This window comes from Lytechinus variegatus, chromosome 9 (assembly GCF_018143015.1).
Source record: "Lytechinus variegatus isolate NC3 chromosome 9, Lvar_3.0, whole genome shotgun sequence".
Taxonomy (NCBI): domain Eukaryota; kingdom Metazoa; phylum Echinodermata; class Echinoidea; order Temnopleuroida; family Toxopneustidae; genus Lytechinus; species Lytechinus variegatus.
The window spans coordinates 8,045,409-8,117,497 of record NC_054748.1 but is presented as its reverse complement, the minus strand read 5'-3'; the positions used below and the strand labels follow the sequence as shown (position 1 = coordinate 8,117,497).

At 35.9% G+C, this 72,089-nt stretch overlaps 3 protein-coding genes across 4 annotated transcripts in view; 1 reads left to right on the top strand and 2 right to left on the bottom strand.

The window, feature by feature from the left end:
* Positions 1-29,987, top strand: part of LOC121421775 (zona pellucida sperm-binding protein 1-like) — a 38,188-nt gene extending 8,201 nt beyond the window's left edge. The window contains exons 6-11 of the mRNA XM_041616574.1: positions 15,895-15,999; positions 16,980-17,164; positions 26,823-27,244; positions 28,521-28,629; positions 28,960-29,155; positions 29,680-29,987. Coding sequence (XP_041472508.1) covers positions 15,895-15,999; positions 16,980-17,164; positions 26,823-27,244; positions 28,521-28,629; positions 28,960-29,155; positions 29,680-29,828 — 1,166 coding nt within the window. The 3' untranslated portion in view covers positions 29,829-29,987. The remainder of the gene's footprint in view (positions 1-15,894; positions 16,000-16,979; positions 17,165-26,822; positions 27,245-28,520; positions 28,630-28,959; positions 29,156-29,679) is intronic.
* On the bottom strand, positions 6,157-12,712 carry LOC121421776. Of its 2 annotated transcripts, none has more exons than XM_041616576.1 (2): positions 12,342-12,712; positions 6,157-6,881 (listed from the first exon to the last, which is right to left on the bottom strand). In XM_041616576.1, the coding sequence occupies exon 2, from the start codon at positions 6,861-6,863 to the stop codon at positions 6,210-6,212; it is 654 nt and encodes a 217-aa protein (XP_041472510.1). In that variant the 5' UTR covers positions 6,864-6,881; positions 12,342-12,712; the 3' UTR covers positions 6,157-6,209. The 2 variants fall into 2 exon arrangements, with proteins under 2 accessions (XP_041472510.1, XP_041472509.1); XM_041616575.1 differs by lacking the exon at positions 12,342-12,712 and adding an exon at positions 10,397-10,586.
* Positions 29,988-38,119: 8,132 nt separating the features above from the next.
* LOC121421263 lies at positions 38,120-61,896 on the bottom strand. The gene is made up of 4 exons (XM_041615925.1): positions 61,503-61,896; positions 48,797-48,937; positions 42,366-42,503; positions 38,120-41,509 (listed from the first exon to the last, which is right to left on the bottom strand). Exons 2-4 carry the CDS (start codon positions 48,887-48,889, stop codon positions 38,120-38,122), a joined length of 3,621 nt encoding a protein of 1,206 aa, XP_041471859.1. The 5' UTR covers positions 48,890-48,937; positions 61,503-61,896.
* Between the last annotated feature and the right edge of the window lie 10,193 nt (positions 61,897-72,089).

Sequence of the window (72,089 nt, the reverse complement as noted above, 5' to 3'; positions counted from 1 at the left end):
CATTTTCATTATTTTTGTGTTTTTGACACCCTTATTACGTTACGTACGTAACGTGCCCTATCTTGAAAAAGGAATCCTTTTACGTGGGTGTCACGCATGGTATCCACTCGTCAGTGGAAATGCCCCCCGTGTGTTGATCCGATCAATCGTTAGTTTACGGAAATCCATCCACGTCATAATTTATTTCTAGAGGAAATTTGCACAATGTCATTTGAAAACAAAGAGAAGCACACTGAATTTTTAAGAAAACCATGAATGTATTAATATACATCATATCTAAGAAATATTCGGAACAAACATGTGTTTTAGATGTTGACGTTGCTGGCTTTCCATAGTTATGATTGATTGTATCAATCTTTGTAAGACGGGGCCCGGGAATTTGAATGATTTGATTGTAAATATTTTCTTGCAACAACCCTATGTTATATACTTCTTGGGATAAATGAATATCCGAGTTTGGAAGTTTATGATTTGAATCAAGAGAGTAATATGTATTGTTATAATCAACATTACCATAAAATCTATTCGTAAACCTTGTTTCTGTTTCTGTTTGTGGTAACTCCCGTAGGAACTCGGCAGGACGGCATTTTGCTGGTAAACGCCTAGCTTGTATATAACCAATTACCTATGAAACATTTTACATCTAGGTTAACCAGTCATAGTGGCTGACGTTATAGACAACAGATATCACTCTCGAGCCTGTTTATCAAAGTAGAGACAATGGCAGAGTTGGGATTCGAACTCACAACCTAGTGTTTATGAGTCCAATGCTCTAACCACTGGACCACACTGGACCACCCGACCCTTGTCATGCTTCTCCCCTGCTTCTCAAGTCATTACAAATAGCCAATCATGCTGTAAAATGTGATTTGTTTCCTAACCGTTGATTTTATTATTCGACAGAAATGTCACTTTATTCAAACGAACGAATAGTATTTTACTATGAATGGTCTAATGATACCTTCTGCGATTTGTAGAAAAGCGAACCCCCAAGCCTTGTATTCACTTGGAAACATATTAAAGTAATTTCACACCAAGATTAACTTTTCAGGATGAAAAAGAAAATACATCTGAAAACCTGACAGAAAAACCACACAAAAACATGTAAAATATAATATCAATCAATTTTAAGGTTTCACTTATGCAAATGCAGTTGTTTGCATGCATGTGCGTGTGTGTATGTGTGCGTGCGTGTGTGTAGGTTTGTGGGGAAGATTCTCTGACATTTTACGCGTCAAACGGGGCCTGCAAATACACATCCCCACTTTTCAGCTCGAGGATAAATGAACCCCGGTTAATATTACAGAAATATATGCGTGCGTTTGGTTCCCCGTTTTTCGGGGGAGGGGGGGGGGGGGGGGGAGGAATTCTGCTCCCTCCCAATGTGTCCCCCAAAAATGCAACAGTGCAGGCACAGCGCTACCCCCGAATTCACGGTCTTATCATTTACGAGCACACATGATTTGCATAAAATATACAAGAGTATCTGAACGGAGCGAAAAAAAGTAAACTAATTCAGAAGCCAAAATCTCACTTGTTACTATCATTGATGGTGTAAAATCTAACGGAATGAAGAAAGGAATAAATTTCCAAACCTTACATTAGTCTACTGTTGTAAGATAAGATTAAAAATATGACATTTTAGGGAGGATATTTACGTAAAAGAAAAAAATGAAGTAAGAAAACACACCTAAAATTCATTTTTTCATGTCCGGCTACAAAATGAATGCTATGGGAACGAGCAAAAAATATTATTTGTATATCCCTCCAAATCCTCTACAATGACGGTTATGTCATTTTTTTTACCACAACGTCAATGTTCAAAATAATCGTGACGCCATCCAATCCACTGCATCATATCATTACAGTCCCACTCGCTCGTATTTGAGTTAGTTGTTTTTTGCGTCGCGTTTTCGCCGATCAATTTTTGTCATCACAACCTTGTACAATGCAGCTGAGCCAGCGAAATCAGATTCCATAGTATGACGTCATTTCTCGAGTCTCCGATGAGTAAATTTTCTTTGTTTAAAGGCCTTTACAAAATTATGATTTTCTATCTTCATATGACGACGGCCCAGAGAAAAATTATATCATACAAGGAATGAAGCCTAGTTAACATTTACATGTATTTTTCAGGATTTGCGTGAGGGGTTGTGTCAACAAATAATAGGAAGGCAAGTTTCGTTTGAAAACATCCTAAAATCCTAAGTTTAATCTCATGGAATTAAATATCTTTTCACGTACATCAAGTTCATGAAAATGTTAGTTGATGTGGTAAATTTCAGCACATAAAATGGTGTCAAAGCGACGCAATAAGAGAAACAAGATTTTGACTCTTCGGCCACGATTTCGATCGCCCGTAAAAGTCCGTTAGCATTAATGAGATGCAAATCCGGGTCTCTAGCTGCGCCTGAGTGCACAACTTCAAGGAAGAAACCGATACTTCCGTTGATCTTATCTGAAAATAGCAATAAGAGTCAGTGGCGTACCTAGGATTTTCCACAGTGGGGGGGGGGGGAAACCGTCCGCCAAAAAAATTGACAAGCAAAACAAAGTCTTCAATCACAAATAAAGGATTTCGTACCCCAGAAAAAAAATTGACAAGCAAATAATAGGAGGTCTTTTAAGCTCGTCAAGGGGGGGGGGGGGGGGCAGGGATACGTCCTTAGCTTGGGATGTGGCTCGTCGGGGGGGGGGGCAGACCCCCGTAGGTACGCTAGTGATATGAGTAGTAAGTATTGAACAAAAAGAATGAAGATTGTGCAATGTAGCAAGAATGAATTTACACAAACATGACAAATACGGTATCTGAGAAGTTCATTTAGTGAATTAAAAAGTAAAACATTTATTCATGTTGCTGAATTTCAGTTTTTAAAGTATAGACAGCATAGATCTGATTTAAGTTTCATTTTCACTTATCTCTAGCAGTTGGAAAGGTATTCATATTAGTCTTGTGGATTTTTAAAAATAAATTTGAAATTTTATTTATTTGTCGTTTTATTTTAACAGGGTAGCCCTTTCAGTTACAAGAACTGCTCGACCAAGGGGCCTTGTATCAACAGAAATATGATTTTCTTTCACAAATCAAAACTTATTTCAGTTGTTGATCTGAATAATACAGATGAGGATTATTGCGTTATTTCTTTAGAAATATAAACAAAACTTTACTATTTGAAAAATCGAATCTAGCTCCATAGTCTTGAAGCAAAATTCCTGGACAAATTATTGTTTTGTACTTATCTGTTCCATCCACAGTTAAAGTCTCTTTATTGCATTGGAAAGAGGAATTATTTCCATTTATTGATGTTTTATAACACAATGAAAAATGCGAAGTCGGCGGTATGGTTAAATTTGTTACTCCCATGCGATAATATTATTTTACTTCAAATATAAATATCACTGACGGCCAGTATATAGAAAGTAATTGTTAACACATTACTGTATGCTCTTTAATCTAATTTAATTTTTCATGGTTTTAACGCCTTTTGGAACAAAACCTTAGTAGAATGTCGATTTCTGCCAATTCAAACCAGTTTAATATTGGAAATTCAATACTAAACGCATAAATGTTGCCAACAGAGTACATTCCACATCTTTTCTATCGGGGACTTTTTGATATCTTATTCCAAAAGGAACTACATGTAAATAAAAAAAATATTACCATAAAAACAGTAAAATTCTGTTATTTTCATCAAAATTTGCACTGATGATATGAACTGGTATTCACAACATGAACACAAAAAATTGGGTGCTTAACCAATTTTAATACATTGTGTGGATTTTCCTCCTTTTGGAATCAAACCCAAATTTAACCACCCAAAGAAAAAAATTAATGCGAGATGGTGCATTTGATTCCCACGTCTACATGTAATATACTTATACTTACATAAAAAACAATTTGGGTCAAAAGTGGATTTAGCCACATTGAGTATCAACCTCTCCATATCTATCAAGAGAATGAGCCTCGATGGATAACTTGAAATTAAAGTAAATAATAGGAACAAAAAAATGTTTCCATAGAAATCTCCCCAGAAATCGATAATCTATTAAACCACTTATATTTAAAAGTTACGATTTATTTTCTTGCTTTGCCATCGACTCCGGCCCTCTCTGTGACACGATTCGATAAGATGGTAACAGCTTTCGACAAAGTGGTTTCAACCAGCCACGCGGCGTCCGATATCTCGTCAATCTTCTGTCCAATAGGTTCGATTATTTTATATTTTTCGGCTCTCCATTCTTGCAACCAACTCCTTGACGTAGAGCGCTTTTTGCTTCGCTTCCTCCTCTTTGTTGCACATGAGAGTAATTCATCCGCGCACAAAGCATGCCGGACAGGAGTAGGTAAAGATCACATGACTTTATTGATTAAAATTATTCATTAAAAATAAACAAAATTTGTTTATATCAAAATATAAATCATGGAAATAATATCATGTTCCTAGTTTGTGCACTTAATTGTATTTTCATTATAGTAAAAAAAACTGTATATGATAAAAAATAAACAATACAATTCCTCTTTTCAGTATCGTTAAATCCTCAATAATCAATTATTAACAAAATGAGAAATACATTGCCAAATTAAATTTCAAACAACGCAGATTTGACAAAAGATTGTTTAGATTGACAAACCTCTTTATTGTTTGACTTCCACATGTAAAATTATTTTGTTACACTTGTCAGTTCATCGTTTATATCAGTGATTGTGTTATTCATTGCACTCTGTATCTAATGATTTTTGATTGCCAACAATTTTTGTTAATAATAATAATAAATTAATTAATTTAATTAGTTTTAGTTTTATTTTGGGATTGTCATTTTTCTTCAAGCAATCTGCTTATGATGACAATCCTCCTGCAAATTGTGAATATCATATAATAATTTGGTAGCTCATCATTTCTGTCTGGGATAATTTTTAGTACACTTTATTTATGATTCATGCCAAAAATGCTAACATATTATTTTTATTATGTTAAGGAAAATGTATTATACGAATGTTCCATGGATGCAGAAAAAAAAAACAATAAATCAAATCAAATCAAATCAATAAAATCCCTGTGGAGGGGAAAAAATTATTTTTTTCCTAGTTTGTCATAATTAGGGCCTTTCATTTCATTTATTTTATTTTCCATTTCCAACAATCATTTACAATAACTTTTGTTACATATACATCTTGATATAATTATAATCAATAAAACAAGGAAATTTTATATGTATAATAATCAAGATAAACATGTATCAGGTCGGAAACGGAGGAAGCTGCTAAAAAGCGAATCTTGTCGAATGAAGCCTCCTATTTCATATCCGTATGAACAATATAAACAAAACACAAATACAGCATGGTATAAATTAGAGCATGAATCCATTTGAATGTATAGTTAAAAAGAGAAAGAAAGAAAGAAATAAAAATTGAAAAAAGAGCGAGATCAATAGTCTCCAGATTCTAGCCCCGGCACTCACAACAAATATTACGGATATACAGGAACACGAAAAATATCATATCAAATCACGGTTCGTAATATAAATTATTTTAGGAGGCTAGACTGCATTTTTGTATTTCATTTTAATTATTAGTATCCATAATGCTGTTCCGGTTTTTCTCTTAGTGAAGTGACCAAAATATTAGTTAGTCTTATTTCAGGGCATTTAACTTTTGTTTGAGCTGGACAAGAACCGGATTAAAGAGAAATTCCAGTAGTTGCAGTAAACACTGATTTCATGAGAAAGTCTGTAAAACAAGGCTTAATTGTCAGTATATCATCGAGGATCTAGATCTGGTACAGTTACATTAACTGAACTTTGTGAAATCTTGAAATCTACGCTGAAGATCCCCAACACAGATAAGCGCTCATGGGACAATGTATAATTATTGCTTAGAGCGTCGGGCCCGACGCTCTACCCGAATCCTGTGCTTATTTGCTGATTTCTCAGCAATATTACACAATTTCTTCCAGAATCCTTTGGCACATGCGTTTTATTCATACTAACAGACACTTTGGTGGTCATTTCATTGGATTCTGTACGAACTCATTTTGATATCGTTAACAAAATTAGCATTTACCTTTAACATATCTATTTTTGCTGGGCTATTCATTGTGACTAATGTCAGTAAATTAAAACAAAATCTAACAAGGGATTGATTTTTTTGATGAGCTGTGATTTAACATGTGAGTGAATGGGGTTTTTAATACTCATGTTTGCCCTTTGACTTACTTCATGGCGTCGTAGAGGTCTTTCATTAAAAGCGCGGTTTCAAACATGTTAGTTACGTGAGATGCGGCAGTTCCTTTACCTAACACAAGCGGAGCCGCTGCAGCAGAAGCTTCTAAACCGGCTCCTGCTAAATCGCCATCGCTTGCACGCAATGCACTGAAGATCATTCCCGATGCGAATCTAAGAACTGGCTCATCTTTAGTTAAATACTTTAGCCCCTCCTTTGCAGCAATTGTTGCAGCCACAACGGCCTCATCATGCAGCTGATCCCTTGCGACCAGCTCACCGCCTTTTTTTGAGAACTTTTGTGTGCAACCCTTATTCCAACCGAACGGGCCAAAGTTGGTAATAGTAATCTGGTTGCCGTTCCTGGTAAAGCAGAGGGAGTTGTAAGTATGTTGAGCCGCCTCCGCGTCTAAGAAAACATACAGGTGGCTTCCAGGATGAATCCAGTATACGAAGTCGCCCGGCATCACTTCCTCCCAACCCGTCCATATGATGTCAGTACCACTAATGGCTGTATCGAAGATGAAATTACGGATACTATCTAAAACTTCTAGGAGGGGACCTTGGGTGTGCTTTGTCATATGAATGTTATAATAGTTACCCTTGGCGTCCCTGCAGAGGGTGTCGACATCGATTCGTTCCATGGTTTACTCAATTAATACCTTAAAAATAGAAGAAATTTAAAGGAAATGATAATATTACAACATTAAAATCAAGATAATGATTCTAATTTTAGCATATTCGACTTGAGTATATCGGGCTGTGTTAACTTTAATACCAAATTGCAATTATTTAAATTTGTATGGTCTAGTGATTTCATAAAAACCCGTTATTTTCTTATTCCTTGTCCAATTTTCTTTTCACTGTACTTTTTTATCGGATTATCCCCCTTTATCATAAACCTTTTTATGACAAAAGACGGATAACCCTATCACGTATGTTCATAGAAAAATCACAAGATTGAGCCCTAAGATGCTTATCATTATTATGATAAACGAGTGGAATACTGACTAAACACAAATGAATGCTGTATTTTGATATTAAAATGGCTAGCAAAGACCCTAACAGTATTATTTACAATGAGAAAGAGGACCAAAGAAATAATAAGAGTGAACACTAAAATGCAAGTATATGTGATGAAAAAATGGAATACTGTCTAAAAACATAATTTTTGTCTCACCTGCATAGCAGAGTGAGACTATAGGCGCCGCTTTTTCGACGGCGACGGCGGCGGCGGCGGCAGCGTCAACATCAAATCTTAACCTGAGGTTAAGTTTTTGAAATGACATCATAACTTAGAAAGTATATGGACCTAGTTCATGAAACTTGGCCATAAGGTTAATCAAGTATTACTGAACATCCTATTAGAGTTTCATGTCACATGACCAAGGTCAAAGGTCATTTAGGGTCAATGAACTTAGACCATGTTGGAGGAATCAACATCGAAATCTTAACCTGAGGTTAAGTTTTTGAAATGTCATCATAACTTAGAAAATATATGAACCTAGTTCATGAAACTTGGCCATAAGGTTAATCAAGTATCACTGAACATCCTGCATGAGTTTCACGTCACATGACCAAGGTCAAAGGTCATTTAGGGTCAATGAACTATGGCCGAATTGGGGGTATCTGTTGAATTCCCATCATAACTTTGAAAGTTTATGGATCTGATTCATGAAACTTGTAAATAATAGTAACCAAGCATCACTGAACATTTTGTGCAAGTTTCAGGTCTCATGATTAAGGTCAAAGGTCATTTAGGGTCAATGAACTTTGGCCGAATTGTGGGTATCTGTTGAATTACCATCATAACTTTGAAAGTTTATTGATCTAGTTCATTAAACTTGGACATTAAAGTAATCAAGTATCACTGAACATCCTGTGCGCGTTTCAGGTCACATGACCAAGGTCAAAGGTCAATGAACTTTGGCCGAATTGGGTTATCTGTTGAATTACCATCCTAACTTTGAAAGTTTATGGATCTGATTCATGAAACTTGTACATAAGAGTAATCAAGTATCACTGAACATCCTGTGCGAGTTTCAGGTCACATGATCAAGGTCAAAGGTCATGTAAGGTCAATGAACTTTGGCCATGTTGGGTTTTTTGTTGAATAACCATCATATCTCTGTAAGTTTATTGGTCTAGTTCATAAAAAGTGGACATAAGAGTAACCATGTATCACTAAACATCTTGTGCGAGTTAGAGTAGTTTTCAAAGTCAGCACTGCTGCTATATTGAACTGCGTGATGCAGGTGAGACGGCCAGAGGCATTCCACTTGTTAACGAAATATATCATTCCGGTTTCAAGTTTGTGTTAAATACTGTATCATGTCAAATGCGAATTGAGAAACCAATTTTCACAAGAGTGAGCATCATAAATGCAAGTAATTGTGATCTATGAGAAACAAGATATATCATTTCTTCTGCAAAGTAGGTGATAAATACTGTGTTTTGAAAGTCAAAATGGCCGCTACAGGCCCTCACGTGTATAGGGACTAACCTTTAGAAGATTTCGGCTTTGCTTTGCTAAATGGAGTTTGTGAGTGAAATATTGTCTGAAAACATAATTTTTACTACTATATATCATATATCTTATGTAATTAAGGTTATAAATGCTATATTTACTAAAATTCAGAATAGCCCCCATATGCCCCTGTGTGAAAATTATATGTCCCCATTCAAATTGTATACAATACGATGAGGGCCTCCGGCGGCTATCATTACAAAACGTAGTATTTATCACCTAATTACGCAAGATATGGTATATAGCATTACTTTAGAGACAATGGTTATAGATAATATTTCACTCTTACATCACAATTATATGCAATATTTATTGGTAGCAAAGCAAAATTCTGTCAAAGTTTGATGTCCCCAGTTAAAATGTACATAATACTTTCAGGACCTATGGCAGCCATCTGAAATGTCAAAGTACATTATTTATTACATCCATGACCAATACGTGATGTATTTAGAGAGAAATCATGTTGAAGACAATATTTTTACTAATACATCACAAATGTATTTTATTATTCTAACTCTTGTGAAAATTAGATTTCCTATACGCATGTTACATAATAAAGGCTAGTAGCGGCTATTGTGAATGTCAAAATAGAACATTCGTCACTTACATGGCAGAAGAAATGCTGTACTTCAAAAAAATAAAATAATGTTTTCATACAACAGGATTATATGGATTTCATAAGTCAAGCAAATCCAAATTCTTACCACATTATATGCCCCCATTTACATTGTAGATAATACTGTTAGGGCGTACAGGGGCCATTTTGAATTTCACAATACAGCACTTATCTCAGGCATGACAAATAAATGATATATTCCGCTAGAAAACATGTTTTGAGACAATATTTTACTCGTAGATCACAATTATATGCATTTCGTGGTTCTTACTCTTGTGAAAATTAATTTCTCCGTTCGCATTGTGCATAGTAAATATAGGGCCTATGGCGGCCATTTTGAATATAAAAAACATTATTTATCACACTTGACATACATCTTTATGATTTTCATGGATATAATTGCATAATATGGCGGCCATATCGAATTTTGCCGATTTGCGGAAAATGCTCAAGATTTCACGAGTACTCGAGTAGCATAATAATGGAGCGTTGTGGCCCAGTGGATTAGTCTTCGGACTTTGAAACAGAGGGTCGTGGGTTCGAATCCCAGCCATGGCGTAATTTCCTTCAGCAAGAAACTGATCCACAATGTGCTGCACTCAACCCAGGTGAGGTAAATGGGTACCGGTAGGAAGTAATTCCTTAAGAAGCTGTGTGCGCAATGAACGCCTAGCTTAGCCGGATAATATAGGAGCGCCTTGAGCACTTAACAAGGTGGATATGTGCGCAATATAAATATCCTATATTATTATTATAATTCAGATTCGTAATCAGCACACTCTTATTGACAAGAAACCATAAAAAATACTGTATATAATTATGAAAAAAAAGGTTTGGTCAATTTTCTATGGCATGTATGGGGCCTATCCTGGACTAGTTAGTTTTTAATTAGTTTTTAGGATTTTTGGAGATTGAGCGAAGCAATTGCTCGGCGAAAAGGCTTTTCAATGGCACGCTCCGCTGAGTTGATACATAGCCTATTAACATACGTGTTGTAATGTGATTACAAGACGGATTGAAAAAATAAAACTCACTTTAATAAATTCCGACGGAAGGGCCTTCACATAGTCCGAGCAATCGCAGATATATACGCAAACGATATGAATGAGGTACGATTCTCGGTTGTATCACATCTATTGTCAGAACTGTATGGAATTTGGATTCACTTCGTCTACTGTCTACTCCAAGTTCTATCACCGACAATGTATATTGGTGTTAGCGAGAACACACACGTAAACACCAAAAATAAAAAAATAAACCCGTAACACAAAGCTTAGTAATGATCATAGAACATTTTTCTACGATTAATTCCATTGACTACAATGTACAACCAATCGTGAAAATCGAGCGTACTATTAATTGCTAACCTTTGTGTTACGGACCCTGGATGTGTGTCAGTGTATGCCGAACTTCTATACGTTTAGCCAGCCGTTTTCTTCTGTAATTTATTTTGAAATTGATTGAATCCATTTATTTCATTTCGATAAAAAGATATTCACAAAGTATAAGATAGATGATAATCACATAATATGCTAATTAATACAGATACATAAAATATGAAATGAAATGAGATAACTGAAAGAAAAGGCTTTGATGGGACAAGTTCCCTCAAATACATGTGTTACAGGCATGTGATAATCTTCAATTTTTTATACCCCTCTATTGTACGAAAACATATGGAAAATATAATCCTACATTGGTTTTGAACATCCTCACGTACATCCTGATACATAAACAAACTCACCCCACACATGGCACACCCATCAGTCAACAGGGGAATAAGATGCCAAGATAAAGTTAGTTATATATTAATGTAAATAGATAAATGGTGGACATTGTAACAGTGCTTAATTAATGTGAAGAGATTAAAAATAATATTTCAATGCCCTCTTAAAATGTCAGGGGGGGGGGGCACTTCCATTCACAAGTGGATACCATGCGCGACCATGGGGTCTCAAAAAGCACCCTAAACACGTAATATCCATATTCTGAAAATGCACCCCTTAACAAGTATTGACGTGTGAAACCCTACCCTTAACAAGTATTGGAAACAAAACGATACTCTTGGCAAATGTTCCCTGAAATGAACCCCTAAACAAGTACAGTAATAAACAAGTACTGAAATGATATATTCCGCTAGAAAAACATGTTTTGAGACAATATTTTACTCGTAGATCACAATTATATGCATTTCGTGGTTCTTACTCTTGTGAAAATTAGTTTCTCCGTTCGCATTGTGCATAGTAAATATAGGGCCTATGGCGGCCATTTTGAATATAAAAAACATTATTTATCACACTTGACATACATCTTTATGATTTTCATGGATATAATTGCATAATATGGCGGCCATATCGAATTTTGCCGATTTGCGGAAAATGCTCAAGATTTCACGAGTACTCGAGTAGCATAATAATGGAGCGTTGTGGCCCAGTGGATTAGTCTTCGGACTTTGAAACAGAGGGTCGTGGGTTCGAATCCCAGCCATGGCGTAATTTCCTTCAGCAAGAAACTGATCCACAATGTGCTGCACTCAACCCAGGTGAGGTAAATGGGTACCGGTAGGAAGTAATTCCTTAAGAAGCTGTGTGCGCAATGAACGCCTAGCTTAGCCGGATAATATAGGAGCGCCTTGAGCACTTAACAAGGTGGATATGTGCGCAATATAAATATCCTATATTATTATTATAATTCAGATTCGTAATCAGCACACTCTTATTGACAAGAAACCATAAAAAATACTGTATATAATTATAAAAAAAAGGTTTGGTCAATTTTCTATGGGGCCTATCCTGGACTAGTTAGTTTTTAATTAGTTTTTATATTTTTATAGTTTTTTATTAGGATTTTTGGAGATTGAGCGAAGTGATTGCTCGGCGAAAAGGCTTTTCAATGGCACGCTCCGCTGAGTTGATACATAGCCTATTAACATACGTGTTGTAATGTGATTACAAGACGGATTGAAAAAATAAAACTCACTTTAATAAATTCCGATGGAAGGGCCTTCACATAGTCCGAGCAATCGCAGATATATACGCAAACGATATGAATGAGGTACGATTCTCGGTTGTATCACATCTATTGTCAGAACTGTATGGAATTTGGATTCACTTCGTCTACTGTCTACTCCAAGTTCTATCACCGACAATGTATATTGGTGTTAGCGAGAACACACACGTACACACCAAAAATAAAAAAATAAACCCGTAACACAAAGCTTAGTAATGATCATAGAACATTTTTCTACGATTAATTCCATTGACTACAATGTACAACCAATCGTGAAAATCGAGCGTACTATTAATTGCTAACCTTTGTGTTACGGACCCTGGATGTGTGTCAGTGTATGCCGAACTTCTATACGTTTAGCCAGCCGTTTTCTTCTGTAATTTTTTTTAAAATTGATTGAATCCATTTATTTCATTTCGATAAAAAGATATTCACAAAGTATAAGATAGATGATAATCACATAATATGCTAATTAATACAGATACATAAAAATATGAAATGAGATAACTGAAAGAAAAGGCTTTGATGGGACAAGTTCACTCAAATACATGTGTTACAGGCATGTGATAATCTTCAATTTTTTATACCCCTCTATTGTACGAAAACATATGGAAAATATAATCCTACATTGGTTTTGAACATCCTCACGTACATCCTGATACATAAACAAACTCACCCCACACATGGCACACCCATCAGTCGACAGGGGAAGAAGATGCCAAGATAAAGTTAGTTATATATTAATGTAAATAGATAAATGGTAGACATTGTAACAGTGCTCAATTAATGTGAAGAGATTAAAAATAATATTTCAATGCCCTCTTAAAATGTCAGGGGGGGGGCACTTCCATTCACAAGTGGATACCATGCGCGACCATGGGGTCTCAAAAAGCACCCTAAACACGTAATATCCATATTCTGAAAATGCACCCTTAACAAGTATTGACGTGTGAAACCCTACCCTTAACAAGTATTGGAAACAAAACGATACTCTTGGCAAATGTTCCCTGAAATGAACCCTTTAAACAAGTACAGGAATGTTTTATTGTTACGGGTCCTTCGTCGTCGGCTTTACAGTACTTTGGTTTAGGAAGACCCCACCTTCTACACCTCGCGCAAATCGGACTCTAAACACGAAGTGTTGGGGCAAAAAGGACATCCTTTATAAAACATTTTAACTTTGTTTTATCACCCCCGCAAATTCGACCCTAAACACGTAATATTCTTAGCGAAATAGATACCATTTTTTTTCATTATTTTTGTGTTTTTGACACCCTTATCACGTTACGTACGTAACGTGCCCTATCGTGAAAAAGACATCCTTTTTACGTGTTTTTTTGGTCGCGCATGGTATCCACTCGTCAATGTAAGTGGCCCCCCGGACTTAAAATGCAATAATGTTTTACATTCAATAACATCACTGGCTGACTGGGGAGGGAATGCCATATAACCGTTAACTATGACATCGACTTCTGAGACAGCATATTATGAACCTACAAATGTATCAGATTTGAACTACGAGCATTGATTGTTGTGAGAGAAATATGAAGACATTAAAGGAAAATGAAACCTTTGAAAAATTATAGCTTGTGTGAAAACAGAAAAATCAAAGAAACAGATCAACGAAAGTTTGAGAAAAATCAGACAAATAATGAGAAAGTTAGCATTTGAATATTGCGATCACTATTGCTATGTAGATCCTCACATTGTCAATGCGATAAAGATGTGTGATGTCACTTGAGAACAACTCTCCCCATTACTTTAGTATATTTCACTGAAACTGCCTCTTTTATCACATCTGTCAGTAGATCATGTGTTCTGTCTATAGGAGAGCATGTAATACAGATTTTCAAAAAAAAATACATCTTGGATTAAGAGTTTGTATCACCATAAGAAAAAGCAAAAAAGAGACATTTTTGGGGTATTTTATAGTCCATCAAAGGGCAAGATGTTCACATGTGACATCACACATCCTTGCCGTATTGCCAATGGGAGGATCTCCATGGCATTAGTGATTGCAATATTCAAATGCTCATAACTTCCTCATTATTTGTCCGATTTTTCTCAAACTTTCATTGTTCTTATTCTTTGATTTTTCTGTTTTGACACAAGCCTATTTGTTCCAAAGGTTTCATTCCCCTTTAAGTTTGGAATAAGACCCTGAAAGTACATGAATCCAATCAATATAGTATGATATTCATAAAGATAATATATATCAATTTTTTAAAACTTTATTAGTGTGATGAGTTTCATTCTAACGGAATGGCGTTCTTTTTAAAGCCATTTTACTTATGACTGTCCACTGGCGGATCTAGGGGGGGGGGGGGGGGATAAAGCCGGCCCGTCCCCCTTTTGAGAGGTAGAATTAAAGTTTATAATGTAATATTGCGGTTAATATACAGGTGTGCCCCTCCCCTTTTGAAAGTGAGGACTTTTTTTTTTTGCTTTTCAATTTTTTCATGGACGAATGTTCTTAATTTTGGGTGAAAACTCCCTATTTTTGGTTTGTCAAATTTTTCCTTTGGAAAATGTGCTCCCCCTCCTTTGGGGCAATCCTGTCTCCTGTGACTGACCTTCTCATGCTATGACTTTTATTATTTCACCATAGAATATGATTGATAAATTCATTTTATACTGTTGTGTCAAAATGTATGAAATGTGAAAAAAGATCTACATAAACGTGAACAGCTTTTACATAAATGTGTCCATCCATTGTAAACCGTTGTCAGAGACACTAGGGAGTTTTCGGTCTACGATGCACGACGAAATCAAGAACATAGAAATTACACTATCAACTGATTCCTTGAACTCAATGTATTTTCTTTGAATGTTTCCTTCATTTACCAAACCCCCCAATACAGCTACAAAATGACATTCTGAGTGGACTGATTTATTCAGATATATCAGACCACTTTCCAGTATGGGCATATTATTGAATATTATTATGGCAACACTACAACCAGTGGAGGGCTTAATACTGATGAGCGACTCTTACAATTTTGATACGAACTACTGAATATTGATTTGACTCCTGTTAAAAGTTCTACTAATGCAAACAAATCGTATGATTTATCTATACATATCGTCGCACACACCACGAATCGTCCTCTCTGCGCACTTCGATGCAAAAGTTAGTTTGGCAGAAAACGCATTTAAAGAAAATCTTTTTTTAAAACCAGCAGTAAGTGCACCTACAAGGAGAGCAAATTGTTTACCGCTGTCTTCGTTCAATAGTTCAGGTTCCAAAGTTTCATCCCGTATCTTTCTATTTTCTTGAAGTGAATTATTTACGCTAAAGTGGGCATCGTAACAGAGAGGACGGTTCGTGGAGTAGAAACAGTGCGCTATCGCGCCTTGCGATTTCACCACGAATCGTCCTCTCTTGTAACGATTCCAGTAGCTTCATAGTCATGAGTGCTGTAGCATACAACGAGCTCTATCCAGTTTATTTTTTTTATATCGATGGACTGGATACGGACCATTATCGTTCCTACATGCATACGTTTGTTTGTTTCATTCGCAGGCGGGGTTCCTTGCGACATCCACCCTTGTCACAATGGAGGGATCTGTGAGCATGCGCAGTGCAAGTGTTTGCCAGGCTACGCGGGTATCATTTGTGAAGATAAATGTGAGTGTGTATTGAAATTCAATTAAACTTCATTTTCTGGATGCTAATTTAGGACAATGAATTATTTGAGGCCCATTTGATGAAATATTATACTCTAAATTGGCAACAGACATATTTTCCCTTTCATCGCTACGTTTTCCTTTTAAAGATAGTGTACAGGAAAATAAAGTAAGATCAAGTTTGTGAAATCATAGTCATTAACAAAATCGCATACTGGTCTACATAAATAAGAAATCAGACAGGAATGTAACACTAAAAAAAATCTCATTCCCTATTTTTTATGTTACTGCAAGACACTGAATAGCCATGTTCCATAGTTAGAACCTTCCCATAATATTCCCATATACATCGTATATGTATATATTAGTCGTGTTACGTTTTCGGAAGGAGTTAAATGATAAGTCCACCCTTACAGAAAGTTGATTTGAATAATAAAAAAATAACATCCGACAAGCACAACACTTACTCATTATTTCTTCTGTATTTTATCATATGAAATATTCAAATTTTCTTCTAATTGTCTTGGGAAACAAATTTTATTTCTCATTGAACATGTGGAATTACCATTGTTTAACATTCTGTGGTTCAGTCAAGTTGGTCCTTATTGTCTAATCTGTAAAAATTGAAATATTGTATAATTCAAACAATAAAAAAAGAAATATTGAGTGAGGGGCATCATCGATTCTCTCAGCAGTATGTGACTAAATTGTGCATATAACTCTTTCGTAAAAATAAGCGAAACTTTAAAATGTCACAACTTTCTTAATTTACATCCTTTTGATGAAATTTTCAACATTGAGCTTATCTGATTTTCTCTATTGATTCGAATTAACATTTTTCTGAGGTGGACTTGACCTTTAAACTGTAATCGATATTTTGTCATCATGGAAGTCAATACGTGAAACTGTAAAATATATAATATATAACATTTATATATATATATTTTTTTTTTTCGGGGAACCCCTCCATTTTATTTCCAGTATCCTTTGTCCGATGTGATAGTACCTCGATGACTGTTGTCCTGGATGAACGTCTTCTACCAATGAACAGTATACTAGAGGAAATCCATTTGAATTCCTGGTCTGAGGGATGCACCGCCAGGGTCTTTGATAATTACCATCTCGAGTTGTCAACAACGTTTGATAATTGCGGCACCACCCTGCGGGTTAGTACATTTATGTTTCTGTTTATGGTAACCCCCATAGGAACTCGACAGGACACTGAGCGTTTTACTGGTAAACGCCAAGCTGGTATATAACCAATTACCTAGGAAACATTTTACGTCTAGGTTAATCAGTCATAGTGGCTGACCTTATAGACAACAGATATTACTCTTGTGCCTTTTTTGATAAATAAAAGTGGAGACAATGGCAGAATAGGGATTTGAACTCACAACCCGGTGATTATGAGTCCAATGCTCTAACCACTGGACCACACAACCCGTTGATTTTGAATTTTCCCTGCTGCATAGAACACAGCGTGCCTCTGTATATCTCACTGTGGGTTCACACTATTGGATTTGAGCGTTTTAAAGGTCAAGTCCACCTCAGAAAAATGTTGATTTGAATAAATAGAGAAAAATCAGACAAACACAATGCTAAAAATGTCATCAAAATCGGATGTAAAATAAGTTATGACATTTCAATGTTTCGCTTATTTCTAACAAAATGGTTATATGAACGAGCCTGTTACATCCAAATGAGAGAGTTGATGACGTCACTCACTCACTATTTCTTTTGTTTTTTATTGTTTGAATTATACAATATTTCATTTTTTTAAGGATTTGATGATTAGGACCTCCTTGCCTGAAGTACAAAATGTTAAAATAATGGAATTCCACGTGTTCAGGGAGGAATGAAACTTCATTTCACATGACAATGACGAGAAAATAAAAATATTTCATATAATAAAATACAAAAGAAATAGTGAGTGAGTGATGTCATTAGTTCCATCATTTACATACCGACCGAGATGTGCGTATCACTGTTTTGTGAAATGAAGCGAAACTTTAAAATGTCATAACTTTCTTATTTTACATCCGATTTTGATAAAATTTTCAGTGTTATGCTTGTTGAATTTTTCTCTTTTTATTCAAATCAAATTTTTGTTGGGGTGGACTTGTCCTTTAACAGCGCATAATCTGTTCACTTAGTCACAATGTGAACACACAGTGGTGTCCAGAGTAAGAAATCCTTTTTATCTTTAACTCTTGTACTGAATTCGAATTTCAAAAGTGTGAAAAACAGCTTCACACATAGCCACTCTGTAGAGGTGTTCACAGTCTGAAATTGACTTCACACTATTGAATTCAGCATTTTAGCAGTGTACCTTACTTCTTTATTAAGTGAGTATGTGAACACACTGTGAACAATCACAGTGTAGAGGTATCAACATTCTGAAATTGAATTCACGCTATTGAATTCAGCATTTTAGCAGTGTACCTTACTTCTTTATTAAGTGAGTATGTGAACACACTGTGAACAATCACAGTGTAGAGGTATCTACATTCTGAAATTGAATTCACGCTATTGAATTCAGCATTTTAGCAGTGTACCTCACTTCTTTATTAAGTGAGTATGTGAACACACTGTGAACAATCACAGTGTAGAGGTATCAACATTCTGAAATTGAATTCACGCTATTGAATTCAGCATTTTAGCAGTGTACCTCACTTCTTTATTAAGTGAGTATGTGAACACACTGTGAACAATCACAGTGTAGAGGTATCTACATTCTGAAATTGAATTCACGCTATTGAATTCAGCATTTTAGCAGTGTACCTCACTTCTTTATTAAGTGAGTATGTGAACACACTGTGAACAATCACAGTGTAGAGGTATCTACATTCTGAAATTGAATTCACGCTATTGAATTCAGCATTTTAGCAGTGTACCTCACTTCTTTATTAAGTGAGTATGTGAACACACTGTGAACAATCACAGTGTAGAGGTATCTACATTCTGAAATTGAATTCACGCTATTGAATTCAGCATTTTAGCAGTGTACCTGACTTCTTTATTAAGTGAGTATGTGAACACACTGTGAACAATCACAGTGTAGAGGTATCTACATTCTGAAATTGAATTCACACTATTGAATTCAGCATTTTAGCAGTGTACCTCACTTCTTTATTAAGTGAGTATGTGAACACATTGTGAACAATCACAGTGTAGAGGTATCTACATTCTGAAATTGAATTCACGCTATTGAATTCAGCATTTTAGCAGTGTACCTTACTTCTTTATTAAGTGAGTATGTGAACACACTGTGAACAATCACAGTGTAGAGGTATCTACATTCTGAAATTGAATTCACGCTATTGAATTCAGCATTTTAGCAGTGTACCTCACTTCTTTATTAAGTGAGTATGTGAACACACTGTGAACAATCACAGTGTAGAGGTATCTACATTCTGAAATTGAATTCACACTATTGAATTCAGCATTTTAGCAGTGTACCTCACTTCTTTATTAAGTGAGTATGTGAACACACTGTGAACAATCACAGTGTAGAGGTATCTACATTCTGAAATTGAATTCACGCTATTGAATTCAGCATTTTAGCAGTGTACCTCACTTCTTTATTAAGTGAGTATGTGAACACACTGTGAACAATCACAGTGTAGAGGTATCTACATTCTGAAATTGAATTCACACTATTGAATTCAGCATTTTAGCAGTGTACCTCACTTCTTTATTAAGTGAGTATGTGAACACACTGTGAACAATCACAGTGTAGAGGTATCTACATTCTGAAATTGAATTCACGCTATTGAATTCAGCATTTTAGCAGTGTACCTTACTTCTTTATTAAGTGAGTATGTGAACACACTGTGAACAATCACAGTGTAGAGGTATCTACATTCTGAAATTGAATTCACGCTATTGAATTCAGCATTTTAGCAGTGTACCTTACTTCTTTATTAAGTGAGTATGTGAACACACTGTGAACAATCACAGTGTAGAGGTATCTACAGTCTGAAATTGAATTCACGCTATTGAATTCAGCATTTTAGCAGTGTACCTTACTTCTTTATTAAGTGAGTATGTGAACACACTGTGAACAATCACAGTGTAGAGGTATCTACATTCTGAAATTGAATTCACGCTATTGAATTCAGCATTTTAGCAGTGTACCTTACTTCTTTATTAAGTGAGTATGTGAACACACTGTGAACAATCACAGTGTAGAGGTATCTACATTCTGAAATTGAATTCACACTATTGAATTCAGCATTTTAGCAGTGTACCTCACTTCTTTATTAAGTGAGTATGTGAACACATTGTGAACAATCACAGTGTAGAGGTATCTACATTCTGAAATTGAATTCACGCTATTGAATTCAGCATTTTAGCAGTGTACCTTACTTCTTTATTAAGTGAGTATGTGAACACACAGTGAACAATCACAGTGTAGAGGTATCTACATTCTGAAATTGAATTCACGCTATTGAATTCAGCATTTTAGCAGTGTACCTCACTTCTTTATTAAGTGAGTATGTGAACACACTGTGAACAATCACAGTGTAGAGGTATCTACAGTCTGAAATTGAATTCACGCTATTGAATTCAGCATTTTAGCAGTGTACCTTACTTCTTTATTAAGTGAGTATGTGAACACACTGTGAACAATCACAGTGTAGAGGTATCTACAGTCTGAAATTGAATTCACGCTATTGAATTCAGCATTTTAGCAGTGTACCTTACTTCTTTATTAAGTGAGTATGTGAACACACTGTGAACAATCACAGTGTAGAGGTATCTACAGTCTGAAATTGAATTCACGCTATTGAATTCAGCATTTTAGCAGTGTACCTTACTTCTTTATTAAGTGAGTATGTGAACACACTGTGAACAATCACAGTGTAGAGGTATCTACATTCTGAAATTGAATTCACGCTATTGAATTCAGCATTTTAGCAGTGTACCTTACTTCTTTATTAAGTGAGTATGTGAACACACTGTGAACAATCACAGTGTACAGGTATCTACATTCTGAAATTGAATTCACGCTATTGAATTCAGCATTTTAGCAGTGTACCTCACTTCTTTATTAAGTGAGTATGTGAACACACTGTGAACAATCACAGTGTAGAGGTATCTACATTCTGAAATTGAATTCACGCTATTGAATTCAGCATTTTAGCAGTGTACCTTACTTCTTTATTAAGTGAGTATGTGAACACACTGTGAACAATCACAGTGTAGAGGTATCTACATTCTGAAATTGAATTCACGCTATTGAATTCAGCATTTTAGCAGTGTACCTTACTTCTTTATTAAGTGAGTATGTGAACACACTGTGAACAATCACAGTGTAGAGGTATCTACATTCTGAAATTGAATTCACGCTATTGAATTCAGCATTTTAGCAGTGTACCTTACTTCTTTATTAAGTGAGTATGTGAACACACTGTGAACAATCACAGTGTAGAGGTATCTACATTCTGAAATTGAATTCACACTATTGAATTCAGCATTTTAGCAGTGTACCTCACTTCTTTATTAAGTGAGTATGTGAACACATTGTGAACAATCACAGTGTAGAGGTATCTACAGTCTGAAATTGAATTCACGCTATTGAATTCAGCATTTTAGCAGTGTACCTCACTTCTTTATTAAGTGAGTATGTGAACACACTGTGAACAATCACAGTGTAGAGGTATCTACATTCTGAAATTGAATTCACGCTATTGAATTCAGCATTTTAGCAGTGTACCTTACTTCTTTATTAAGTGAGTATGTGAACACACTGTGAACAATCACAGTGTAGAGGTATCTACATTCTGAAATTGAATTCACACTATTGAATTCAGCATTTTAGCAGTGTACCTCACTTCTTTATTAAGTGAGTATGTGAACACACTGTGAACAATCACAGTGTAGAGGTATCTACATTCTGAAATTGAATTCACACTATTGAATTCAGCATTTTAGCAGTGTACCTCACTTCTTTATTAAGTGAGTATGTGAACACACTGTGAACAATCACAGTGTAGAGGTATCTACATTCTGAAATTGAATTCACGCTATTGAATTCAGCATTTTAGCAGTGTACCTCACTTCTTTATTAAGTGAGTATGTGAACACACTGTGAACAATCACAGTGTAGAGGTATCTACATTCTGAAATTGAATTCACACTATTGAATTCAGTATTTTAGCAGTGTACCTCACTTCTTTATTAAGTGAGTATGTGAACACACTGTGAACAATCACAGTGTAGAGGTATCTACATTCTGAAATTGAATTCACGCTATTGAATTCAGCATTTTAGCAGTGTACCTCACTTCTTTATTAAGTGAGTATGTGAACACACTGTGAACAATCACAGTGTAGAGGTATCTACATTCTGAAATTGAATTCACACTATTGAATTCAGCATTTTAGCAGTGTACCTCACTTCTTTATTAAGTGAGTATGTGAACACACTGTGAACAATCACAGTGTAGAGGTATCTACATTCTGAAATTGAATTCACGCAATTGAATTCAGCATTTTAGCAGTGTACCTTACTTCTTTATTAAGTGAGTATGTGAACACACTGTGAACAATCACAGTGTAGAGGTATCTACATTCTGAAATTGAATTCACGCTATTGAATTCAGCATTTTAGCAGTGTACCTCACTTCTTTATTAAGTGAGTATGTGAACACACTGTGAACAATCACAGTGTAGAGGTATCTACATTCTGAAATTGAATTCACGCTATTGAATTCAGCATTTTAGCAGTGTACCTCACTTCTTTATTAAGTGAGTATGTGAACACACTGTGAACAATCACAGTGTAGAGGTATCTACATTCTGAAATTGAATTCACGCTATTGAATTCAGCATTTTAGCAGTGTACCTCACTTCTTTATTAAGTGAGTATGTGAACACACTGTGAACAATCACAGTGTAGAGGTATCTACATTCTGAAATTGAATTCACGCTATTGAATTCAGCATTTTAGCAGTGTACCTTATATCTTTATTAAGTGAGTATGTGAACACACTGTGAACAATCACAGTGTAGAGGTATCTACATTCTGAAATTGAATTCACGCTATTGAATTCAGCATTTTAGCAGTGTACCTTACTTCTTTATTAAGTGAGTATGTGAACACACTGTGAACAATCACAGTGTAGAGGTATCTACATTCTGAAATTGAATTCACGCTATTGAATTCAGCATTTTAGCAGTGTACCTGACTTCTTTATTAAGTGAGTATGTGAACACACTGTGAACAATCACAGTGTAGAGGTATCTACATTCTGAAATTGAATTCACACTATTGAATTCAGCATTTTAGCAGTGTACCTCACTTCTTTATTAAGTGAGTATGTGAACACATTGTGAACAATCACAGTGTAGAGGTATCTACAGTCTGAAATTGAATTCACGCTATTGAATTCAGCATTTTAGCAGTGTACCTTACTTCTTTATTAAGTGAGTATGTGAACACACTGTGAACAATCACAGTGTAGAGGTATCTACATTCTGAAATTGAATTCACGCTATTGAATTCAGCATTTTAGCAGTGTACCTTACTTCTTTATTAAGTGAGTATGTGAACACACTGTGAACAATCACAGTGTAGAGGTATTTACATTCTGAAATTGAATTCACACTATTGAATTCAGCATTTTAGCAGTGTACCTCACTTCTTTATTAAGTGAGTATGTGAACACACTGTGAACAATCACAGTGTAGAGGTATCTACATTCTGAAATTGAATTCACGCTATTGAATTCAGCATTTTAGCAGTGTACCTCACTTCTTTATTAAGTGAGTATGTGAACACACTGTGAACAATCACAGTGTAGAGGTATCTACATTCTGAAATTGAATTCACGCTATTGAATTCAGCATTTTAGCAGTGTACCTCACTTCTTTATTAAGTGAGTATGTGAACACACTGTGAACAATCACAGTGTAGAGGTATCTACATTCTGAAATTGAATTCACACTATTGAATTCAGCATTTTAGCAGTGTACCTCACTTCTTTATTAAGTGAGTATGTGAACACACTGTGAACAATCACAGTGTAGAGGTATCTACATTCTGAAATTGAATTCACGCTATTGAATTCAGCATTTTAGCAGTGTACCTCACTTCTTTATTAAGTGAGTATGTGAACACACTGTGAACAATCACAGTGTAGAGGTATCTACATTCTGAAATTGAATTCACGCTATTGAATTCAGCATTTTAGCAGTGTACCTTACTTCTTTATTAAGTGAGTATGTGAACACACTGTGAACAATCACAGTGTAGAGGTATCAACATTCTGAAATTGAATTCACGCTATTGAATTCAGCATTTTAGCAGTGTACCTCACTTCTTTATTAAGTGAGTATGTGAACACACTGTGAACAATCACAGTGTAGAGGTATCTACATTCTGAAATTGAATTCACGCTATTGAATTCAGCATTTTAGCAGTGTACCTTACTTCTTTATTAAGTGAGTATGTGAACACACTGTGAACAATCACAGTGTAGAGGTATCTACATTCTGAAATTGAATTCACACTATTGAATTCAGCATTTTAGCAGTGTACCTCACTTCTTTATTAAGTGAGTATGTGAACACATTGTGAACAATCACAGTGTAGAGGTATCTACAGTCTGAAATTGAATTCACGCTATTGAATTCAGCATTTTAGCAGTGTACCTCACTTCTTTATTAAGTGAGTATGTGAACACACTGTGAACAATCACAGTGTAGAGGTATCTACATTCTGAAATTGAATTCACACTATTGAATTCAGCATTTTAGCAGTGTACCTCACTTCTTTATTAAGTGAGTATGTGAACACACTGTGAACAATCACAGTGTAGAGGTATCTACATTCTGAAATTGAATTCACGCTATTGAATTCAGCATTTTAGCAGTGTACCTTACTTCTTTATTAAGTGAGTATGTGAACACACTGTGAACAATCACAGTGTAGAGGTATCTACATTCTGAAATTGAATTCACGCTATTGAATTCAGCATTTTAGCAGTGTACCTCACTTCTTTATTAAGTGAGTATGTGAACACACTGTGAACAATCACAGTGTAGAGGTATCTACATTCTGAAATTGAATTCACGCTATTGAATTCAGCATTTTAGCAGTGTACCTCACTTCTTTATTAAGTGAGTATGTGAACACACTGTGAACAATCACAGTGTAGAGGTATCTACATTCTGAAATTGAATTCACGCTATTGAATTCAGCATTTTAGCAGTGTACCTCACTTCTTTATTAAGTGAGTATGTGAACACACTGTGAACAATCACAGTGTAGAGGTATCTACATTCTGAAATTGAATTCACGCTATTGAATTCAGCATTTTAGCAGTGTACCTTACTTCTTTATTAAGTGAGTATGTGAACACACTGTGAACAATCACAGTGTAGAGGTATCTACATTCTGAAATTGAATTCACGCTATTGAATTCAGCATTTTAGCAGTGTACCTCACTTCTTTATTAAGTGAGTATGTGAACACACTGTGAACAATCACAGTGTAGAGGTATCTACATTCTGAAATTGAATTCACGCTATTGAATTCAGCATTTTAGCAGTGTACCTCACTTCTTTATTAAGTGAGTATGTGAACACACTGTGAACAATCACAGTGTAGAGGTATCTACATTCTGAAATTGAATTCACGCTATTGAATTCAGCATTTTAGCAGTGTACCTCACTTCTTTATTAAGTGAGTATGTGAACACACTGTGAACAATCACAGTGTAGAGGTATCTACATTCTGAAATTGAATTCACGCTATTGAATTCAGCATTTTAGCAGTGTACCTCACTTCTTCAGAAAGTGAGTATGTGAACACACTGTGAACAATCACAGTGCCAAGGTGTCCATGGTAAGACATTATTTTCTCGCTATTGAATTTCAGCATTTTAACAATGCGAATCACATCTGCACATACACTGTTAAAAAATGTGAATTTCCAAAAAAAAGAGAAGATTTAGCAGAAAGCAATAACAGAATCATGCTGTAAATTCATAAAACAGGATTTTTTTTGGCAATTTAACAGAACAGGTCTGTTTTAAAAAGGGGAAAGGCTGTTTTATTTTAGGAAATTTTTGAGATACCAATTTCCTGTAAGATTACGCAATGTAGTAAGATTATAGGTATTCTCATTTTGCTATTAATCGCAGCATTATGCTAACGTATACCTTGGCACCATAACACAAAGGATAGCGGCTATCCTTTGTGTTATGGTGCCAAGGTATACGTTAGCATAATGCTAACTCAAATTCGTAAAATCGTAAAATCTTAGCTGACGAACAATCACACTGTAGACACCCAATGCAGATTAGCAGAGGCGTCGATCCGGGCGAGGGGGGCAGGAATCGGCCAAAATGAAAATATGGGGGGGGGGGGTGGGTGATAGACTGATTGATTTGCCCTAAATGATGTAGACAACTTTGAAAATGTATAATGTGCAATACAAAGCATCGAAAAGCACTATTAAAGCATTATACCTAAAAAGCTCTTCAACGTATAAAATATCAATTGGTCTTATTCTTTTCCCTTCCCCTAATCTGAAACATGGATCGTCGCCCCTGCAGTCAGGCGCATTTGAGTATTATTATTGCTTGGAAAAAGCCCCCCCCCCCACATCGTGCTGAAATTCCATGCCGATATTGATTATTTCTCAGCAATTGGCTAATTTCTTCCAGAGTCCTTCTGCGCATGTGTTATTCATATAAACATATTTTATTTTACTGGATACTGTTCAAACTCATTTTAATATTGTCACCAAAATGTCTTAAAGGGAAAACAAATTATTTTAGGTCGCATCGAAATCATATCCCCTTTTATTATCTAGGAAGACGAAGACAACATCATATTCCGGAATCTCATCACCTTCGAGAAGCCAGGAGCGAAGGATTCAGGGGCGGTTATCACCAGGGAGTACCACAAACAAATCCAAGTCGAATGTTGTTTGAGCAAGGCCTCCATCCTGGCGGGACAGTTTCAGCCCAAGATTAGTAAAATCGACATTGAGGACAAAGAGCTAGGGATGTTCAGTCTCCGGATAGCTCGCTTCACCGACTTCAGCTTCGACGTCGAGAAGAGCGTCGGCGACGAGGGAGTCGTGGCGGAGGATCGCGTGATGCTTGGTAGCGAGATATGCTTCGGTGTCGTCCTGGACTCTACACCAATTGTAGGGGTCGTGATCAAGTCTTGTTGGGCTACGGAAGGTGGTCCTGATGACGTGCCACCCCGTGAGGATCTTATCAATGACCAGTACGTGACACGTCTTGTGCTTTTTAGTTTAATTTCTTTCAATAAAACTTATCTTTACCTCGTGAAAGATTAACATATGCAGGTGACAATCATTCTTACTCACTTAAACATTTCCCAGTTTCTATCTGAGGATGTTTCATAAAGGCTTAAGTGTGACCTGTACCGTCTTCGAACTGATTTTCAAATTTATCCCGGTGCTGTCGCGGGACGTCGACACCGCTATAAATGCATTCACAGTAGAAAAGTTACCCAGGCACAGTCCCGGGATAAATGTATCACATTTCACACTGCAGCAGGTTATTTCTTTTAATGACCTCTGTAACAAAACAGGCTTGTGACCCCGTGAGTGACTCGACTCTGATCTGGAAGCTTAAAGTGCCACGAAGATGTTTATATAATCATCTCGTCATGTCTACATCTCTCAGGGAAAAGGATAAGATGACGAGATCTCGGATCTCGTCATGTCTACATCCCGTTGGAGAGATGATCAGATGACAAGTTCTTATATCCTCTTAGATCCCGCCATGTCTACATCCCGTGATAGAGATGATCAGATGAAAAAATCTTGGATCTTGTCACGTCTACAACCCGTGATAGAGATGGTCAGATGTCAATATCTTGGATCTTGACATATCTACATCCTGTGGAAGAGATGATCAGATGACAAGATCTTGGATCTCGCCGTGTCTACATCCTGTGGAAGAGATGATCAGATGACAAGATCTTGGATCTCATCATGTCTACATCTGATCATGTCTTCTAATTAGATGTAGACATGACGGGATGATTATATATGAACATCTGGGTGGCACTTTTAAGCTTTTACAGAAGTGCGCAATGAGGTGATGCTTTTCATATGCAACTGGGAATTTCAGTGCGAAACTGAATCGCAATCAAATCTTTGTGAAACACACCCTCTTTAGAGTTTATCTAAATGTCCGCAGTTCGAAATTTACTTTGCTTTACTATCCTTAATTACGCTTGGTCTTTGGACTTGATTTGCTATGGAAAATAAGTTTATTGGAAAACCCAGTGATTTTTTTTTAGTTTTGGCGCGTTAGGTACGTGTGTGGGTTGACTTAGGCAAGGACAAATCTTAGGTCATAAGTCAAACTACTGAACTCTATAGTCACTTAACTATTTAGTTCAGTGGGTTAAACGCATCGTTTACAGTAACATTTACATCATCAATATTAATGTTATCATTATCATCATTATTATTATTTACTATTATTCATGTTTTTATAATATCACTTCTGTCATTTTACACATTTAGGTGTCCTGCGGAGCAGTCTGTCAGAGTAAATCATATGGTTTCTCGGGACATAGAAGGATTTTGTTTCAGTGCATTCCGCTTCCGAAATGAGGAATCTGACATGTCTCAGGTATCTATCTACTAGCGTAGAGGGCGTCAACACTTTTCAGAGTACAGAGCCCTTTATTTAATTCATAACAGAGTTTGGCCAATTCGCTGTCGACGGGTTACATACATGGCGCATAATGCTTGGTTATAGACAAGCCCAATTCAAAGATAAAAAAAAAGTCCAGTGAAATTTGAAACTGAAATTAGGTATCATCGAATTATTTAGTAATAGTTCTTAAATGAAACTAAAACTTGAAATTGATAGTCAGGAGCATTTCGTGTATTTCATTGATGAACAGGCATAGTCCCTCCAGTGAGATTCAAATCTTCGAAATTTGATTTTGATATCCAGGTTTTCATTCACTGCGACGTAACGGTATGTGGCACCGAGGAAGCGGACGCTGCTAGGTCGGATGTATCTTGCGCAGGGCAAGGAGATGGTGGGAGAAGGCGTCGGGATGCAAGCTCGGGTTCAAGCCAACACACCATCAGCTATGGACCGTTGTCCATCTTCAGTCAAGGCAATGGCTTCGCGGCCTCTGTGCAAGGTCAGTTGACTTATTATTTTGGCGGCCATTTTGAAAAAAGCGCCCCCACGGTTAAGGTTCTGGATAGGACCTGACTACCTCATATTGTCAGTTTGAACAACTGAACTAGAAGTAATACATAAAATTCCTCCTACCCTAATGTGCCATCTTGCTCTATTATAACCGGGACTAAGAAATGACTAAAATACATAAATAAATCAATGAGCAAAAATTATACTAAATATAGATCTGACATTTAAAGAAATAATCCTAAAGCTCGTAAAGGTAAATTAATAATAGAAGAAATCAGTAAATTGATAATAAATGGATTAATGAATAATTATTATTAGGCAATAAAAATGTTTTGATAAAAGACGAAAATGAGAAAAAATATTTGATATTGAAGGTTAACTTATATAGCTAAAATAGAATAGAAGTGTTATTGCATGCAATCAGCTTTTCCATTTGCATTTTCTCTTCTCTTTTAAATATCCATTGTATATTCTATGTCTCTGTATCACTCTCTCTCATCCTCTTTTAAATAGAATCTCGGGGGATGTTCAGCAGAAGGATGTTTGTGGGAGGCATCGTGGCGCTCGTTTCCATGGTGATCATCTGGGGAGTGGTTAAAGGCTGTGGCTATAAAACAAAAGGCCCGAAAAACGAACGCGCCTACCTCATCGACGTCAACTAAAATCGAGCGACCATTGTGGGGCCATCTTCGGGTTTTAAGGGGGGGGTTGAATTGTTCAGTAACAAAAATATCATGTTAATGACTTGTGTTGGACTGCAGAATAGTATAATTTCTAAACAATGATAAACAAGAATAAAACGTTAATGCTATGAAATTGTTTGTATAATTATCTCTTATTTTTTTTCATTCCATACGCCATTTCTAGTCCTCCAAAAATATTTGGTTCATGGTCTGTACAGCTAAGAGGGGGGGGGAGGGCCAAAACTATTATTCTCTCTTTTTAATTAAATCAGAATCCAGCTAAATTCGCTTGGAAAAGATATGTTCGTGAAGAAAACAAAACCAATCATTAACTATTAACCCCCAGCTGGAATTAATCATACACTGCAAAAAACTCTGGTGTTGATTTAACACCAGCCAGGAATCTATATATGTCAAAACCAGAGAAGTGTTAGACAACACCAGTTTCGTTTTGGTCTAACACCAGATAGGTGTTTATACAACACCAATTAGTATCAAAACAGCATCGGTTTCATTCAAAACTGGTGTTGTTTCAATACTTCTCTGGTGTGGACATATAAATATATATATTAAATCAACACCAGTGTTTTTGAAGTGTTATACTCGTGCAGGGATCTGATATATTACTGATTTAAATATTTGGAAAGAATTAAAGAGACGATATGAACACAAACTTAAAGACTGCAATTATCTTATCATTTTTGTATATCGGATTAATAATATGCGAGATGTTTCAGGACAATGCGAGTAAGAGGGAGGTAGGGTGAGAGAGAGAGCCATAGAGGGGGAGAGACACACACACACACGCACACACCCCCACATACAGAGAGAGATAGAGAAAAGGCTGTACGATTAGAGCGGTCATAATAAGTATATTTGAGCGAATTTATACGTCAGCTTCGGGAATTAGTAGAAAAACACGTGTAGGCCTAGACAATACTAAACTCCTAAAAAAGTTTGGAAATCTGTCTTTGATCGATAATCCCTCTTCGATGTTAGGAAATATCACTGTGTAATTAATATCAATGAATAGAGCATTTAATTTTCTTTAAGATGATACCCTACATGATGGTTCACATGGAGGAGCAGTGCCTTGAAATGTGGGGCAAGGTCAAAATTCAAAAGCTGCAAAATGGTACAATATTGAAAGTCACTCTTCTTTATTCCTTGGTGATGAGTGAGTTTCTCAGCGGTTTTGTTTTTACTTTGACCGGTAATTCCTCATCGGTTTTTAGTAAATATCAATGTGTAATTAATATAAATGAATAGATCATTTAATCTTCTTTAAAATGATACCCTATATGATATGATTATCATTCACATGGAGGTGCAGTGTCTTGAAATGTGGGGCAATGTCAAAATTCAAAAGTTGCAAAATGACGCAATATAGAAAGTCACTGTTCTTTTTTTTACGTGGTGATGGGTGAGTTTTTCAGTAATTTCTTTTAAATGTTTTCGTGCACCTTAATATCACCATTAATATGACTCAAACACACCTCTGCACAAGCAAAAACATAACAAACAAACATGCATGGGTATTTCAAACAACGACACAACCCATGTTATCTCACAGAACCATCACTACAGACATGACAGAAGCGCAGGGGCTTGGTTTGAATGGATTTGCAACTCTACTGACACAGACAAAAGAACCATGTTCTGTATTGACCCTTCATGACTATTTCTGCTCGTTTTGCAGCTATTCGATTCAGACCTCATCCAACACTTTTGAATCCTGCTTTTTTGTGATGGCATGATCATAGCAAGAGAATTAAATGATCTTTTGAATGATAACAAATAGGCATTGTGCAATATTGGGAGTTGGGAGAAAGGAATGGTCAAACTCAGATTTCCAAACCCTTTTTGCTTGTTTTGCAGCTTTTCAATTAAGACCTCATCCAACACATTTGAATCCTGCTCTTTTCGTGATGACATGATCATAACAAGCATGGTATTATTTCAAAGAGACTTTAATATTTTTCGAATGATGTAAGATATGTATTGTTTAAGATTGAGAGTAGTGAGAGTGCTGATTTAGTCATTCAAATTTAAACTAGAAAATCAGCACTCAAAGTGCAGTCACTATACAAGGACATTAAGTGCTAAATTAGAACTTAATTTCTTAGAGTGTATTTTCATGATTTTTACTCTAATCTATTAACGTTACTGCTACTCGTAGCACACAACTTCCTAGTGCTTTTCATGTCATACGTTGTAAATGATTTCCTTTTTTATTCATGGTATAATGATAATGATGAAGTATAAAAACAAGACAAGGGACAAGGACACAGATATTTTTGCTTCGGAATTTAATATCATGTTGAAACCTCGAACAAGTTTTGATATTGGATCTGAAATGCTTCAAATTCTTTAAAACAATAAACACAACTACTTACATGAGAGTCTACAATACCCATGCACCCTTAACTAATATTTCCAAATGCTCACTTGGGTTCTTGTTTATGAAACACCGATTAAGTCAGGGGGAGGATCAGAAATATTACACGCAGATAAACGAACAAACTCACATGACAAAAAGTGATTTGTAGGTTACCTTTGTCCTTTGCTATGTCAGCGCGGGAGGTTCACACATTCATGAGAATTATAATAATTAAAACATCTTGAGATGGCAAATGCCACAATATTCACAATGAATCTTTTGATATATATTAGAGGAGCATTGCATGAAGAGTTAATTCTGTGATTTTTCACAGCCTCATTTGCTCTCAACCAATTAGATACAAGGATGTCCAGTAGCTCATAACACCTGTCGGCGAAAATCACTGACAATTATCTTTATTAAATGGTCGCCAGTAAACAGGTAAACGCTCAGAAATTTAAGTTTTTCTAGGAAGTTGGAGTCCATTGAAAAGGGACGCAAATAATGACGAATCGAGGGAAAATGTCTTCAACTGTGTTTAATAGAACATTTAAAAAGTATTACATAATAGGTTGCAGGCCATTTAGTAGTAAGAAAATTATTGTAGCTATACATGCATATCTAAACATGATCATGTCGTTACGTTACTTGAAATACAAACCGGTAATCTGTATACTAACCATTGCAAGTAACCTAAAATGAACGTCAACAGAGAGAAGTGCATATATTATATAAGTCCCCGGATATAAGTATACAAGAAGGGATAGATACATGGTTATACGATAATTAACACTCCTTTTCCTTCACAGCATGTGTGAAACATTTCTTGAAAGATAATCGTCTATAAACTACGCGTACATCAAAACGATAGGCTAATTCCTTGTAACACACAATTACCGCATGAATAACGTGGTTTAGAGAGCACAATTAGCACAGGCATATATACATTAACAGTGACTGAGGGAATTTGTATGCTTGATAACAATCAAATGAAAACTAAGATGAATCAAACGTGAATTGTTTCAACATTTGCTCCTTTGCACGTCTTTACATGTAAACAGTGGTGCCCAAAAGTTAGTGAATTCCATCAGGAAATGAACATATTTAAAGTGTTCAAGTTCTGCCATGTTTTACATACTTAATTGTGAAATCTGGTGATAAAATATTGCATTCAGTAAAGTTTAGTTTCTCTGGGCTCGTCGGTGTCGTCTACATTCAACACTCAGCATGTAGGAGTGCATTTTGGGATGGGGTTCACATTATAACTTTCGAGCACAACTGTATATGCATCTGTAAAATGTACTTAGAATTACATTTAAAAAATCGGTATAGCACTTACATAGATACATGTACACTAATAGTTCTTATGATACGTTAATCACGTAATGAATATGCTTGCACCAACCCAACCAATAATCCCCCACACTTTGTTGACATCTGCATGGGCCTATTGATAGTTCTGGTGCTTTCGTCAAAATGTCAAAAACAACAAATAGGCCTTTATCTATTTCACCTACATTCTTAATTCTTACACATACATTCTCTTCACAACTTGACGAGAAGATCCATGTCACACTTGACATCTGGTTACAGGTTGACTTTAGATTAAACAGAGAAAATGTAGAAAAGGTTTGTAGTTCATGTATTGTAGTGTGTACCACATACTATATACCATATTTCGTCGCAGAGTTAAGACCTTAGTATAAATATATGACAAACGTAGCTTTAAAAATTGGTAATACCAGGATGAATAATTATATTCTAACGAACTTATAGTATTGTATTCTCAACTCTCTGGTTATTTACAGCGGTACAAAAACACGAGGAGAGAAAAAGTACAATTCAAAACTTACAACATCAGTTGTATTATTTTATGACAAAATGCAAAATGAATTGCAACTGTTTTGCAAAATAACAGACATGAGAAACCCATCAGTTTGGCAATTTTCTTTGCACAGATGATACTTCATTACTTACTAATATGCCTATAATGAAGATATAACGATTGAAACTAACATGTATCTTAACATAGCAATATATTCGTGGACTTACAGTTTGTCAAGCAACAACAAAATTGGTACGTTAAGCACAATACATTTCAAGCAACAGATGCAAAAAAATGTCATTATGTGCAACCAATTTCAAGATACGTAAAAGTTATTACCTTGCTTAACAACAGCGCCATATCTTCTTACATGTTTACTGTAAAAACCATGCTTATCTATTTCTTAATAACAAATGGTGAGAAATACGATATCGTGAGTACAATAACAACATACGTGATAAACACAACATAGCAAACTACACAAGAAACATTGTATAAAAATAGTATGCATCGGCTCTCTTGTTACGTAAATTAAAGTAAAAATAACGAAAGGAAAACAAATCCCGTAACCTTAATATTCCATAGTTACTTACGTATGGTGTGCATTCCTTTTCTGTTTTGCTTATATGACTGCATCAATCCCCATGCTAAAGTAGAGTGCAAAATCCGAAATACGAAATTACCGAATTATAATTCAATTAACGCAGTACAATAAACAGTACAATTTTTTGTCATTAGTATTCGGTTTCCTACACACATACTTCCCTTTCATGTATGTACGAAAAGTAGAAATCAAGTACTAAATGAATCTCGAAAATGTGTAAAATACAATGGATTGTAAAAGGACTACGAAACAATGACTCGTGTTCGAGAATGTATTCTTATTTACCATGCACGATGTTTCTAAATTCTAAATAAAACAATTTTATCAATATCGACATATATGCCCATGTATACAGTCCAGGCTTAAGCATACATTGAATAATAATAATAATTATTATAAACAACATTTATAAAGCGCTTAATATGAATTGTTTCTAAGCGCTGGAAATAGACAAAAATAAGTACATGTAAGTTGAAGAGATGCAGGGAATTTACGAAATGCAAAACAATATAAACTCATAAGACTACCAAAAATCACGGAAAACGCATGAACAAAATACAAGGAATAATATAACAGATAACGGAAATTAAAATGATTAACTACTAATTAAAAAGATACGTTTTCAATCTACATGTAGTCTTAAAAATGGAAAGTGTTGGAGATCCATATATTTGACAAAGGCATTGGTCGGTACTCACAGAGACGCGAGAAAACCAAATATATGATGTGTTCCGAATTTTACGAATAAAACAATAGGTAGTCCAGGCCCCTTCTTTCAAATTACTGTTCCCGTAACCATGGTATTAATACTTCAATAAACATCATAAGGATCTAAACGCAGATAACATATGAAATATACACCTTGAAAGCCACTCTTGGCTTTTCAAATTCTCAATAACGGAACCTAAAACACGCTTTGTAAACATTTTCATTTAATTTAGGTTTTATTTCCACAAATCCGTTATGATAAAAGACTTTGATAACTTAACTTACATAACTAAATTGAACAACCACCAAACACGATGAGATACCTTTCATTTTCATTTTTCGGTTTCTACAACACTCTTTCATAAACGCATTAACATAGAAAATCCAATAATGATATACATATAACTGAAAAGCAAACCATCGAACAAAATGGTATTTTTTATTAAAACATATCGATTTTTGGAAGGTGCAGGGGTTGCCACTATAAGCTAATCTTGCATGACTACGTGGCAACCCCAGAAAACAATTATAATTATCTCTCATCCTACATATCTTAATGTAAAGGTGCAAGTACATAATGGCGGGATCAATACATTATTGGTCAAAGTGAGCATAGGGTCGTGCGAAGCATACCCAAACTTGAAATTATTTTACGATTAATCTGTTACAGTCGGATACCGGTGACACATTGTGGGCCAAATGAATTGTTAAGTGAATTTCATGTTTTTGTTATTTCAAAATTTTATGTTCGGACAAGGTGTTGATAATGGTCAGGCTTTATTATGGTATTATGCCCAGCAGTTCGAGCAAAGGAAGGATAGTGTTCTCTCCGCAACCAAAGGAAATATTCCGTTACTTTATCGTGGCCGTGTGGTCTAAAGCGCGTGAATAGAAACTGATATATGCCTTTTTGTTTATGTGATATTAAGAAAAATATCAAATTTATTGTTAACATGGTTAATTGGCGGTATTTACTTCTGGGGTGATTTGCATGATAAAATCCAAGCCTTATTTTGCATCACCAGGAGTCTAGCACAATGAGCCGAAATTAAGATTGATCAAAATTCGCACCACATTCGGGAAGGAATTTTATTCGATCATGTCAAATTCGGGAAATGTTTCAGATCTGACATCTTGTTAGACAAAAATGTTGTTAAAAAGCTCCCCCGAAGAAGAGTCGGAGGGTACTTGGTACATGGTATGACGTTCCTCCGAAATACTCTAAGAAGAGTTTTAACTGGAGGACAGAACCGACACGACTGTCGAGGCAACCGGATTCGATTCGAACATGAAAATATTTAAACAGGGGAGTGTTTCAGAAATGACTCGTCGGACAGTTACCGGAGAAACAATGCTTCTTAGCCAACCAAAATCAAGGAGAGAAGTCAGACCCAACAACTTTGACAAAACTGTTTAAACGCTTGCCAGAATGAGCCTCAAATACTTTAAAAGTACTTCAACGGTACTTAGCATGTGATGAGAGTGTCAGGATGGACCCTTGTAGTAATGCTGCTAAATCTAGCATGTTCATCCGTACTTGCCAAATCAATACAGAATAAGGAACTCTGGACCACACTAATTGAAGAAGGGAACGTATATGAGCAATGGTGATCGGGGGGAGGGGGGTCATCCAAGTGCGGATCCATGCTTCTGTTGACAAGAACTCCAACTTCTCGCACAGGTTCCATGTGGAAAGGAAGTTTGTCAAGTGATCGTGAAGGCAGACAAAGGATGGTGCTATCAGCTTTCCCATCACTACAGAAGAATGGCCAACTGTTGAAGAAGTCTACAGAAACAGTTGGATGACACGTCCTCCACACTAACATGCAACCAGAGCATTCCATTGCACAGGATGTTGAATGAAGTGTCTGCTGCGACAAAATGCTGTGGTTGGATCAGGAAAGTGGCCAGTAAAATTAACGTGATGCCAGGAGCCTGGAAATGACTTACACTGCTTGAGATGTGCAGCATGTTGCTAGAAAAAAAACAAGGTTGGAAAGAAGGGGAGGGGCTGAGATAACTTTCAAGACTGTATAGAGTTGCAGAATCTTCAATAAAAACGGGAGCTAGACATTCAAGGGTTTTGGTGGACTAGATTACCTCTGCCCCCTCCATGGCAGTGGTCTGTGGTGTTTACATTGGCTACTTTCTTTACTTCGCGGTACGTTATGATAACCAGGCGACTCACCAATCATGTCAATCGGGATTCGTTTTCTGCAATTAGAATGTTTCGAGCGTTGTTTGAATATTTGGAATCCCGTTCGTTCGAACTTCGTAATGCATTAAAAAAGAGAATGAACTTCGAATGCTGTGCGATATATCTCTAGCTCGAATGATTTTCGAAAGTTTCGAGCAAGAGCAAACCCTTTGCGCTGGCCACAAGAATTAACCGGAATACTTGGATTGCACTCGAATTCAGACAGATTTTTAAAGTATGTACTTCGAACCTCCCAGGAATGTACTCAGAATATCCATACACATGATATAGCCGGCGCGGCGTTCTATCGCTAGTATTACTCATGATTAGCAGTATCCTGCTTTGAATCAAGAGCGGCTTCTGTTGGGGGGAAAGAGAGGAATACAATTTATCGCTTTGGGAGAGAAAAATACCATTATGATCCCCTACACGTTATCGCTAATCAATGTATTGTTATTGAACTAATTATTGAAAACAATTTAACCGCGATCACCTCGCTTTCTCGTTTGCGCTATTGACTTTCTAGGTCATACCCCTTCCTATTTTGGGCATCCGATTATCGCCAATAGAACCAACGAGAAAAAGCATGTAAAAAACCTTTGGGTTTCTGACTACTTTCATGCTCATGCCTCCCCTGCCGTTCAGCCACTCTCTTTGTTGTTGATACAATTGTTTCCTCGTTGGTCATGGTTTTTGATGTGTGCATGACAGAAATTTCTTCAAAGAATTCCTCCAGTTTGGGTCCGAAATGTGTAAGCTTAAATAGCTCTTCCTGAAGCTCTTTAACCTGTTGCGCTGTCTTGATATTTTCACTGGCTCCGTCTGTAAGAGCGCTGTCCAGTATCTCTCTCCGTTTGTTGTATTCTCTTTTGGTTGTTTCCAGATTTTGCAGCACACCTTCTTTTTGGAATCTGACTGGTTTTGCCTTTTCTTGCTTTATGCACATTTCCAGATATTCATCTACGGCATCGTTGTAGGTGATTAAAGCATTTGCCTTTAGGAAAGAGCCAAACTTGGCACCAGTTTCCATTATAATTTCTTGTTCTTCTTTCAGTTCCTTAACTTTTTTGTTGATTTCATCTACCATTGCTTGTCTCCTGGATTTTTTGTCTCGAATTTTATTAATTTGATGTTGAACCTTCGAAGATAGGAATTCCTTTTCTGTTATTACGATTTCGTAGGTCAGGTGCATATGCTGCTTGTAACTGTGTCTACATTCACGGCAGTATTCGTCTGTCATGGCCCAACATTCAGCAAGTTTTGGATTGCCGGTTGTTTCGATTGGGACACCCTTTAAACGACAGTGGGAATGGCATACGGTCTTGTACACTGTGTTGTGCACCTTTGACCGGCCAACAGGCATGTAGGTGACGCACTCAGAGGCAGCGCAAACTGTCTTTGGATAGCCTACCTCCTCTCGTTCTATATCGTATCCTTTGAATTTGAGGTCTGCTGTCAAAGAACTAATTTCATTATCTGCAAGAGCGATTTTAGCTTTTGTTTCTCTTGCTGCATCAATATTGTGATTGATTGTATTGGCTACTTCTGCTAAGGGTTTACTCATTGCTATGATGATTCTCCTAGCTTCATTCATGCCCACAGTATCTCTCACTCTATGAGGCTTAAGTTGACAATCAACGTACTGTAGGAGACGGTCTGTTTCCTCCACCGATTTGTCCCAACTGGACGAGTAGGTGGCGATTTCTGCCTCGCCGAACGTGATACCGTTCTTAATGCAGGCAAGGAATCGAAAAGGTTCGTTATCGAAACAAAAGTATTTATCCTTCGTTGCCAGAATACCGACGTTTTTCTTTCTAAGCTCTTCGTTAAGAACTGGTAGTGTATCACCTGGCTGGTAGAAAGTCTGGCGAGCGTTCGTAAAACAGAACACGATGTTGTTCTTGGCTGATTTGTGCAGTTGAACAAGCAGTTCTTGGATGCAAAATCGAAACACTACAGTGAGCCTTGCATTATTTGGCTTCAGAAGTATGCATATCGCATGTATCTGAGAGTAGGATGTAAGGTGAGACAATATACTCTTCATATTGATATCATCCTGCTCATAACCATCTACATCACCTATTCCTGGTGTGTCAATCAATCGCACTCGTCTGTCGCCAACGGTGAAGACATAAGACCGCGGTTCCTTTGTTGCTGATTTTCCAGTTTCACGCACCTCATTCGAATCGTCTCTCCCTATCTTAATTTGTCTTTGCTCACCATCTTGGGTTAAGGTGAACGATGATGGAATCAAAACCGGAAAGTCTATTGAGTTCATTGCTTCATGTAGACTGTTAAATGACAAGTAGTTTTGAATGCCGTTGATCCAGGTGGATTTACCCACTCCTGTTTCACCTAGAATGAGGATGTTCATCTCTTTCATTGCTTCCAATTGGGAAAGGTCGTCCTCCAGCAAGACCTTCGGATATCCCACAAAGTCCATACCGTGTCGAGAGTCATTGCAACGAAACTTTGAATCTTGAGGACTTGACACTCCACATTTGCAGTAAAAGAGTTTAGACGCTGTGAGATACTCGACAAACCGTTTGCATTTCAAACATCTCCATTTAGATGGGTCACCAGAACAACGCCCGTTGCCACCTAGAGCATTCGGACATCTTAGCGTGACCAATGTACGCTCATTCGGGATGTCAGTTTTTGGTTCTGGATTTATAACTTGAACCATACTCGCATCGATAAATTCACCCTCTTTCTCAAACAGGTCTTCTTTTGTAAGTACGCCATTTTCGTACTTCTTAATTACTGGCTTCTTTCCTTGATCTAGCCAGACATGGGTAGCTACAGTTTCTTGGTCTACAACAATAAATTCAAAGAACTCGTACTTTGAATAAGTGAAAAACAATCGCATGAATAAGTCTCGACCTTTTCCCATAAATTCAACGTCGGCGCCCTTGGGGATGTAGAAAACGAAAGTGTTTTCTTTCGCATATAAAACTAGTTCATCGTTCCTACCGACGTATTTGATCCCCTTGCTAAGCATCGACCTGATAACCCTGACTTTCTTCAGGCACGGTCCAAATTCCTCTTCGTATTTTAAAGCAGACAATTCTTCAGAGTCCACTTTACTCAGGAACTTTTCAAGGACACTCGATTTATCTTCTCCCAATCTCATCCTTTTAACTATTTCCTGGAGATCGGTTTTAAAACGAGATTCTTGCACAAACAAAGAATCTCCCCAAACCATATCAATTCTCCTAAGGATTTCATCAGACAATAATGCACGATTAAGCTTTATGTCATGATATATGTCGTATATCTTTTGGCTTCTTTCTTTTATCTTTTCTAAGACCAGTGCAATTTTCTGATTTGTACATTCGTCAACTTCCTTGTATATCATCATGTTTTCAGTTGCCTTGACATTGAACTTTTTTCTGATAGTTTCTACAGGCAAGAGATAGTATTTGAGTGGGACCCCATTACCATCGCTAGTATTTTTCACAAGTGCGGGTAAAGACTTCGCTAGCCCAAGCGCTCCTTCGAATGTGTGGGGGCTATTTTCGTTTGTAATCAAAACGTCGGCCCTACATTTATAAGAAAGCCTTCCACTTTTAACTTCCCCCTTCCTATCATCAACGTAGACACTTGTCGCTCCCTGTGCAAGAAGAATATCCCTAAGGTTTCCAAGCTCGACACCTACATCCGCCCTAACAGCCGAAACGTCATCATTCTCAATATTCTCATACTCGCACGTAACTGTACATTGGGCCCCCCAATCAATACCTACTACAACATGCGTCGCAGGGGTGTTTGGATCGGATAAGATATCCATGTCAATGATATCTCTGTTCTGGTTTATTGCTACCTCTTCGTTGACAGTACTCAGCTTGTAGATAAGACTCTTGCTTTGGGTCTTGGCACTCCTCCGCTCGTCTCTAAGGAAAGCTCCTGAACCACTGAGCTCTACCATTCCGACTGCAACACTCAGCTGATGTTTGGATAGAATGTTATAAAAAGAAAGATGATGATAAATAATGTTGCAGTAAGTGTTGGATATGTAACCTGGAGAGAGGAACACAATACTTCTACTATAATTATTTGTTCATCTAATTGATCTGCCTTTTATATTCATGATTAAATCTAAATTGATGAATTAATGGTCTGTAGTAATTTGCCTTAAAAACAACCAATGAAAACGAGAAATACCTCAGATAGTAAAAAAAATATATTGAAACGTATCTCGCATTTTATTGTGAAAACCTATACACAAGATTACGAAGTATAAAGATGAAATCTGAAAAGAAGTGAAAACAATATCTGAAAGGAAAATCTATACTTGTTAATGCTGACTAGAAGTTTAAATGTGGCGCCAAAAATTGTCGAAGACGCACGAATAGTGGCCAAGATCAAAACGGGGAGGTAATCATGATAATCATGCCCCCTGTTCTCATTCGGATTAGCACATCTTTTTTAAGGTTAAGTGACTTGAGCGGGCACTTTCCAAAGTTGTGCCGACACCCAGGTACGCGATTTTGAAATTACCTAAAATTAATTAGCGCATGTCGAACCCCAAGTCATGTACAAATCAAATGCGGATTTTGCTTATAACCAACATTGTTAACATTGTTAACTGCAATATCATCTTTACTTTAACTGGTTAAAATATAATTCAAAATTTTTAAGATTTCAGATTTCATTTACTATCCTCACATCGTTTAATTTAATTTGCATTTAATTTGATAACCTAATGTCGTCTGAAGAAAAAAAAAAACCCTCCATTCTTCGAGAAAAAAAATTATGACCCCGCTTTCAGGCAGAAAACAGATCATATTCATTTTACTGACCTGTAGTGCATCTTCTACATCGAGTTTCTGGCACTTCTCCTGCAAACTGTCAGATCCTGTCATCTCGATCTCTGTCTTGGCAATGTCCCTAGTTTCCACCATATTGTCTTCGGGTTTTGACACGAATAGGGTTTCATTCTGTACAAAGAAAGATGTTACATAACATAGAATTAGATGAGAATTATTTTTATTCATTTGGTTGTTCACAACTTCAGAGAGAGATTTGCAGATGAGAAGTGTTTTTAAAGTAAGAACTTTTCATTTTAATGTATGAAATTGAAGAAATGAAAAGTAAAGAACCGCTATGTTTTAGAGGACAAGTATCCCTTTAAAGGCCATCCCAACAAAAGAACAGTTTGTTGGGGTGGCCCAACAAAAAATTGATTTGACTAAAAAGAGAAAAATCCTACTAGTACAACACTGAAAATTTCATCAAAATCATAAGCAAATTAAGTTATGACATTTTAAAGTTTTGTTTAATTTCACAAAACAGTTTTATGCACATCCTGGTCGGTATGCAATTATGTGAGGAGACTGGTGACGTCATCCACTCACAATTTATTTTGTATTTTATTACATGAAATATTCTAATTTTTCTTCTCATTGCCAAGTGAAACAACGATTGTTTCCTCTCTGAACATGTGGAATTAAAATTGGTAATACTATTTGGTTCATTCAAGTTGGTCCTTATTGTGAAAACTGTAAAAAATGAAATAATGTATGATTCAAACAATAAAACCCAAAAGAAATAGTGAGTGAGGGACATCATCGACTGTCTCATTTACATGTCACTGAGTTGTGCACATCACTGTTTTGTGAAAAATAAGTGAAACTTTTTTTTTATTTTACATCCGATTTTGATGAAATTTTCAGCGTTATGCTATGTTGATTTTTCTCTATCTATCCAAATCAACATTTTTCTGGGATGGACTTGATCTTTAAGTATACCAGAGTATTCTTGAATGTTTCAATGCAACAACACCCCTTTATTTGTATGTCATAGCAGGCATGTCATAGCAGGCATATCTAATGAGGCAGTGGATTACTCATTACGGTGAATTTTACAAGGTTAAAATGGCAGAAGTAAACATGGCAGAGGTTAAAAGTGGCAGGGGTAGCAATGGCAGAGGTAAACATGGGAGAGGTAAAATAGGAGAGGGGAAAAATGCAGAAGTAGAAATGACATAGGTATTATGGCCAGACTTAACCCCCCATGCAATAAATTGTCAAAAAGCCCCCGAATGTACATACAGTGCGTCTAAAAAAAAACCAATACACTTTTGAAAGGGCTACCAAACAAAAATATGTTTATTTGGGGAAAAATATATATATATATGGACAGCCAATAAAGTCAACTTTAAGATAAAATAAAAAAGTTGGAAAACAATTCATGCTTGAGTGAGCACCCACTTAAACAAAGGGTATGAAAATTAGGGTGGATAGGAATTAGCCTTTCTTTTTCTTTCAGGTTTTGAGAGGCGAGTCCCTTGGAACTTGCAAACTTGAGGGTGTTGTGATAAATTAATGGTCATTCATTTATCAATTTAAATTGTTAGAGCAAATTTTATGAATTATCAAATTGAAATTTAATGCATGAGTGAGCGTGAATTGCAATCTTTAGTGCAGCATTGTCACTTTACAATGTGGATCTCAGGAGTGTGTTCATTGGAGTCAGGAGAATAGGGGTTAGAAAGGACTTCAGTTGTTGAGGTAAACTGATGGAACGTTCAGCCTCCCTCCTACAGGTCCGTCCCCATCCTGATGTTTAGATCGACACTGATTGCTACTACATGTACGCAAGTCCTGAGCGGACTATCAATTTGATAATAAATTCTGAAAATTAAGTCATCAACCTTTACCTATCAATTAGCAATTTGTTAGTAAATCAATGTGAATAATGAAACATTCATATTTTTAAATAAATTATTAATCAAACATTCAGCTTTTTCAATAAATTATTTCATAAATAACCGTAGTTCAAGTTCTTAATAATCATTCAACGGAAAAAGACCCATCAACCATTATTCACTTGGCGTTAAAGTTTTGAATACCGTTCGGGAGAATGAAATGGGGTGGAGGGCGGGGGTGAGTATATGATTTGTAATTGGTAAGAGAACACAAAGAAGAATGCTCATTTAACCAAGTCTTACCCTATCTAACCTCCTTGGATTTAACAGGTACATACCATCACATTTCTCTGACTCTCACAATCACACTTGCTAAGATTCACATATACAGTGCGTATCAAAAAAAAAAGTTTACACTTTGAAAAAGCTCTGGGAATTAAAAAATATACATTATGTGGGTAATTTTTTTCACATATAATCTTTGGTTTGGGTCTCATCTATCCAATGAAAGTAAAGGTTCTGACAGAATGTTACACTTGAGTGAGCACTGTCCATTTTTATAAAGCTAGCAGAAATCCGTTTGCGCAGAAATGCTCGTTTTCACGCAGTGTCAAGGGGAAAGGGCGAAATCAAACTTACCCTGCGATACATTTTTCCTACATTTCCCTTGCACTTTTAGTCAATTAAGATAAAACAGATACATTCAAGCATTTTTAAACAGACTTGCCATCCAAATTGAAATTTCAACACTTAGTACCCTTTTTGTGCCAGCTGGATTTGAGGACATAATTGAATCTGAACAAAAGTTTACCTCAGACATCTCCAGCACTTTTTGACTAAGTTTTTATTATTTAAAGTGGGTTGACATTTAATCTCTCATTTAATTCTTGTTTCTCCACACTTTGCCCAAGCTTGACAATGATTAACAAAATAAAAATCAATCCTAATTCATTTTATGTCAATCACAGCTCAGTGTAAATCAACTATCGTCTTGATGGCCTTGGTGTATTGAGGAGTGGGGTGAGGCGAAATGCACTCTTCGAAGTGTATTGGGCAAGGAAACAAGTTAAAAGATATCTTCAAATCAATTTTACTTGCTAAATTCTACGTGTTCTTCATGATAATGGTTTAGTTTTATTCACATAGCTATTTCAAAGTTCTGCGCAAATCATTTTTCACTAACTTTTTAAAAGTAAGCGCTGCCCACTCAAGCGGAAATATTTTCGACAGTTATATCGTCATTTGCTTAAATGGATCTGTACCAATGTTAAAAAGTGGAAAAACCTTCAGGATATTACAAATGTATAATTTTACAGGATTTTTTCAAAGTGCAAACTTTTTTTTTGATACGCACTCTATAATAAACTAAATATGCAACACTAAAATTGTAATTATATTTTCCTCATGCATCACATTTCAATTTAGTAACTGAAATTTGCTTAAGAAACCAAAACTGATGTCAATTCATCAGTAATGGAGCATAACACCCTTGACCTTGCAAGTTCTAGAAGACTCACCTAGAAAGAGAATTGGAAGGCTAATTCCTGCTCACCCTAGCAAAGGCTAGTCTCTCAGCAGGGGAGAAAGGGGTAGAGAGAGAGAGAGAGAGAGGGGGGGGGGGGGTTAAATGTTCTGTTGACCCTATCCCATCAACCTACCTCCCCCACCATGCCCAACTATCTCATCCCTATTCTGACTTCCATGAAGACATTGCTGAGATCCACGTGAAAAAGTTAAAATTGTATTTCGTGTTCACTAATCCATTAAATTTCAATTTGACAATTCTTGAAATTTGCTCTAAAAACCTAAATTGACAATGCCTGGTCATTAATTTATCACAACACCCTAAACTTTGCAAGTTTCAAAGGACTCGCATCTAAAAACAAGTGGAATGCCTCTGGCCGTCCCACCTGCATCACGCGGTTCAATATAGCAGCAGTGCTGACTTTGAATACTACTCTAACTCACACAAGATGTTCAGTGATACATGGTTACTCTTATGTCCACTTTTTATGAACTAGACCAATAAACTTACAGAGATATGATGGTTATTCAACAAAAAACCCCAACATGGCCAAAGTTCATTGACCTTACATGACCTTTGACCTTGATCATGTGACCTGAAACTCGAACAGGATGTTCAGTGATACTTGATTACTCATATGTACAAGTGTCATGAATCAGATCCATAAACTTTCAAAGTTATGATGGTAATTCAACACATACACCCAATTGGCCAAAGTTCATTGACCTTTGACCTTGGTCATGTGACCTGAAACGCGCACAGGATGTTCAGTCATACTCGATTACTCTAATGTCAAAGTTTCATGAACTAGGTAAAAAACTTACAGAGATATGATGGTTATTCAACAAAAAACCCCAACATGGCAAAAGTACATTGACCCTAAATGACCTTTGACCTTAATCATGAGACCTGAAACTTGCACAAAATTTTCAGTGATGCTTGACTACTATCGTGTCCAAGTTTCATGAATCAGATCTATAAACTTTCAAAGTTATGATGGGAATTCAACAGATATCCCCAATTCGGCCAAAGTTCATTGACCCTAAATGACCTTTGACCTCGATCATGTGATGTGAAACTCATGTAGGATGTTCAGTGATACTTGATTAACCTTATGTCCAAGTTTCATGAACTAGGTCCATATATTTTTTTAAGTTATGATGACATTTCAAAAACTTAACCTCAGGTTAAGATTTCGATGTTGATTCCTCCAACATGGTCTAAGTTCATTGACCCTAAATGACCTTTGACCTTGGTCATGTGACATGAAACTCTAATAGGATGTTCAGTAATACTTGAATAACCTTATGGCCAAGTTTTGTTAACTAAGTCCATATACTTTCTAAGTTATGACGTCATTTCGAAAACTTAACCTCAGGTTTAGATTTGATGTTGACGCCGCCGCCGCCGCCGTCGGAAAAGCGGCGCCTATAGTCTCACTTTGCTTCGCAGGTGAGACAAAAACTGAAAGAAATTTGATTCCTGCCCAGCCTAAATTCCATACCCTTTGTACATGTATAGTAGTGCTCACTCAAGCATGAATAGTTTTCCGACTTTTTGGTGTCATCTGAAAGTTGACTTCATTGGCTTTCCATAGGTATTTTCCCCAGATTGATATAATTTTTGTTTGCTAGCCATTTCAAAAGTGTAAAAAATTTTTGAGACGCACTGTAGATTTTATAAGAAGTGCACGTCACGGTTGGGAATTTCAAAATATCAATTAAGGAAGAGGATTGAGGCGTGGATTTTCTCGGGTTTGATTCAATGGCAATGGGAATCAAATGTTGCTATAGTAATAATTTTGATAATGTTCAATTTCAAACTTCTTTCAGTTGTTTTATTTGGTGCTACATTTCGCAGGAAGAGGGGCAAAGCAGAAAAGGGATGCATCACTTTTTGCAAGTGGAGAGGAGAAAGCCGTTTTTGGCTCGGAAGTTTTTTTTTAAGTGGGTTACCACCATCCAACATTCCACTGACCTTTCTTCATCCAATAATTTCAAGCAACTTTTTACAAGTTTGAAGGAATTCAAACAACATCATAATAGCCAACTGTAAGATCGCACTCACCGCGTATTCTAGTCCATTGTCTTCTGCTTTAATAATAAATAATAATACATGAGATTTATATAGCGCACTTTCCATCTTCATTAGATGCTCAAGGCGCTTCAGAGCCCTTAACGTCACTGATATCGTAACACATATACAGTGTGTATCAGAAAAGTTTACACTTTGAAAAAGCCCTGGGAACTAAAAAATATACAACACGTGGGTAATTTCTTCACATATAATCTTGGGTTTGAGTCTCGTCTATCCAAGTAAAGGAAAATTGTTAAAAGAATGTTATATTTGAGTATAACTTTCCATTTTTGTAAAGCTCACAAAAATCTGTTCGTGCAGAAATGCTCGTTTTCACGCTGTGTCAAGGGGGAAGGGCGAAATGAAACTTAGGCCTACCTTGCGAAACGCTATGATACATTTCCCTTGCACTTTTAGGCAATTAAAAAAACTGATACATTCAAGCATTCTATAACAAGTTTGCAACCCAAACTGAAATTTCAACACTTGGTTAGCACAACCTTTACCTTTTTTTTGTGCCAGCTGGATCTGAGGACAACCGAATCTGAACAAAAGTGTATATCAGACATCTCCAGCATGTTTTCACTAAGTTTTTTATCATTTAAAGTGGGTCCACATTTTATTTTCCATTTAGTACTTGTTTCTCCACATTTTTTTCAAGCGTGACAATGATTAATAAAATAAAAATCAAGCCTAAGCCATTTCATGTAAATCACAGCTCAGTGTAAAGCAAATATCGTCACGATGGCCTCGGTATGTGTGGATGGGGAGTGGGGTGGGATGGGGCGCAATGCACTCTCCGAAGTGTTTTGGGCAAGGAAAGCAATGAAGTAATTGGCAACAACTCCAGCAACTGACCAGCGTGGGGGAATGAGATAATCATTGAGCTTACAATATCAAGGTTGCAGGGTTGGAATCCCGATATAGGCAAGAAGTTGATATATGAAACAATATTCGGGGGGGGGGGCATTTACGTTTTTTACCAGAAATTTCTCTGTCCTGATATCATACAGGCCTCCCAGCTGGGCTTTCCGTCCAAGACTGGCTCTTGTCACGGTGACACTGCTCTCCGCCATGATCGCAGCTCACGAATATCTCGTGCTCACAAAGATAATGAAAACGACCTGTAAAGACAAACATGACAATTAATAACCAGCAATCACAGAGGAAACTTATAGTTATAATCAAATTTTCACGAAACTTCCAATTACTCCGGGCCTCAAGCTTCGAAGATTTTCTTTCACCAAGAATATCTAAATTTCCCATGAGAGTCGAAATTAGTACCTCTTACCAATCAAGGTAGATGCGGATAATTCGTTTTTCTGTTTCCGAAACGGAAAAAGCAAAAATAGAATATTGAGTGAAAACCGTTTCTATTTTCATTGTTACAAACAGAAAAACGGTCGTTTTTTTTATAATTTGGGTCAGAAATGAAAATATGAAAATAAGAATATTGAGAAACAAACTGTTTTTTTCATTTTACTGTTTTCTTAAAATTGCTTTTCCATTTTTCTTTTCCTGCAAATTGAAAAAATAAGTAACTTTTATCAATTCAATTTATCGTTTTGTCATGTGAAAATTAAGAAATTAAATTAAACATTTCAAAATTTTGTTTTGTGTTTCACAAATTGAGAATTAAACACCTTTTCTGATTTCGTTTTTCCGTTTTATGTTTTGGAAATCGAAAATTGAACACGCTTTCTGATTTCGTTTTTCCGTGTTTGCTTATAAAATTGAAAATTGAACAAGCTCTCTGATTTCGTTTTTCCGTTTTGGCTTTTGTCAATTGGAAATCAGAAAATTGAAGACTGCCCCAACGTTAAAAAAGCGTGGCAGTCTTACGCGGTTCCTTTGATCGAGCGCGCGCTAAGTTTACAGTATATTATACAGTATACATGTGCTAGCCACAGTGCGAGAGATATGTAGCGCTAGTGCTACATACGTGTGTTAGCGGAGCCCGCCCGCGCGTTTCCGTTTTACACCCTGGCGAAGGCATTTTCCGGAAAAGTAGCCAAAAAGCGACTAGTGAAGAGTCTACGTCTGCGTTTGTTTACATTATCAGTTGGGCGCGCGATCCAAAGTCCGCACCGAAGCTATCCGCAGAACATACCGTACCTGCAAATGCAGCTGAGCTTATACTTTCCAGGTTCAATAAGAATGTTTGCCTTGATCATTTGCCTTGCCGATTTGCTGATGTCTGTCTTTCTCTCTATCTGTCTATATATCTATCTCTATCTATCTATGTAACTGCAGTATCTATCTATCTAATAATCTTCTCTGTCTCTCTCATTCTTTATCTAACATCTATCTATCTCAAATTCTCTTTCTCTCTCTACCCATCCATCTGTCTGTCTTTCTCTATTTCTCTCTCTCTACCTACCTATGTAACTACAGTATCTATCTGTTAATTTTTTTAGTCGCTCTTCTCTCTCATTCTTGATCTATCTGACATCTATCTATCTCTCAAACTATCTCTCTATCCATCTATATCCATCTGTCTGTCTTTCTCTATTTTTTAACTAGAGTATCTATCTATCTGTTAATTTGTTATTAATCTTCTCTTTCTCTCTCATTCTTTAATTATCTATTTAATATCTCTATCTATCTATCCATCTGTCTGTCTTTCTCTTATTCTCTCTATTTATCTATCTATTTTTTAACTTATCTATCTGTTAATTTGTTAATATTCTTTTTCTCTCTCCCTCAACATCTATCTATCTCTCATCTATCTATCTATCTATCTCTATCTATCCATCTGTCTGTCTTTCTCTATTTCTCTCTATCTATATATCTATCTATCTATGTATGTATCTATCTGTTAATTTGTCTATCTTCTCTGTCTCTCTCATTCTTTATATTTCTATCTATCTAACATCTATCTATCTGTCTCTCAAATTCTCTATCTCTCTCCTTCTCTAGCATCATTCTGTCTGTATTTTTTTCTCTCTCTCTTCGTCCGTCCATATTTCTATCTACAGCATCTCTCTCTCTCTCTTTCTATCTATCCTTCTCTCTCTCTTTCTCTCTCCCTCCTATCCCTCTATATATCGACCTCTCTCTGTCTCTCCCCTCTCTCTATTTATCTATCTGTCCATCCATCTCTCCCTCTTTCTCTCTCTTTCTATCTATCTATCCACCTCTCTCTCTATTTCTATCTATCTATCTATATATATATATCTTGTCTCTATCTATTTATCAGTCTTCTATATCTATCTTTCGGCAGCTTCTAAGTGTATCAATCCATCAAACTTCAATTTGTCTTTCCATTATAAGTATCTGTTTATTTTTATTTTGTCTGTCATTCTATTCATTTAGTTAATAATTTATTTTTAGAAAAAAAAACTATCATAAACAACGCGACTGCAAAAGCATGTTCGGATTTCACTCCTGACTGCCGCTCTCTCTGTACATGAAGTGCCGAGGAACTCTGTGCTCTGATCAGTAACTGTGCAAATTGCATGCGGTGGTGGACTCGCCTGTGTCGCACGCTGCATGCAACCAGCGACGTGTGTAGACGCTTCACTAGTCGCTTTTTGGTTACTTTTCCGGAAAATGCCTTCGCCAGGGTGTAAAACGGAAACGCGCCGCCCGCCCAGGGTTGGGGCGGGAGGTGCCGGCCGGCCGCCGCCGGGTCACCGGTCGTGTATTGTGGAAAAACGAAATCAGAAAGCGAATTCAATTTTCAATTTGTGAAAGCGAAAACGAAAAAACTAACTCAGAAAATGTGTTCAATTTTCGATTTCCAAAGCATAAAACGGAAAAACGAATTCAGAAAAGGTGTTGATTTCTCAATTTGTGAAACACAAAACAAAATTTCAAAATGTTTAATTTAATTTCTTAATTTTCACATGACAAAACGATAAATTGAATTGATAAAAGTTATTTTTCAATTTGCAGGAAAAAAAATGGAAAAACAATTTTAAGAAAACAGTAAAATGAAAAAACAGTTTGTTTCTTAATATTTTTATTTTCATATTTTCATTTCTGACCCAAATTATCAATAAACGACCGTTTTTCTGTTTGTAACAATGAAATTAGAAACGGTTTTCACTCAATATTCGGAATATAAATAAATATAAATAAACGGAAAAAGCAAAAGCGAATTATCTGCATGTACCTTGATTCTTATCTATAGTGCGTCTGAAAAGAACAACTAAACACTTTTAAATGGCTGCCAATTATATCACTTTTGAGGAAAATTCTTATATATATGGAAGCCAATAAAGTCAACTTTCAAATACCAAAAAGTTGGAAGAATATTCATGCTTGCGTGAGCACTATGAAAATTAGGCTGGACATGAATTAGCCTTCCAGTTTCTCTCAGTACTTGAGAGGCAAGTCCTTTTGGAACTTGCAAAGTTGAGGGAGTTTTGATAATTAATTATCAATAATTTTTTTTCAGCAAATAAAAATAACATTTCTCGAACGTTTTATGAACGTTCTGGACAGAATCTTGAAGTTTTCTTGACGTCTGCGGATATTTTAAAAGGTTTTCTTTCGTCTTTTCCTTTTTTATGCAGTAGAGGGAGATAGAAAGAGAAAGGGGAGAAGAAGAAGGAGAAGAAGAAGAGAGGGGAAAATAAAGAGAGGGGTTGAAGACAAGGAGGAGAGAAGTGAAATCATTATGGCTCACCTCTTGTGTTGTAGACAGATAGTTATTAGGAAAGGAGCTTTTTTTTTAGAGTTATGTCTGTATGTAGTAGAAAATATAAATAGAAAACTATACAGTGCGTATCAAAAAAGGGACAGATTTGAAAAGTCTGTAGTTTTTTGCTTCAAATTATGATGTCTATATTTTGGTGTTAATAGGTGCTCTAAAGCCTTATCTTTCAAATGCTATTAAACATTGTTAAAACAATTAGTTTCGTTCATGCTTGAGCGAACACAAAATGTTTTTGTCTGTGGTTAAAAAGGAGGCTTGCGCCAAAGTGACATAAAATTATAAATATGATGATCGGACTTCTTGCTAATTAGCAGACTTCCTCTAATTCTTTTCAATATCTTTGCCATAATTTTCAAATCATGCGGTCAAAATTCATTTTCAGTTCTATTTATTTGCTTGAATTATTCTGTTGTTTCTTTTTAATATGCTCTCTGTTAGCTTTGATTATTTCTTCTTCAAACTTAAGCAATTTTGTTTCAACCGAATTATGGGAGAGCATGGATTTTTTATTCAAATCTTTTCATTGTGCTACAAAGGTTGTGGTGCCTTTTGATTAGTGCCACACAGATGGGCGGGCGCTCGGGATGCACCCCCCTCAATTAAAAAAAATAATGACCAAGAAAAAAAGTGGACAGGAAATAAGAGGAAGTAAAATATGATATTATTTTCTGAATATTATGTCAAAATCTATCACAAAATTTGATATTGTAATAAAAAAGCTCGCTTACAACATTTTAATACACGTTATCTGATCTGCCATATCTAGCTCCTTAAAAATTGACTCAATACACCATTGTCATTGAAAGACATGAATCCCTTCCTGTGATTCCTGTCAAGCAATTAAACTTGGTCAAGGAATTAATGACCCCTTGAATAATAGATTCATGTCTTTTAAAGTTACATAACATAATTTGTTTCAGATAATAAAAGGATTTGAATTATCACAAGTTTTTCCAATTAATAATTCAAATCTTCTTGCTTGGGTCGACAAACAAATCTTCTTTTCTCAGTTACTTATGAAGGAAAATTGAAAGGTAAGACAAGTTTAAATGAAAAACAAAATAATTCAATTAAAGAAATAAATTTCTAAATGAAATTTGACAGCATAATTCAAAAATTGTGGCACAGATAAGGAAAAGGTCGATAGGAAGTCTCCTGATTATAGCAAGAAGTCTGATCACCATATTACTCATATTCAGCAATTCTAGCGCAAGCCTCTTTTTGAACCCCCAACAAAAACGTCCCGTGTTCGCTCAAACATAAACAAAAATTATTTTTTTAATTGAATTTCAAAGATAAGACCTTAGAGCATCTATTAACACCAAAATATAGACATCATTATTTGAAACAAAAATTTTATAGACTTCAAATCTGTCCCGTTTTTTGATACACACTGTATATGGGGGAGCGTTTCAAGAAAAGAGTTGTCAGACATTTTACCTGATAAAACCCATTTTATCTGATAGTTTCAATAGGGACAATGCTTCTCAGCCAATCAAAATCAAGGGAAGTCGTCAGATCTTACAACTTGTCGGATAAAAATATTCATGAAACGCTCCTCTTGTTTCTCTGTTGTGACTTGTTATATATAAGAATTGTTAGAGCAATTACATTCAATTAATTAATTTTTTTTTCTCTTTAAGAACATTCCAGAATGTCTCACTAAATCTTTGAGAGGCATGTCTATTCAATGAGATGGATTAATCTTTGTTATTTCTGGAATTTACAAACAATAGAGAATGTAGACAAAAGACTTCTAGCGATAGTGGAAACGAACAATAGGAATAGCTGTGTTGTTTACATTGTTAATTTCGATGAGACGATTCAAAAATCTAAAATTAAACTGCTCTAGAAATTGGCAGAATGTTCTTTTTGTAGACAATAATAGAAGCTTCCAGAATAGTAAGTAATGTGTATATAAGCTGGCAGTTTCTTCAAGGACTTCATCACATCACATCACATCAGAACTCAAGAGTTTCACGCCAGACTTTATGTCAAGAGCATAGTTTAATTCCACCTAGAATACAACGTTTATCTTCTGTGGAATTATTTGCACGCCGTCAATGAACGGTTTGCAGTTTACTTTAAGAGGGGAATTCTCAGTTCTCATCGAGATCATCAAGCTGTTTTAATGAGCACTTTTCAACCTATGGATATCTGAAATTGACTGTTGATCATCATCAACATCGTCTTTACAGACTCTTGTTATTCATTGTGCTATAACATCAATTTAACCATCGCCATGATTATGAACTTTAATTAAAGGAATCTTCGTCAACTGCCTCAGATTTTATTTGGACATACCATTACGATGTAAAAAATAAATCTATTCATCTGGACTTACTATGATTGAAGCAGACTAAGTCCAGATGAAAAGATCTATTTTTCCCATCGTAATTTGACTTTTCCTGGATGAATCAAAACATACATCAGTTTATTGGATATACTATAAAAACTCTGAATTGCACATCTGAAACTTCCAAGAGATGTACATGCTAGATCAATATTAATTTATGTTTTGTTAGTTATAGTTGTTATATTTCCTGTACTAAAAAAAGGAAATCAAATTTAAAACTAAATTTTCATTGTTATTTGTTGCAGTATCGTAACAGGCTCATAATAACGGATAAATAACGTTCATCAGGTTTTTTATTAGTATTTTTAAAGGAAACATTGAACAAAAGTTTTCTAAACGTCCACATTAAACGTCTTAATATTAATAATAATGATAGCAAAAACTTAATACATAATTATATCTATAATAGCAGTATATTCATTTATTTGCTTTTTCACCTTAAAAATAGATTAGTTTCAATTAAATATAAAATATCCACATCAATAAATCAAACGAGAAGAGAAAAATCTTATACTGATAGCTTATTTATGAGAAAAAAAACAAAATAAAAAGGAGATACATGGATACACGCATGCGCCTCGACATAGGCCTAAACGCCCTATTTCCACACATATACAACCCACACCCACGCATCATTGATTTTTTTGCTTTGTTTTAAAGTATTCTTCCAGTGACATTTACAAACAGCTGGGAAATACCTATACAACAATAGGTAATTAATAAACATATACATCAAATTTAAAAATAAATTCAAGCGGTCCATTCATGTTTCCATTTAATTGAAAGATGAAGATATAGTACAGAAAGTAAAAAAGAAATAATAATAAAAAATAAGCCATACCGGCACATTCCCCTCCCCGCAGGTAAGAGCATAGTCTGCATGCATAGACCCTGATCGAAAGGGTTACACTTCGTAATTCCGAAGCTTCGTAATTCCGAAGGTTCTTAATTCCGAAGGGTCGTAATTCCGAAACACGTAAATTGCCTATACCTCGATGTTCGTTAATCCGAAAACGAAAAAGGGTTCGTTAATCCGAACATTTGTGGCGTTATTCCGACGGTTCGTTATTCCGAAGGTTCGATAATCCGAAAACGAAATAAGGTTCGTTGTTCCGAAGGTTCGATAATCCGAAAACGAAATAAGGTTCGTTGTTCCGAAGGTTCGTTAATCCGAAAACGAAATAAGGTTCGTTGTTCCGAAGGTTCGTTAATCCGAAAACGAAATAAGGTTCGTTTTTCCGAAGGTTCGTTAATCCGAAAACGAAATAAGGTTCGTTAATCCGAAAACGAAATAAGGTTCGTTTTTCCGAAGGTTCGTTAATCCGAAAACGAAAAAAGGTTCGTTAATCCGAAAACAAAATAAGGTTCGTTAATCCGAAAAATGAAAACCGTGAAAGCAGAGGCAGAGACAAGGGGGCGGGGGACACTGTTGCCGTTCAATTGTTTTGAGGATGGGAAGGCAAGGGCGGCCGAACGAATTTTCGTTTGGGGGGTAAAGCCAAAAAATGAAACTCATACGTCAAAATGGACACTTTGGTGATATTTCCCCTTAAGATTATCATCTGCTTGAAGTCATTGTGTGTTTGATAGTGATTAAGTAGAGAAAAACCTTTTTTGAAGTGATTTCTTATTATGGCAAAACGTATGTTTAGGCCTTATTTTTTGGGAGAGTGTAATGACCGAGCGGCTTGGTGAAACAAATTCAAAGGTGAAGTTGTAAAACTTTTTTGGGGGGTCAATTATTCTTAAAATGGCATAATTGCGAGGTGTTGCGAGCGTGAATCACAAGCTAAAACTTTAGGGTATTTCAATAAAAAATGAAAATAAGTTTTTAAAAATCCGAGCAGATTTCTGCTGTCATTAAAAAGATGTGCATCTAACTAAAAAATTAACACGAGCGCAAAACGCAGCTTAAACATACTGACCAGAAAAGGAACCTGTTAAAGAAAGCATTTAGTGACCTCTTTAGGATGCATATTTCACCAATCGAATGAGAGTGCGAAGCGCAAGCTGAAAATTTGCAATATTCCAGCCTGAAAACTTAACTTGTATACTTTAAAAAGAATATTTTATTTTGAAAAAAAACACGAAAAACGGCATATTTATTTTTGAAAAAGGAACTTTCCCATTTTGAAAAATATTCATTTCCCTGTTTTTTATTTCATTTTTTGGGTGCAAGTCCCCCCTGCCTCCCTCCCGGCGGATCCAACTTTCGTCAAGTAGGGGGGGGGGGGCAATATTTTTTTCAGCCACATTTTCCTCGATCGGCAGCTTAAAGTTGATTTTTGTTTGTTTCTTTGAAAGGGTAGTCCTAACAGTCAATAATTAGCTTTATACTTATCAAATAAAGTAAATATGTAATAGCATGATAAACCCTTTTTAAATAATGCGAGCGCGAGCTAAATATTTTTTTTTAATATGATGGGCAATATGTTTGTGATCTTCAAAACGAGATGCCTATGTAACTAAATTTAGATAATAACTGCGAGCAAGATCGCAAACAGAAATTTTAAATATATAAACTCTGACCTGATATAAAGGGGACATTTAAAGAACTTTTTGCAGTTAGCCAAGAAGACGATGCGTGTTTCAATCAGTGGCGGCGGAATATATTTTCATGGGGGGGGGGGGGGTGTTACACCCACAAATGTAATAATCGCCCACAAATGTAATAACGCCCACAAATGTAATAACACTTTACCCACAAATGTAATAACGCCCACAAATGTAATAACACTTTACCCACAAATGTAATAATTTTTGATCGCCCACAAATGTAATAACACTTTACCCACAAATGTAATAACGCCCACAAATGTAATAACACTTTACCCACAAATGTAATAATGCACTTTACCAACAAATGTAATAATGACTTTACCCACAAATGTAATTAATTTGAAGTGATTTTTGGCGAATTCGTTCTAAACTAATATCCTATAGTAATGCGTTCATATAGCACAAAAGTTCAAAGTCTTTTTTCCAGACCCGGTTAATGAAATATACAGTACAAGTCCAAGTCTTTTTCCAGACCAGGTTTTTCAAAATTATAATATACGTCCAAAGTCTTTTTACCAGACCCGGTTGTTTCAAAATTATAATATACGTCCAAAATCTTTTTTCCAGACCCGGTTAATTAAAAAATTATAATGCAAGTCCAAAGTCTTTTTTTCAGACCCGGCCGTTTCAAAAGCTTTAATATACGTCGGTGAGGGGTAAAGACAACACTCTAAGCCAAAGCATTTTAAGTGGGTTTTATTTTGAAGATTGGTCTCAGCTGTCATTTTTTTTCAATATTTCTCTATGTTTTAAATAACCGGGTCCAGACGAAAGACTAAGCATAATACTCGTGTTATTCCACAAGAATAAGAATATGAGTCTTTTGTTTTTAGGATTGTTTAAATCATTTTTAAATCACCGGGTCTGGAATAAAGACAACGCTCTAAACATGTGTTTTCTACATGCATGGTCTTAATTTGGAGGATTGTTGGTTCTTAGATTCGTTGATGGGGGTTGAGTTTTATTGATTTTTTATTCCTGAAATAATTGTGTCTGGAGGAAAGTCGATCTTCGACAATCGGTCTTCATGTTGTTCCACAGTAATTAGATTATTGGGTATTCGTTTTAGAATATTTGTAAAAACTATTTTATTTTTCAAATAGTAACCAAGTCTGGAGAAAGGATGTCTGCTTTACCCACGCGTTATTACAATGTTTTGTAGGGGTAGTAGTATTATTTTAAAAAGACATATTTTTACTGGGTGAAACTTTGGAAATTTGGTCTTAGATTTGAAGTTTTTCAGTTACTTTTTTTAATAGCCGGGTCTGGAGGAAAGAGTACGTTCTAAAATTATTCCACGAGAATAAGAATATAAGGTCTTATGTTAGAAGATTTTTTTTCGTAACTGTTTTAGGTATGGAATAAAGACAACACTCTAAACCTCTTTTAAAACAGGTTCTTAGGTTGAAGGTTTGTTTGGTCTTAGACTTTGATTTTTTTAATTCTTACTATTAGCGTTTTTTTTTTTGAAGAAAAAAATGGTCGGGCTGAAAGACTACGCTATATCCAGCATTAATAAGATTATGGGGTCTTTATACTGTTTTTAAACTGTTATTCATAATGTTTAAATAACAGGTAACCGGGTCTGGAGAAAAGACTACGCTTGATTCTCAATTTACTCTTAGTGCACATATTCACAATATACACCGTATAAGTTGAAACAACAACAAAGACATTAATTCCACCAGTTTTAATTAACTGGGTCTGGAGAAAAGACTAAGCTCGATTCCCATTTTTTCCACAGGAATATCATTACCGTATCTTAGTTTGGACTTATATTATAAATTTTGAAATAACTGGGTCTGGAAAAAGACTTTGGATTTATTGAAATTCTTGAAACAACCGGGTCTGGAAAAAAGACTTTGGACTTATATCACAATTTTTGAAACAACCGGGTCTGGAAAAAAAGACTTTGGACTTTTATTATATTTTTTTAAACAACCGGGTCTGGAAAAAAGACTTTGGATTTATATTATAATTTTTTAAACAACCGGGTCTGGAAAAAAGACTTTGGACTTGTACTTTGTTTTATTAACCCGGTCTGAAAAAAAGACTGCACTTTTGTGCTATATGAACGCATTACTATAGGATTTTAGTTTAGAACGGATTCGCCAAAAATCCCTTCAAATTTATTACATTTGTGGGTAAAGTCATTATTACATTTGTGGGCGATCAAAAATTATTACATTTGTGGGTAAAGTGTTATTACATTTGTGGGCGTTATTACATTTGTGGGTAAAGTGTTATTACATTTGTGGGCGTTATTACATTTGTGGGCGTTATTACATTTGTGGGTGCAACAGGGGGCAAAGCCAAAAAAGGGGCCAATAGGGGCAATTTGGTGCAAACGTATATTTTCACCTTGAGATTATCATCTGTGTAAAGAGGTTGTGTGTTTTGTAGTAATTGAATTGAGCATAAAAATTTAAGTGATCACTGATTGATAAATTATATATTTACGTTTCATTTCTGCGAGCGTAGCGAGCAAGCGGTTTGGGGGGAAAGAAATCGAATCTGAAGATGTAAAATTCGCCTTTTTGGTCAATTACTGTTAAAAGGGCATCCTTGTGAGATGTTGCGAGCGAATCACGTGCTCAACCTTTTGGAAATTTCATGTAGGCCTAGAATAATAATGATATAGATATTATTTACCCAGGGAAGCCACTTCAGTTCTGAAAACTGTTCTCCCAGCTATCATTTTTTTTTACAAGAATGCTTAGAATGTCCAGTTTTCAGGTTGGAAAATCGGAAAATTTTGGCTCACGTTTCTTGCTCGCATCAAGTATTATTTATTGAGGAACTCATTCTATTCCTGGTTACAAAAAAAAAATGTCCAGTTTTCAGGTGGAATATTACAAATTTTAAGCTTGCGGTTCGCGCTCTCATTATTTAGTTCGTGAGACATATATTCTATTCATGAGTCACTAAATGCAGTCCTTAAAAAGATTACTTAGAAGCCTGTTGCATAAAACTTTTTACCTGAGAAAACTCTGGTAAAAACTGAAAACTAAGGTTAGTCTGATTTCCGCCATTGACTTTAGCACAGGGCAAAAACTCCGGTAAAACAACCTGAGTTTTCTCAGGTAAAACGTTTTATGCAACGGGCCCCAGGTCAGTAAACAAATTACAGCTCGCCCTCGAGATAATTCTGTAGAAAGATACACATCTTTCTCACGATTAAAAAAAACTGCTCAGAATGTTTAAGTTCAAGTCTTGTTACATGAAATGTCTACAAGTTTGAGCTTGCGATTCGCGCTTTCAACATCTCACAAGGATCATTATTAAAGTATTATTTTTATTACAAGCAGAAGCTGTTATTAAAAATGACATCATCTCCAATACAAATCCTATTATCTAGTGGTTACTCGCACGCGACCAACACACTTGATCCCCTGCATCTTTAAACCATTTGCTTAGGCAGCAATTGCTCAGATAAAATCGAAATTAGGCCTATGCTTGATCAGGGCGCCTATTCTAATGAAATACGTGCTTTTGGCCACAACACATGCATGCATCATCGATCGTCATTGCATAATATCGTGTAATCTTGTAATGACAACACCGTTTTTGTAACCAAAATGAACAATTTTTCATTTTCGGAAATACGAACCTTATTTAATTTTCGAAATTTCGGATTAACGAACCTTATTTCGTTTTCGGATTAACGAACCTTCGGAATTACGAACCTTATTTCGTTTTCGGATTGACGAACCTTCGGAATTACGAACCTTATTTCGTTTTCGGATTAACTAACCTTCGGAATTACGAACCTTCTTTCGTTTTCGGATTGACGAACCTTCGGAATTACGGACCTTATTTCGTTTTCGGATTGACGAACCTTCGGAATTACGAACCTTCGGAAGTACGAACCTTCGGAATAACCGAACCTTCGGAATTACGAACCTTCGGAATTACGAATATATGCGGATCGAAAGTTTGGTCAACAGGAAGGTCTTTCGCAAAGAGTCGCACGTACACAAATGGCAAGAGGGCCATCAGTACAAAATAAATAATAGGCTGCACGTTTAGACCCTTATATATCGAGTGAAGGATTTACACATCACACTAGTACGATCACCTGAACGCCATGTCCTAAAAGAAAATTACTTACCAGGCCGGCCACAGCTCGTCCTTTACATCTGAAGTCCCCCGATGAAGTACACTGATGAATAAGTATTGAAATTGAGAAGTCGTCCTCGAACGAACTAGTACCGCTCGATCACAGATTCATCATCGTGTTCATAGTATATTCAGAGATATAGATCAATAGTAACTGTTCATGCGATGAAAATTCTAATCAATGGATGAGCACTGCAGTATCTCCTAAGAACCTTTCGATTCAGGTATATAGTTCGTACCTGTTGCACCACTTTTTCCAGACAACAAACATTAAAAAAATGCAACCCCAGAGACCAGAACAACACAGGTTCATCAGATTGCTTCCATAACCGACTGATGATAAGTTAACTAATCACATTCAATTTCAATGGGACAGTGCTTGCATTTTGTGTGCTCTTGTCTGTGTTGTTCTATTTACGGACTCTGGGTTTTCCCAACCTCTCGGCTAGCTTATGGACCGCCAAAAGGGCCTTTGATTCGATTAAAAAAATTGTATGTAAACCCCTAAAAAAGTTTGGAAATCTGGGTTTGGCCATTGATTTCTCCCAACTCCCAATTGTACACAATGCATATTTGACATCATTCAAAAGATCATTTAATTTTCTTTAAAATGATACCATGCTTGTTATGATCATGCCATCACGACAAGAGCAGGATTCAAAAGTGTTGGAAGAGGTATGAATTGAAAAGCTACAAAACGAGCAAAAAAAAGTTTGGAAATCCGAGTTTGGCCATTAATTTCTCCCAACTCTCAATATTACACAATGCATATTTGATATCATTCAAAAGATCATCTGATTATCTTTAAAATGATACCATGCTTGTTATGATCATGCCATCACGACAAGAGCAGGATTCAAAAGTGTTGGATGAGGTCTGAATTGAAAACTGCAAACGAGCAGAAAAGATCATGAAGGGTCAATGCAGAACATGATTCTTTTGTCTGTGTCAATCATGTCAATAGTGATGAAAATCCATTCAAACCAAGCCCCTGCTTCTTCATTTGTTGTGGGTTACGTAGTGATGGTTCTGTGACATGACATGGTTTGATTCGTGGTTTGAAATACCCATGAATGTTTGTTTCTTATGTGTTTGCTTGTGCAGAGATGTGTTTGATTGCATGTTAATGTTAATGTCAACGTGCATGAAAAAAGGAACCGTTGCGAAACTCACTCATCACCACGGAAAAAACAAGAACCTTTGAATTTTGACCTTGCCCCAGATTTCAAGGCACTGCACCTCCATGTGAACCATAATCATATCATGTAGGGTATCATTATAAAGAAAATTAAATGATCTATTCATTGATATCAATTACACATTGATATTTACTAGAACTGAGGAGGGATTATTGATCAAAGTGAGATTTCATTTTTTTCTGGGGGGGGGGGCTTGGATAGATCATAATGATGTTGGATGGCTTTGTTTCATGGAATACCAGAAACATTTCGCTTGTTAGGGCCTTTATTCCATATTTGCAGTAAGTCTTGGAATACCAGTTGTATCATCTGAGCCATCCAACATAATACAAATATTGTTATCATGGTAGTGTAGCGACTTGCATTTGTTTTGACCCAAATGTAAATTTCCGTCTACATTTTCTTTCGTCTTAATCTGTAAATAAAATGGCCAAATTCCTTTGGTTAACCGCGAACATGTGTACCTCGTTAACTTCACGCAAGAGTCGCATATTTTCTTATTGTCAAGTTTGCGCGCCGCATTCCAAGTCTTTGGGCGTGCCTCGCTGTTTTAGATAGCCAATCCGGCAATGTTTATATTCAAGTGACCAATCATCATGATTTGTCCAGGTCAAGAAACTTTGGATCTACCAATCATCATTTGGAACGATCTCGTGGTTAATTTTCATGGAAGTAATTTCTTCACTTCTCCTTGCGAACTCGTCATGTACACTTCATGCATCTCGCACGTTTTGAGGAGTTAGTCAACCTCTGTATTACCCACGTGGTCCTTTTCTACTGCCTCATTTTTGGATATTAATTTACTCACGGAATATCATTTCGGATACATTGCATTTTCATGTCGGACCTTTAGTTACGTATTATTTTATGAGCTCATTTTCGCGATCAAGAAACGCGACATGTTTATTTAATTTCATCTACCGGGATTTGTGCAATATACTTGGACTTCACTTTCGCGGTGATAAAAACTATTTGACCTGAGCGCTTCACGCCGTTCATCGCTCAGCTATCATTGCCCCGAACTTTTCGCGGACACTCATCTCGCGTCTCGGTCCAGTTGGTGGTCATTCGCCTTCGATCTACACCTCTTCGAACTTCACAGTTTTCCGGTGAGTTGGAAAGTAACTTATTTTGGAGTTAGCTTTATTTCAACAATACACTAGTAAAATTTCCACAGTAGTTAAGAGCAAAATATATACTTTTGATACTAATTTATCTCTTTGTTCATTATACAGAGTGTATTGATAAATGGGAAACAGATTTGTTCGACTGTTTGCGACAGGATTTACAGAAAAATTATCCAATTAAAAAATTACAAGACTATGACACGGTTGCCCAATGGTAGAGCGCCCGTCTCATGTGGGCTCGATCTTCTCGTGTCATACCATCAATTGAAAATGGGACCTTCTGCCACCAAGTCAGGCGCGTTCGACGTATAAGAAAATAGAAGGGTCATAAAATTGAATGTTATACAGACTCACTTCGGGGTAAAATTGTTCATAGTTATACACATTCTTCATGTAGCGGCACAGCTTTGCAAGATGACCGGTGGCTGCCCGTACTGCGCTGCCCACGTACAAAGAAAACGGAGTAAAAAATGACAAGTTCGAATGAAGAAATGAAGTAAAGTTGTACATGTTTGTTTATTTCAAATCAGTGTGAAATCAACAAGTTGGTACAATATAATAACGTCTCATCTGTGGACTGGACGACCGACAATGGGGTATAACTAAATCGACATGGCCTACGGCAGCAAAAAAATCGTGAAAGAAAAGAACTACCCCGGCCGACTTGGCACACGTCCTTTTTATCCTTCTTGGCTCAGAGAACACATGGCGAGAAAACCCTTCCCAAATCGGTCCAATCACTTTTGGTGCAATGCGCTAAATTAATCCACCTGTAATATCAGTGTATAAAATGGAACCAATTCATGTGCGTACTCTGATTACAAATTCAAGTTCTTCGGCTTTCCACTATTCTTCCCTCTTACATAACTCTCTCTTCACCACTCCCCCAACTGCTCTCTCGATTAACCCTTTTCCCTCTGCGACTCTCACACTTTAGCACTCCCACTACAGCTCTCTCTTGCACTCTCTCACTCAAATTCTCTCGTTCTTCGACTCTAGTGTCATACAGCTCAGTGATCTCTCACACCTCTTCTCTCTCTCTTTCTAGTCGCTAAAGAATGCAAGCGAGCCGGAGAACAGGAAATCAGAAGCAGAATAGAAAAATATTTAAGTTCAGTCGGACTGTCCATAAATTCTAATTCAGTATTCAATTCCACTCTTCCAAATCTATTCCCGAAAAACTACTAATTCTAAATCCCTAGCTAGCATGACAACCAACCAGTTTGCATTCTGTTACCTTTCACTTCTACATTCCAAACGCCAGCTTGACCCAGAAAAACTAGCAACTGAAATCAACACATGAAGGAATGTAAGCAATAGATGAAGGCAAACAATCTTTTTACCAAAACAAATCTCTATTTTCCACCACGCTATTCATGTTTTGGATATCCGTTTCTTACTTATGAAACGTTCACTACAATGTATGTTTCGCATGCCTTTAGATATGCTGATTTTGTCCCTTTTGGCCTCCCATATAAACTGACGTTGGGCCAGCAATAGAAAGGAAATTCGCCCACCATTCCACATCATGAAGTTGCGCAATCACACATCTCCATTGTATCTCTCTTTGTTTGTGAATTCAATGGCATTTTCGCATTAACTTGTAATGTTTTGTAAAAGGATAACATGAAAATTTGTTTATTTCAATGTAAATTGTATCTTTTTATAGAATTAAATAAATAAATCTTGGATCTTTTTTTAAAGACGTTTACATCCGATTGGGATGAGATTTCCAGCAGTAAGCTCGGTTAATGTTCCTCCATTTATTAAAATAAACTTTTTTTTTTATAGGGAATGGACTTCCCCTTAAGCATGTTAAAGCACCAGTCACATATAGACACGGATCCTCAAGGATCTACACGGCCCATGCCGACAGACCACGTCGTCTAGACGGATCATCTGGTCGTCAACACGGACCAACACGTCAGCAACACGGACCATCCCGGATTTTTTGACAGTCAAAAACTGCCGCGTTGGCCTCCCGGACGTTCAAGGACTAACACGGCCCACCAAAGATGCCCAAGGCACCAACACGGATCTCTCCCCGGACCATCCCGGATCAGATCCATGGTCGTCCGGGGTCTATATGTGACTGGGGCTTAAGGGTCTAGAGACATATAATCAGAGCATCAGATTTCTCCTCTATATACTGAATGCCATAAATTGTCATTTGAATGGTTCATGATTGTTATATACAAAAACTTTTATTACGTATACCCAATTATCTGTTGGTTTCACATGGAAGCTATTTTTTTCCTCTGAAAATCGCATTTCATAGACTTTGAAAGCCTATTACTTGTAATACATGGCAAAGCTCTGTTATTCTTTCGGGTATTTTCGCCAATGATCTTAAAACATTGAATTTCCCCCTTCCCCCACTATACAATCGGATCGATGGTCTAATTCTCAGATAGTCTGACACGATGGTGGCTAAACCCACTTGACACGGTTACACTTCGTAATTCCGAAGGTTCGTTATTCCGAAACACATAAATTGCCTAAGCAATTCGGTAATCCGAACATTTGTGGCGTTATTCCGAAAGTTCGATAATCCGAAAACAAAATAAGGTTCCATGTTCCGAAGGTTCGTTAATCCGAAAACGAAATAAGTTTCGTTGTTCCGAAGGTTCGTTAATCCGAGAACGAAATAAGGTTCGTTGTTCCGAAGGTTCGTTCGTACGAAAACGAAAAAAGGTTCGTTAATCATTTCGTTTGCGGACTAACGAACCTTCGGAACTACGAACTCCACTTCGTTTTCGGACTAACGAACCTTCGGAACAACGAACCTCATTTCGTTTTCGGAAAAACGAACCTTCGGAATTACGAACCTCACTTCGTTTTCGGACTAACGATCCTTCGGAACAACGAACCTCATTTCGTTTTCGGAAAAACGAACCTTCGGAATAACCGAACCTTCTGAATAACGAAGCTTCGGAATTACGAATGTATGCGTGACATACTTTCTATCAAGTTGGTCTCGTTTGGTCTAATTATCTCATGGCCTTATACCCATTTGGTCTAACTGTCATTTAGTCTAATATCCAGACGATGTATTTTCCAATTCGTTTTACCTGTTGAACTTTTTAAAATTGAACTTAGTTCATCCAATCATAGACACCAAGGTGTAATTAGACCAATTTGATATTAATTAGACAAAATTGAGTAGGTCTTGACAATCAGAATAAATGGACCGTAACAGGAACTGCTTGTAAACGAACAACGACTAAACCATGCATGAGTCCAAACCAATTGGTAATTAATTTACCTCATTGAATACACATGTTGTTAAGGGTCTGTGCATTCAGACTATCTTGACATCGCGGGGAATTCCACGTTTAAAGGAAAGCTTGATATTAGGTAAACTAGGTTTAACCGTATAAATATATTTTTACTGATTTGCGTTATTAGTATCTCTAAGAGGAAAACAAAAGTTTAATTAATGCTCGGCAAAAATCATCAAAAATAAAAACTTTAGTTTTCTTGACCCTCTACGTCAACATGTGCCAATTGGAATAAATTGCCAATTGGTCAGAAAGTTGTAAATTATTTGACATAGTTCATTCAAAATATAATCGGATAAATTATTCATTACTCTGTAGACACTTTTTTTCAATCATAACTAAAAAATAAATATGTCTTTTTTGTATAAAATCTATCTATCTCTAGTTAAATCTTTTACTTGTATGAGATCGGAGTTGTTAAACATTGGACTATCTTTAGTATACATACCATATATACAGTGAGATGCATTTGCCAAACGTGAAGATATGAGGTAATATTTTATCCAAACATATATAATTCTATGTGGATTTAATATTTGAAATTTGTCATTTTCTGCAGATAGTTTTATTAACATAAGATTATCATCAATATACAAAGTATATTTCAATATACATTATTAGATTCAATCACCAAAATGTGAAAAGATGTGGTTGTGTTTTGTTCGAGGGAAAACAACTACTTTTAAGTCTTTATAGAGCTTCAGTTAAATGCGATAATTTCTAGATTATCTAGAAGGAAAATATTGAATATATTATATTTTCTTTGTAAACACCACAATTAAATTTCAATTTTTTCAATATATCATGAGATTCATTTAGCTAGTTGTGAAAGTGTACACTAAATCTATCTCTATGTGAATCTTTCTTTTTTTATACCTGTATACTGGAGATGCGAAATTTCTGCAGAAATTGTTAAAGATGTGACTACCATTAGTTTACTTATCATATTTCATCACATATTGTGAGACTCTGATATAATATGAAGACAGGTGGATGTATTTTGTGGATCTAGTTTTTTTTATTGCTGTGTAGCTAGAATGTGAAGGTGCACACGCGAATGTAGTTTATTCGCCCTGAGCTGATATCAATCTACGGGAAAAGTGAACTCTAAATTGGAAGGCTCGATTTGTTACATTTTATTTTATTTTGTCTTGTTTTTGGCGCCTTAAGTGAAAAAATTAGACTAAATCGATAAACATAGGGAAGAGAAAAAAAATGTTTTATGTAATCAACTTCCTGATTGCTGCAATTCCCTATATGAGTGAGTTTAGGGACACCTCATTGCTTTGTCTCAGGGAAATATCAACTGTGGCTATGGCGGTTTACTGGACCGTACCTTTATACATGTTTCTTGCTACATGTATCTCGGTGGCCATGTGACGTGACGGGGTGTTCCATTGTTATTAATCGGTGAATAAACTCATCACGTTGTCCATGCATTACCCGTTGCCAGGTCAGGGCAGTTTTTATAATAATTATTTGATCGCCCAGACATTTATTGACAAGTGAAATTTTCCCTTCCTTGCATCCACCGGCTTTTGCTGAATCAACCTGTATGCAGCCATTATGTGTATAGGCCCTATACAACTATGCATTATGTGATTATACCACGCATATCCATTGTGGCACCACCCTTTGGTTGTACATGACATTATGTGCTAATTTATCATCATTTTTACGAACTATCCTTCTTTTAGAGGTCATGAACCAATTTTGAGAAACTTGTGTTTAATTTCTAGCTTTTAGACTTTACTTTTTTATTTTGAATACCAACACAAGTGATCGATCATGAAAAATAAAAGACTCTGAAATTTAATAATAATAATAATGATATGTCCATTTATATAGCGCAGTTACTATGTGCATATACTCAACTGCGCTTTGATACTTGGTATCATATTCTTACCCCGGCTGTTGCTGAGCCGCCATATTAATAGGCGCTTAACGAGATATTTAACACTTGACATCTCATTAGAAATTAACAAATTAAAATTATTCTTTGATTCTGGATTGACTCTGACCTCTGAGACACTTCGTGATGTCGATGACCAATTATATCAATATATATAAATGTATATTTATATATTTTGTATCCTTATTATTACAGTGCCACTGATATTTCGTGTTTAAAAGGTTCCTAAAAATACAAATCATGGCTGAGACACTCAGAAATTAGAGTGTTCATTACATTTCAATTATGAATATTCATCAGATTCCGGTTGTAGGATTTAAATTCTCCAATCATCAACTCCATCATCATTGTAATTATTGTCATCATTTTCATCATCATCATAATCACCAACAGCAAATTCGATTTCACATTCATCCATTATTGTTTTTTTTAAACTTCATCCTCTCTTTATCTCATCACCATTACTACCACCATCTTGCTGTCACGACACAGAAAATTTACACACAAATCACATATCATACCAATAATCTTAAGTTTTTGGTAATATTAAATATTTCTCCTGAGTAATGACATGGACATTTTTCTATTTTCAATACAAACAATATATCATCTGATAATAACTATTACTCAACTGAAGACTTTACTTCTAGATTTATAGGCATGGAACATAAATTCAGTTTGCTTCATATTAATGCTCGAAGTTTGAACAAAAATTTTGAGTCATTGGAATCATTACTTTTCACTTTAAACAATTTCAAATTTTCCATTATTGGTGTCACGGAAACATGGCTTCACAATACTTCACCTAACATATTCAGTTTGCAAAACTATAACCTCATTAGGCGTGACCGGGAAAAACAAAGAGGTGTAGCATTTTACATCAGTGAACATTTACAATTCAAAGTAAGGAAAGAAATATCATTAAAACAGAGTGAAACTTTATTCATAGAAATCACGAAGCCAGAAAGCAAAAATATAATTATTGGATTGATTTATAGACCCCCTCATGATAAAGTAAATTTATTTTGTGAAGACCTTGAAACATGACTTCATACTATTAGAAATAAAGAGAAAAAAATATATTTAATGGGTGATTTTAACATCAATCTGTTATCCCAAAATAATGATCACGCTTTCTTCCTACACACAATGCATTCATTTGGCTATTATCCCCATATAGATAATCCGACCAGAATTGATAACCATTCATCAACACTTATCAACAACATTTTTTCAAATATATTAAACAGAGAAATTACCAGCAGATTGTTAATATCTGATATATCGGATCATTTGCCGGTTTTTTCATTTTGCGATGATATTCCAAAAGAAAATATACTAAAATCGACAATGTATAGAAATGAATCTCAAAATAACATTGAATCGTTTAAAAGGGATCTTGCAATTGAAGAATGGTTGGATGCATTTAATGAGTCTAATCCAAACATTGCATACACAAATTTTAACAATAAATTGCAGACATTTTACGAGAAAAATTTTCCCCTGATATCACAGGTCAACAGAAAAAAGGCAAAAATGCCATGGATTTCTAAAGCAATTTTAAGATCCATACGTACCCGAAATAAACTTTACAAGGCATTTTTAAAGAACCCTTCCATTCAAAACAAAAATCAATACAAAAACTTATAGAAATAGACTAACCAATACAATTCGAGCTTCTCGCAAATTATATTATTCCGAGAAGCTTTACAAAGTCAAATCAAACATGAAAGCAACATGGGAGATTATAAATGACTTGATTGGCAAGAAACCCAAAATATTACCCAAAGATAATTTCACAGGTCATAATCTTGCGATAAATTCAGAAGATGTAGCTGATACCTTAATTCTTTTTTGTTAACTTAGGACCCTCCTTGGCAAAAAAAAAGTCGGCAGAACTGATGAAAATTTTGAAAAATTTCTTCCCACACCCATTAACTCTTCTTTATTCTTTAACCCAACAAATGTTCAGGAATTAATTGAAATAACAAAAAATCTCAAATCAAGCAAATCACAGGGAATTGATAGAATTAGTACTTCCCTTCTTAAGCAGATCATACACTATATTGCCTCTCCTTTGTGTCATATTTTTAATCTGTCAATTAGCACTGGAATATGTCCTGATTCCCTAAAAATTGCAAAGGTAAATCCTGTTTTTAAAAAAGACAATCCGCATGAAATAACAAATTACAGGCCTATTTCTATTCTTCCCAGCATTTCCAAAATATTAGAGAAGATTATTTACAATAGACTTCATAAGTTTCTAGATACTTTTAATTTTCTAAATTCTAACCAATATGGATTCAGGAAAGGACATTCGACTGATCAGGCGTTAATACAAATATACGATAAAATTACAAATGCAATGGCAAATAAAGAACATATAATAGGCGTATTCATGGACTTAAGCAAAGCCTTTGACACTCTTGACCACCAGATATTACTTAAAAAACTTGAAAATTATGGAATTCGCGGAATTACACTATCTTGGTTTAAGAGTTATTTGTCCAATAGAAAACAATATGTAATTCACAATAATATTCCTTCTGACTTTCAGTTAATACAATGCGGAGTTCCACAAGGATCAATCCTAGGCCCCTTGCTCTTTTTAATATATAGTAATGATTTGACTTCTGTAACACCTTTATTATCATTTGTATTATTTGCAGATGAAACCAACATTTTTTTGTTCATATAATAGCTTAGAAACTTTAGTAGACATAATTAACTGTGAATTACCAAAACTATCTTTGTGGTTTAAGTGTAATAAGCTTTCACTCAATATAGACAAAACAAACTTTATATATTTCAAGCATACACACTTACATGGTAACGAATTTCCTTATAATATAAACATAGACAATATTCCTCTCAAAAGGAAAAGAGAAACAAAGTTTTTAGGTGTCACAAAAGATGAAAATTTAAATTGGAATGAACATGTACATTGTATAACTACTAGTATTTCTAGAAACGTTGGTATACTTTACAAAATGAAGAACATAACTTCACATACAACTCTTGTCATACTATACAATTCATTAATAATGCCTTATATATCGT

Excerpts from the sequence above, each read along its gene's own strand:
- LOC121421776 (XM_041616576.1), bottom strand. The coding sequence starts at position 6,863 with ATGGAACGAATCGATGTCGACACCCTCTGCAGGGACGCCAAGGGTAAC.
- LOC121421263 (XM_041615925.1), bottom strand. The coding sequence starts at position 48,889 with ATGGCGGAGAGCAGTGTCACCGTGACAAGAGCCAGTCTTGGACGGAAA. Across the intron at positions 42,504-48,796 it reads TCAGGACAGAGAAATTTCTG|AATGAAACCCTATTCGTGTC; the intron begins GTAAAAAACGTA and ends TTCTTTGTACAG. Across the intron at positions 41,510-42,365 it reads ATGTAGAAGATGCACTACAG|CTGAGTGTTGCAGTCGGAAT; the intron begins GTCAGTAAAATG and ends TCCAAACATCAG.